We start from the raw sequence: 72,089 nt of genomic DNA, 5'->3' as shown, positions 1-72,089 counted from the left end.
GCTTTAAGTCAATACTCTAACTATTTCAAACATGTGCAAAGCAGTTAATAACCAAATTATTGTCAAAGAAACACAATCCAATTATTATTGCGTGCACATGTAAAAATGAATGACTAAAGGTGAACAATGCTGATAATTAGTTTGGGAATAATATGTTTTTTCAAATTTTTATGTTGAATTATAATTCCTAATATGTACAAAAGTAAGCAAATTTCCGCCAGACTATTCCAATTAGCATTTAGCCTTGTTTGGTCCCATTATTTTTAAAATATATATTTCTATCTCTCATTTTTAATTACTCAATTTTCAATAAAATAATATTACACTTAAATCAAAAATATTTTCTTATTTTTTAACCACACATTCTCCATTAAATATCTATTCTAAAATGCAATTTTGCCCCAAAAAAATGGGGCTCAAAGAGGCTATAAATATTTGAAAAATCAAGTTACGACAATAATGAGAGTCCAGCCTATGTTTTACTCATATTTATAAACTCTTTAAAAATATTCCAGCAACTTTTTATCCTTATATTTCGAAAACTCACAAGTTACTATATTTCATTTTAACGTCACACATATTATCAAGTCACAATTTTCATGTCACGTGAATACATCACATTAATATAAATATCACAATTTTGTGAACAATATAAATACTAAAATAATTTCATTGTGTAAAATTATTGGTCACACATTAACTTTATGTAGATGCTTAAATATCATGGTCACATATAACTTATAATATGAATCTCAGAATGATTACAAGGAACCACATATATATGCTGTCACAAAATTGTACAAATCATTAAATGATACAAACATATCTTTATGAGTTTCAAACACTTCCCTATTACGAAGTGATGAATGTGACCTATTGTTACATGTAAAATGTGGTTGTGATCGAAAATATGTGGAGGAAATTATGAATTTATGAACAAAAATGCTAAAGGTACATCACATTGTACCTAAGGGTGTCCATTATGGACACCTAGACACCCGGCGCCTCACCATTGACACCTCAACTATGGGCCCATGCGTGTGTCAAGCACCTCGTCATTATCCATTATGGACACCCTTAGGTATGAGGTGATGTACCTCTAGCAGAACTGATTTATGAATCCATGATTTATTCTTTCTTTATTAGAAGAGTTATTAATGAGGGAGACTATGCTACCAAATATATATATATATATATATATATAAGGATCTTGAATTATGATACACTTTGATATTTTAAAATATGTAATAATAAAATATGGTAATTACGATTTTTCACGATTATCTTCATTTTGGCGGGTTTGAAATGGCATATAAAAAAAAAGAAAAAAAAAAGAGAAGGTATTCTTCTTATTTTTATTTATACATTTATTTATTTGGCTTATATTTTTTCTTCTCCTTTATACATGAGATCCCAAGGAGTTTGCAAGAGTTTTTCGAGTAAAGTTCAAGACTTGTTTAGAAGAGAATCAATTTCCTAAATAAACTTGAAAAACATAAAATATCAAGATTTAGGTGAACGGATATCATGAATGTTAAAAACACATTAACTCCAAGTTCCGTAAATTATTAAATCATTCTCAGCTGTAACGATGCCACGAGTAATATGTTATATTTCTGCAGCTTCAAGGGAAGAACAAAATGTAAGTTTGAGCAAATACTTCAGATGAAGTGTTTTACCTGATGTTTAAAAAAACCAGGTCAAGTATGACTTGAAAAAGGTAAAACGACGTGGTTGAATCGAGATCCAACGGTGTTATAAAATTAAAAAAATGAGGTGAACCAGTTCAACTTGTTGGCAGTTTGACCTAACTAGCCGATTCTTGATGTTTACATGTTGGTTCTTAGTCCCTTTTAAGGATTTCTAATTAATTTTATTAATATTTAGCAAATAAATAGGTGGGCACCCAATTTTACCAGAGCATGAAAAGTTTTGGGGTTTAATTCCTGCATACCATTCACCAATTATGAAATTTCACATGTTGAGTCCATGAGGTTGTGACTGTGACCATAGAGAAACCTCTATTTTTACAAGACTATAAAGACCACCCATGAGATTTGCTGTTTCAAAATAAATTCTCTTTTATGAGTCAGAAATAAACATAGACTATTTCTCATTTGACTTACAACTTTTTGTTTGCCAATAAATAATAAATGATCACAAAATTGTGGTTTAGAACATTTTTATAAAGATGAATTGAAATTGAAAAAAATGCATTAAATTGATATAAATTAGAGAGAAAAATAAAGAGAAGTCAATAGACTTGTGTGTTTTATTAAGAACCAAAACTCCTTGTTTATAGGGAAAAATTAGGATTACAAGTGATACAATAATCATAATGACAAGAATAGTAGGGTTATAGAAGTCATTTATAAATACTTCTATACTTACAACACTCCCCTTGAACAACTATTCACGCAACGATTATCTCATTAATACATTATTTGGCAAGAACTCGATGTGAAAAAAATTCCAATAAGTGAAAAAATAGAAATAATTTGGAGTAATAAAATGTTGCCTCATTAAATATTTGTCAAGAAAATTCAGTGGAACAAAACTTGATGAAGGAAAAAGAGTATAGCTACTTTCCCTGATTTCAATTCTCATATCAAGCGATCTATGTCTTGTATAAATTGTCTTTAACATTGATATTTTGTACATAAATATTTTAAAATAATATTGTCTTCATACGAAATATTTATCAATCTTTAATGATTGTAGTAATATGATATTTCTTTAATTTTTCTTTATCTTTCAATGTAATTGTCTAAAACGTTCCTACTTTTCATTTTTTGACATTTTTACCCATATATTCACATTTCATTGCTAAAATGTCATTTTCATCCAATATTTCAATAAAAAAATGTAAAATGACAAATATATCCTCTCATTTAAACAAATCAAAGAAAAGAAAAGAAAAATTAAAGAACAAATTGTAATTATACTCCTAAACTTTTTAAAAAACTACAAATGAGTCCAAATAAATTATTAAAAAGGTAATTTGGACAAAACGTCCCTACATTTTAATATTCATGTGCAAAATTTTCTTACCTTTTATTTTTATTTTTTTGGAATTCTAGCTCTTATTTTCACATTTCATTGTGAAAATCATCATATTCATTCATTTTTCAATTAAAAATTGTAAAATGACGAATATGTTCTCCTATTTAAATTAAATAAAAATAAAAATTAAAGAAAAATAAAGAAAAAATTACAATTATACTCCTAATCTTTTCCAAAAAGTACAATAAATCTCAAATAAATAATCAAAAAATTAAAAAAAAAACCACTTTCCTTTTTTACTTATTTATTTTCGCTTTTTTGAAAAATTTCAGAGTGTGGTTACCATTTGTTCTTTATTTTTCTTATCTTTGTTTTTGTTTTATTTAAATAGAATGATATATCTATCATTTTACAGTTTTTAATTGAGAAAACATATGAAATTGATGATTTTCACAATATATTGTGAAAATGACAAAGAAATGAAAGATAGGAACGTTTGACCAATAATATTGAAGGGTATGGACGTTTGTGCTAATTATCTTTTTAATAATTTATTTGAATTCATTTGTATTTTTTAAAAAAAGTTTGGAAGTACAATTGCAATTTGTTCTTCTATCTTTCTTTTTCTTTTTGTTTTATTTAAATAGAAGGGTATTTGTCATTTTACATTTTTTAATTGAAAAATTGGATGAAAATGACTTTTTCCGCAATAAAATGTGAAATAGAGGTGAAAATGCAATGAAAGGTATGAACATTTTGAACAATATCATTGAAAGGTAATGACGTTTTGTACTTATTACCCTTCGAAAAAATAACTCTTGTTAATCTCTTCGAGAGTCTCATACATATAAGAGTATTATTTTATGGTTAAATATCTTGTATGATATGGACATTCAGTATACAAAGAATATTTCTCATTAAGAACTTCGTAAGAAAAATTCTAAAGAAAGAAAAAAGTACATTATTCTTTTAAGCACGTTACAAAAGTTGTCTCGTTAAAAATGTTGCCAAGATAACCTAATGTATCAACGCACATTTACTCTCTTTCATGATAATATTACTTGAATTATGCATAAGATATATTAAATTCTTCAAGAATAATGTAAAATTTATGCCCTACTTTGATCACCATTATTTGATAAAAATAGATTTTGGAATAGTGAATTTTTGAAAATATGTGATTGAAAAGTAGGAAAAAGTTTTAAGTTTGCGTGTAATATTATTTTATCAAGAAAATATGTAATTGAAAATGAGTTAGAAGAAGAATATATTATTGAAAACGAGGCTCAAACAAGGGCTAAAAATTCATTTTTTTAAAACTTATTTTCAACCAACCATTTTTCAATAAAATAATATCACAAGCAAACTCAAACATTTTTCTTAATTTTTTAACCACACATTCTCCATCAATCTATTATTCAAAAATGTATTCTTTACCCTAAATGGGAATAAAAAAAAGGGAATAAGATAAGTTCACCATAATCTCATTTATTACATGCATATCAAATTTCTAGCACTATCAAACTAACAAGGTAGATAATTGTGATTACATTTGACACATGATAACTTATCCTATTTATACAAATCTTCGCAAAATTCATTATGTAAATGATCGTATATTTCATATTACAATTTTACATTTTTCATTTTCATTCGCATTAGTATACATCTTTAGTTGTTTAGACTGTAGATTCAGATACTTTAGGTTTCTCCAATAAGTTCAATTTTAGTATGATTGCATCATTTTATGTGGCCAATCATTATTTCGATTTCTCTCTATTCAAAATATGATGCAGTACATAATGGGAAAAAGTGTTATTGACAACTTCTTCTTTTTGATTTTATTTGTTTCTTTGTCATTAGGCACTTGAACCTCTTCTTCGGTCTTATAATTTGTTTTGTTTAAATACTTAGCAAGAGCATACATCTCTTCAATAGGACCTTCTTTGGTAATTGCATCATTTTGGATTAGAGATTTTTTTGTATTATAATTGAATACCTTCACATTTCAAGCGTGCCATAGATATATTAAATATAATATTAATGAATTGTCTTACTATGCCATCAATTCGTATTGGAGCATTTAAAACTAGTGCGTGAGATATTATCGATATCTCTTTTCAGTAAATACATCTAAATAAATTATCTTTCGAACTTCTGGTTCAAATTATCTTATTCTAGGATAAGGATGCATTTATATCTTATTTTCAACTTCTTAATTTCTCTTCCTAATGTTGAGAGCATGTCTAATCAAATTGACAACCATTAATTTTATTGTGTTATGAAATATCATTCATTTAAGATAAATGGTTCAAACTACGCATTTATTCTCAATACTCTTTACTTTTCATCTAAGTGCATCGGGATGAATTAATTTTATATAAATTGCACTAATAATTAGATGGAAAAGTTAAGTTCTGACCATAAATCAATTATAATAGTGAGAACTATGATATTGACATGATGTGTAGTATCAATTCGCTGATAGAAATGAGAAGTATTTTGTTCTCATTTAATTTAAGGCATTTAACAAGCAATAATGTTAAATCGTTTAACAATATTTCAACTAATACTTTTTAAAGTTTGAGATTTAGGATCACTAGTATTAATAAGACATGTCATTATGATTATATAACTTGAAAATCATGCTCATAATTTAAAATTTGAATATTAATTTCGCAAATTTCAGGTTGTGAACATTATTCAATCATCTAGTAGATGTATCAAGTTTTTTAGATGCAAATAGTGTTTAGATGGTCAACATGGAGAGTGATGAGACTAATATATCACCCTAAATAATTTTTAGAAATGTGGGGAATTCAATCCCTATTTTAGCTCGTGATGATAAATGATCCATTTTCAATAACATATACGAATTCATTGGATTAAAGAATCTTATGGTTCTTCACTAAATATCCCTTTGAATTATCATTTTACATCATTATTTATCCAGTGATGATATTATGGGACATGCCGAACAATAAAATACAAGAGTTATTGATATAATCATATAAGAATCAATGTCCACATAAGTCGTATGCATTCCTTTAGGAGTAAACACATTCAAAATTATATATTTTTTGAAATATGTTCTATTTAGGGAGTACGTTATATTTATTAATGCTTATTTAAGAGCAATATATCAAACATATCTTTTAAAATATTAGAATTTTAATGTCATACTCTTCAGGAACTATAACATATTATTATTTAAAATATAAATTATATAAAGATTTACTATTCAAAAGTAAAAATATAATTTATGTTAGAATTTACTTAATTATGCTTTTCAGGAGCAATTAAGTAAAATCGATCAATATTCTACAAGAATATTGATATTGTAATATCATGCTCTTTTGGAGCAATCAATATTCTTTTAAAATATTAATAATGTTGTCTTACTTCAAGAGCACCAAAAAACTATTATTCAAAAATATTTACTCTTAAGAAGTATGCTTTCTAATAAAATATTAATATTTGCAGTGTTGTGCTTCTCCGGGAGCAATAATGTGATAAATTATCAATTTAAAAAAATGACATCGAAAGTTATTTGATCAAATTAAAAATATTAATTATCATACATATAAAATATTAATTTATATATAAAAGTTAGTTACCAAATATGCGTTAGAAAAAAAAATCTTCATATATAGAAGTTAACAAAATTAACAAAATAATTTATTGACTAGATCTTTTACCAACATGTAAAGATATCAAACATACATGCGAATTTCACATATCCAAAAATTAAAAGTAGAACTAATATGGTCAGAATCAATACGTAAATAATATGTGCTAGAATTGATTGTGTACGAATCAAAAGGCATGAATTAATGGTAAATCATGAATATACTTAATAAACCATGAATTAATGTGTACAGATTACACATACAAACGAAATTTGAATTAATATGCATATAAACGAAAGCAGAGAATAGGCAACATTGTTGTGATGCAATGTACATCAAAAAAATAAACATGTCATCAACTTAATTTTGGTGCATGTGATGATGATTATGTTTATAAACATTATTACATTCAAACTAATTTACTTCGATTTGGAGGAATCGAGCTAACAAATGTGTTATAAATTAGAAAGAAAAGAGAGAAAAATGGAGATAAGTCAATAAACTTGTGTGTTTTATTAAAAACAAAAACTTCATATTATAGGGAAAAATAAAGGTTACAATGGATACAACAATCACAATGATTAGGACTGTAGTGACATAAAAGTCATTTATAAATATTACTATATTTACAACATTAATGAATAACTCAAGTTTTATTAACTTGTAGTTTCATAAATTAGTTCATTTTGAATCTCATTGCATGATACTGTGAAATAAATTATAATTTTGTCCATTTCCTCATCTAATGGTCTTATTTTTTGTTCCTTTCCACAAGTTTTTTGCTTTTCCATTTTATAGATGGATTGAATTAAGTTACATTTTATTCTAATTTTAATTGTCTACACCACGTTAATTTTAGAATCTTAAATAATTCTAATCATAATACCAAAAACGGAATAGAGTATTCTTGTCACCATATTATTTTATGCCAAACAGACAAAATGTAAAACTTCTGTTAGTTAAAATAAAAGTTCTAATTAAAAGTAGAAAGTAGAACAAAGAAAAAAGAAAAATGAGAAAAATAATTGAAAATCTAGCATAAATATAAAGGTAACATACGAAAGTTAAGATAAAATGAGATAAATAATTAAATCGTGTTAAGCCACTGTTTATATTAAACATGTTTTAATATAAATGAATAATTTTTACATAAGGGGTTAAGTTGAAGAGGTAAAATATAAATAATAAATTTATTACCAACTAAAAATTTTAAACTTCAAGACAAGATATTCCAAACCCGATCCAGTTCATTTTACCCCCATTCACATATAGAGATATAATTAATAGGCACATGATTCATTAACTTTTGTTGAATTTTAGTTAGTTTACAAGGTCGTTAACTTAGATTTTAATAGATTTTATTAAAATTTAGACGTCCCCAATATAGTTAATTACATTGAAGGTCAATGAACATTCATCTTAGTTGCAATTGGGTAATTAAATTTCAATTTGAAGCAATCAAGTCACTAAACTTTAATTTAAAATCAACCGAACCAATCCGTTCAGATTCTATTAAAATGCATATTGAAATTCACTAACATCTATTAAAACTAATGCAATGTCAACGTGTCCATCTAGGCCAACAAATTAATGACACTAGAAGTCAATGAACTTTCACCCCAACTGTAATCGAGTAACTGAAATTTCAATGCATTTGCAATTAGGTCACCAAACTCTAACCAATGATACAACGATAATTAAATTTTGTAACAAAATAAGTAAAAAAAAAAAAAAAATACGTTGTACACCAACTTGAAAATTTTTACAAACTTCAGTAGCTATTTATATCATAATTCAAAAATTCACACTATCAGATGCAGATTGAAGTACACCTGGCAAATCATTTACAGGAAGAAATTAACAATGGGAAAGATGTAGACAACAAAGCAGTTTAGGTGGCTTCATTAAGAGTTAGTGGGACTTTACAATTTTCAATTATGCACATTATTGGCCCCTTCCCATGTTGATGTTCTCATAAAGATGACTATTTATTCTGATATCTTCGGCACATTCAGTGTCGTATGATATATGGGTTGTTGAAATATTGTTCAACATTCGAAAAAAAATGAAATGGAATGAATAAATATTAAGAAAAAGCAAAAACAGTATTAGAGGCAAAACTTTGTTCTATGCTGTCGCATGGATTAATACTATGTAGTTGCATAGTTATACAAAATTGACCACTGGAGGTTGGTTTCTTACTGTTGCAACTTCGAATTGCGGATGCTCTTCAACCTATTTTGGTACCAATTTGTGCACATTGGTCGTGGCCTATATATAGGTGTTGCATTTCAAGCCAAAAAATAAGTGAGAAACATTTGTGATCCATATTCATTCCAATATCAAAGATCAAATTCTTGATTCACATTCATACTCTTTTCTTTATTATGTTCTTTAAGTTTTTGATGGTCACACTTGTGATTTAGCACTAGATCCTTTACAAAGTTTGATATAATCCGACGAACCATTTGTCAAAATCCTTAAGCATCTCAATCAATTTCGAGAGGAGGCAAATGTAGTTTGAGGACAGGGATTACGCGTTCAAGCCTTCAATCTTGTTCTTATCAAGTTTTTGGTGATAATTATTTTTGTTGTTGCATTATTGTGATATTATTCTTGTCTCTACTCCATTTTCCTCCATATTTTCCAACAATCTCAAACTATAGTTTATCCTGCGATGGAGAACGAGACAACCATGGCCACCATCAAACTTATGAATCAAGATCTGGTTTGATTGGATCGGTTTGACGAGATAAACTGCACACGATGGCAAGACAAGTTGAAATTCCTATTAATGGCATTGAAGATCTTCTACATTCTTGATCCATAATTAGCTCCTTTGCCGGAACCAACAAATGGAAAAACCAAAGCTATCAAGGCTGAGAGACAAAAATGCCAAGAAGATGAGTTGATTTGTCGTGGTCATATTTTGAATGCTTTGTCAGATCGCTTGTATGATCTATATACCAACACTTCTTCAGCAAAAGAAATATGGAATGCATTGGAAAGTAAATAAAAAGTGGAAGAGGAAGGTACAAAAAAGTTTTTGATTTTAAATTCTTAGAAAATATTCCCCTTTTTCCCCAAGTGCATGAGTTGCAAGTGATTGTCAACAAATTAAAGGCAGTGAAGACTGAAATCTCGGAGACTTTTCAAGTGTGTGTTATAATTGCTAAACTCCCGGGGACTTGGAAAGGATGCTGGAAGAAAATAATGCATAATTCCGAAGATTATTCTTTGGAACAATTGCAAAAACATCTTCGAATTGAGGAAGAATCCCGATTACGTGACAATAATGAAAACTCTTTGGAAGGAACTTCCAAGGCAAATGCTCTTGAAAAATCCAGTTTGCCTACAAAGTTCAACAAGAGGAAGCCTTCAAGGAACTTTAACAAGTCCAAGAAGAAGATTAAAGGAGAATGTTTTGTTTGTGAAAAATCTAGTCACTGCGCTAAGGAATGTAGACACTGAAAATAAAACAACTCCGAGGATAAAGTGAATTCCATCCAAGATGACAAAATAGTGGCCATCATAAGTGAAATAAATGCTATCAAAGGAAAAGTATTCGGGTGGTGGTATGATACTTGTGCAACCATACATATATCATATGATAAATCCTTGTTCAAAATATATCATGAGATGGATGGAAGCCAAGAGATTCAAATGGGTAACGAAGTGCGGTCCAAAGTAATTGGCAAATGAAATGTTGATATCTTCATGTCTGGAAAAACTGTTACTCTAACAAATGTATTTCACGTTTCTTATATGAATCGGAACTTGGTTAGTGGAAATCTTTTAGACAAATCAGGCATTAAAAGTGTATTCAAGTCCGGAAAACTTGTATTATTCCTTAAAGAACAAATTGTTAGAAAATGTTATTCTTGTGAAGAAATGGTCAAATTATGTATTGTTGACAATGAATTGAATAAAACTGATTTTGCTTATGTTATAGATTTATTTTCATTATGACATGCTAGATTAGGTCATGTTGGAATAAGTACCATGAAATACATGAAAAATTGTGAATTGATCTCATATGATGAAAATAATGAAAGTAAATGCAAGATATGTGTAGATCTAAAATGATCAAAATGCCTTATCATAGTGTGAAAAGGACTTCTAATATTTTAGAACTTATTCATATAGATATATGTGAAATGAATGGCATGTTAACTAGAGGTGAAAATATGTATTTTATTACCTTTATTGATGATTTTTTTAGATATACGAATGTTTACTTGATAAAGCATAAAGGTAAAGCTTTTGATATGTTTAAAGTATACAAAAATGAGGTTGAAAATTATCTAGGAAGGAAAATTAAAACCTTAAAAAGTGATAAAGGTGGTGAATATTTTTTCAGCAATTTTAACTTGTTTTGTGAACAACATGGAATTATTCACTAATGTTCCACATCTAGGACACCCGAACAAAATGGTTTAGTTGAAAGTAGTTGAAATGGTTAATGCCACGCTAATTCATGCTAAGTTGTCATTTAACTTGTGAGGTGAAGCTTTATCAAATGCGTGTAGGATACGTAATAGGATTCCTTCGAAATATAATAAGGTTTCTCCTTATGAATTGTGGAAATGAAGAAAACCAAACATTGGATACTTCAAAGTGTGGGGGTGTCTTGCTTATTGCAACAACACAAATCCGAATAGAACCAAATTGGATCCAAGAGGCATTAAATGTGCCTTTGTGGGATATGCGAATAATAGCAAATCTTATAGATTGCTGAATTTGGAGTCCAATGTGATTATCGAATCCAACGACGTGGAGTTCTTTGAGGATTCGTTATCTTCGAATAATGAATTGAGGGAAAATCTTAAATATGTCCTTAGCTCATGTGGAACACGTGATGAAATGTCTTTTAAAGATGTTGATGAATCTAGTGAACTACGAAGAAGCAATAGAATTCGGGTTGAGAAGCCTTTGAGACTGGATGAAATCGATTCTCAATTTATCTCTTTTTACTTAGTCGAGAGAAATGAGTTGAATGTTGTGAGAATAATTTTTTTTGTTCTGCAAGTGGAAACCGACCCTAAGACTTATAAAGAAGCTATGGCTTCACGTGACAGCATCTTTTGGAAGGATGCAATTAAGGACGAAATGGATTCGATAATGTCCAATAATACTTGGTAATTTGTTGACTTACCACCGGGATCCAAACTTATTAGATGCAAATAGGTATTTAGGAGAAAATATAATGTTGATAGATCCCTAAATACTTTCAAGGATAGATTGGTAGCAAAATGATATCGACAAAAGGAAGGAATCGACTATTTTGATACTTATGCACTAGTTGCTAGAATAACATCGATTAGGATATTATTAGCTTTAGTTTCAATATATGACTTGTATGTTTATCAAATGGATGTCAAGACGGTATTCCTAAATGGAGATCTCGATGAGAATGTCTATTTAGAACAACCCAAAAGGTTTGCCTTACCAAGAATGAATATAAGGTATGTAAGTTGGTGAAATCTTTATATGATTTGAAGCAAGCACTTAAAAAATGCCATGAAAAGTTTGACTTAACAATTGTATCTTTTAGGTTTAAACATAATAGTATAGATAAATGTTTATATTTCTAAATATGTGAAAATTATGTGACATTTATATGCTTATATGTTGATGACATGTTGATTATGAGTAATCACATGGATGGTATAGAAGAAACAAAGATGTTTCTATCTTCCACATTCAAAATGAAGGATCTTGGACATGTAGATAATATTTTGGGTATCAAAGTCACAAAAACTTGTGGGGGTTACCATTTGAGTCAATCACATTATATCGAGAATGTAATAAATAAGTTCAAACACTTGAACTTAAAGGAATATAGTACCACAATCGATCCAAATTTGACACTTGTAAAGAATAGTGAAAGGGCGATTGCTCAATTGGAATATGCAAGCACTATAGGAAGTCTTATGTATGTAGTTCAATGCACATGACCGGACTTAGCCTATGCAATAAGTAAACTTAGCATGTTTACTAGCAATCCAAGTAACGACCATTGGAAGGCTATTGGGAGAGTTTTTGGATATTTAAAGAAAACCAAAAACTTGGGTCTACAATATAATAAATTCCCAACGGTATTGGAGGGATTTACCGATGCTAGTTGGATATCTAGCACGAGTGAAAATAAATACACCTCAAGTTGGATATTTATTCTTGGAGAAGGTGCTGTTTCTTGGAGATCAAAGAAACAAACATGTATAATACACTCAACCATGGAATCTGAATTTCTGACACTATCGAATACTGAGAAAGATGTTGAGTAGCTTAAGGATATTTTCTATGAGATACATTTGGGATCGAAGAATATATCTTCAATACCAATCATGTGTGATAGTTAAGCCACGTTAGCAAAAACATACAATGAGGTATACAATGGGAATTCTAGACATATGAGTCTAAGACACGACTACATAAGGAAATTAATCAAAGATGGAATAATTTCCCTAAATTATGTGAAGTCAATTGAAAATTTAGTGGATCCTTTAACTAAACCATTAAATAGAGATTTAGTGACATCTACTTTGAGTAAGATGGGGTTGAAACTCCTTTCGTAATAAAGGTCCACCAATGACGACAATCCTACCCGTCATTACTCAAAAGGTAATTCACGGGTTCAAAGGGTAAAAACAAGTCATTTGACATATGGGATGGTTTCAGCATTATTCAAATCCGCAATAACCTTATCCTAAGTAAAATAATGTTGGTTGTTACTGAAATGAAGGTTGAGCATTAAAACTCTTAATGAAGTTCAGTGTTAAAACACAATTACTTTTAAAAGTAACAAAGGTAATGGAAGAGCTTTCACCTAAACAAATTTCAAGGTGGTGCCACCTCAATTGAGAGTTGGAGTTTCTCTACTAAAAGTTTGTTGAGTAGGATGAGTGCAAGGCTATAACAGTACTAAGCGAGTTATGAGGAACTTGAGAACATGTAGTACTTGTGTGTGTGTTCGAGCCGATATTGTCATATGGAATAACTTGTTCAAAGCTATGACTACCTTTGATTTCGATTTTGCATTGTTTGGATTACACTATGACTAGATTCAAAATGAAAGATATCTAATTCTTATGCATGAGTGTCATATGATTTGAGTATGAGAATTTTTTCTCGAATTTTGAATAAGTGAGGGATTGTTGAAATATTGTTCAACATTCAAGAAAAAATGAAATGGAATGACTAATATATGAAGAAAAAACAAAAAGGTATTAGAGGCAAAACTTTGTTCAATGCTATCGCATAGATTAATACTATGCAGTCGCATAGTTATACAAAATTGACCGTTGGAGGTCGATTTCCTACTGTTGCAACTCCGAATTGTGGTGACTTTTCAACTTTTTTTGGCACCAATTCGTGCACATTGGTAGTGGCCTATATATAGGTGATGCATTTCTAGCCAAACAATATGTGAGAAACATTTGTAATCCATATTCATTCCATTATTAAAGATCAAATTCTTAATTCACATTCATACACTTTTCTTCATTGTGTTCTTAAAGTTTTGGAGGGTCGCACTTTTGCTTTAATGCTAGATCATTTACAAGACTTGATATAATCCTACGAACTGCTTGCGAAAATCCTTAAACATCTCAATCAATCCCATGAGATCGTTCGAGCATTTGATCTTGTTCTTATCAAGTTTATGGTGTTAATTATTTTTGTTGTTGCATTATTGTGATATTATTCTTGTCTCTACTCCATTTCTTCTCTATATTTTCCACCATGGGTATCATATTAAGTTTTTTTGTGGACGTTGTTTTTGTTTAAAAGATTTATTGTATCGTGTTATTATTCTCTTTTACTGCATCATGCTATTTTCCTGGATTTGAGTTTTTGAAAAAATCCATGTTTCTCTAATGTGGGATTTTTTTAAAAATATAAAATCAATTGTTGTTATTATCATTTAAAATCAAGTTATTTTACTATTGATTGAATTTGAAATTTTACAAATTTGAGTTTCTGAAACTTTTTTTTTTTTTTTGGTCACTAGTAGGTGTTGTAAATACATTAACAAAAGTTAGAAGAAATAGTTTATTTAGAAAATACCTAAGAAAGCCTATCATATGTGTCGCGATGCGATTACTTGATTTATGACTTAATACTCCCAACTGAAGTTTAGTGACTCGAATGCAGCTAGTGTCAAAGTTCAGTAACCCAATTGCAACTCGAGCAAAATTTTAGTGACCTTATGAATTTGTTGAATAGGATGGACACATTGGCATGCTATCACTTTTAACGGACATATCAGTGAACTTCGGCGGGCATGTTAATAGAATTCGGACGAAGCTATTCGATAGTTCTTAAATTAAAATTAACCGACTTGATTACTCTAAAATTGAAGCCCAATAATAGGGTGAAAGTTTAGGGTGCGTTTAATTTGCTGTATTCAAACTATTTTCAATTTTTATTCGAAACTAGTTTGGTCTGGCATCTTTGAAAATGCATTTTTGAAAACAAAATTAAATTTATAACATAAAATTGAAAAACAAAATTTTGAAGTCCTGAATATTTTTAGTGAAAACTTTGAAAACACTCAAAATATGAAAAATGAACATTTAAAATATAATCTTATTTATATAAATACTAAATTTTATAAAAAATTACATAAAATTTTAAAAAATTTATATATACAAAATTCAAAAAGAAAAAATATAAATTTGATACATTCTAAAATATAAAATTGAAAAAAAAAATTTCTAAAATATAAATTTTTTTTGAAAATTAAAATTCTATAAAATTTAAATTTCTAAAGATTAAAATAGTTCACGTTTTTAGTGGTCATATATATACATAAATATTAAAAAAATATATATTTAAATGAACAAAGATAAAAATTCTCATTCTACGAATTAATTTTTATTTTCTATTTTCTGTATTTTGCCAACTAAATTTATTATTTATTTTTATTTTACTTCTATTCCAAAAATAAAAAATAAAAAATGTAAGATTTACTAACTTTAAAATGTACATATTACTTGATAATATGTTAACGCAATATTATTCTATTTTACTAAATAATCAATTTTATGAAGTGAAATGTTTATGAAACAATTTTTCTCAAAATTTCAAATCAAAAGTATATATCTTCTAATTTTCTGTTATAAGAAATTGTTTTTTAGAATGATAAACCTAAAGTATTTTTAATAATCTTAAATTAGATCCTCAGAGTAGAAAGCTCAATTATCTCAAAACTCAAAATTGAAACAAAAGTTGAATGGATCCTTAGTGACGTCCAGTGTAATTAACCCATCCAAATAACATGTGGATGTGGATTTCAACTCGGCAAATATATAAATATAAGGCTCTTTAGGAATTCCAATTTGAACTTTGAAATTCAAAGGGTTTTCGAACACACAAATATAAAGTAATTTTTTAATACATGATAAACATAAAAGAAATTAAATTAAGCAAGAAATAAAAATAAGTAGTAACAAGTATATCATTTTCAATTCTCATTCAAAAATTCAAAGTGGGAGAGAAAATTAAATGAGGAATTGAATTTTCATTTCTACTGGAACTTGGAATTTGGAATCGAAATTGAATTTTTATTCTAGGCAACTAAGAATGATAAATTAATTAGTTTATTAAGCATTTAAAATTTTATTCACCTCCCAAACATGTTTTTAATCATAAAAAATTCAGTGCATATTTTGTTTGTAATATTCTACATTATAATGAAAATAATTTCATTTTCAAATTGAATCGACTTTAATTTTTTGATATTTTAAAGTAGGTTCAAGAGTTGTTATAAATCAATCAAATTATAAGTAAATAAGAATAAGTGATGGATAAGTGGGTTTTGGGACTCATGAAATGTTTTGATAAAACGTAATTTGATTGATTATAAATAGATTATAAACTCTTGCCAAATATGTGAGGCTGACAAAATGTATAAGCAAAAAGTAATTTTACATATTTTAAAAATATTATAAATTCTTGCCAGAAACGTGCTTTGCTTGATTTTATATATTATTATTATTATTATTATTATTTCTTCAATTTTCCACACTGAACTGATTTTTAAAGTTTATATTTATTTGCTTGATTTTCTAGATTGATGAAATCACTTTTTTAAAATGTCAAAGTCGTGAACTTCCTGCATCAAACTATGATGTAATCAATTTTATTTTCTAAATATAAAGTTAGGATTTTTAAATTTTTTTGATGATCTATTAAGAAATTACATGAATTTATCATAGACATAAGTGTAGGAAATAGAACTGTGCTTGGGGGAGAAAATGATTTTCTATTCAATTGTGGACTTATCTTCAACTCAAGATTACATAAGTATTTATAAGACTTCCTATCACATAAGTTCATCCCTTCAATTTAATTCTACTACATGCACCACACTTTACTAGGCACACATTAATTAACAATACATGCATACATGAACCACAATTAACTAGGTGCATATTAATTAATAATACATGTATTTCAAACTCCTAAATTCATTCAACTAAATTTAATAGGTTAAATGCATATTTATTTTTCTAACAATAAGATCCATTAAAATCTATTAAATACAAAATTTGTTAAATCTATGTGAAATTCTATTAGAACTCTTGAAATTTATGAGAATTCATAAGTTTTAAAAAATCTACTAAATTCAAAGTTGAGGACCATCATATGTTGCTTGTCGAACATATTAAGTGGTCCTTAAAGAGGCTGATGACGACATAATCAATTATGCAAGTTGTAGGAATAGGTTAGAACAATAATATCATCACGTGCATTGTTTCTTATATTCAACTAATGGGTCCCTACTTCAAGAAAGCAAATTAAATTCAAGCTAATCACGTTATAACGTGCTATGTGAACTCATCACCAAAACAATCAATTTAATGCTGTTTTGGTTATATTACTATGCTAATAATTGTTGTTTTGGTTATATTAGTCTGCATTATTAGCCTGTTAGAAAACAATATTTCTTAATATCCCAAGTGGAGTGGCAAAATGTGTCCCACTTGACAAGAAAATGTATTACGAATGCACAGTTCAACCCCGTTTGGTTTAGTTAAAAGTCATAGTTCAAGCAAAGACATTAGTATTATAGTGAAAAGACAGGACCTAATATTATGAAGGTAGATTTCAACCATGTTTGGTTTAGTTAAAACTCAAATTTATAGTAAATTTGATAAAATTAAAACGAATTGTGTGATTGAAAAAGAAAATGTGAATGCATAAAATGTGTAATTAAAAATGAGTTCGAAAAAAATAATTTTTTTAAAAATGGGGATGAACTTGTTACATGAAAAATCAAATAATAGACGTATACAAAAGTCAACAATACAGTATATGCTTAGTTCAACAGATTCATGCAATAAAAATAACTTGATTTAAGATGTACTTGACATGGAGCATCTCTCTCTCTCTCTCTCTCTTTCTCTGTGAGAGATTTAGATCCAACATGAAAGAAATTCAAAGGGAGCTGATTTGGTTGTGTATATGAATAGTTTGATTTAATAGATGACGGTAAATTTCAATACGCATTTTAATGGAATCCAAACAGATTGGTTCAGTTCTTTTAAATTAAAGTTTAGTGAATTTATTGCTTCAAATTAAAATTTAGTGACCTAATTGCAACTAAGCTGAAAGTTCATTGAACTCCAGTGTAATTAACTATATTGGGAACATAATTTTAATAAAATCTATTAAAATTTGAGTTAACAACACTGTAAACTAACTAATATTCAACAAAAGTACATGTATTGCATTTAGGTTTTTGTGACTAGACTTTTGCTCGCATGTTATCTAATTCACAAAGAGATTTTTCAGATATAAAAGGTGAGTATTTGGAGCATTGGATGTTGAAATATATTGCCTCTAATCATCATGGGACCTTCTAGTTGGGTTTAATGCAATAGGCAAATCAATAATTGAAATTCGTGCAACACTAATTGATTCCATGATTTTTGTTATTGTTTTCATCAAAAATTCCGCATGATGTATATAATTGTTAATTTCTTGTTTATTGTTCGATTAATTATTACGTCCATATTTTTGTTAATACATATTATAATTATAAATTTAGTATTTTGATGTCTCTCTATGACAAATGATTTGTTGGTACTCCTAAAATAGCACAATATTTTTAATATTCTAAAATAATATAATTGCTTTTGAAGAAGCGCAACTCGGCAAATATGCTCCCGAAAAGTTCGTGTTTTTAAATAATAATTCGTTGTTACTCTTAAAATAGTACAACATTATTTATATTACAGAAAAATATTAATTGCTTCAGAAAAGCATGATATTACGATTTCAATATTCTAAAAGAATATCGATCTATATCTATGTAAAATAACTAATTAAATTACTCGATTTTTATACGTATCTATTCATGCATATGTTTTTATATATTAATGTTTTAATTATATTTTACTTGCGTCTAAAGAATATAATTAAATAAAATTTAACATAAATTATATTTTTACTCATGAAAAGTAAAATCTTACATAATTTATTATTCTAAATAATAATATGTTTATTGCTTATATATGTGTGTGTGTGTTCTTGAAGAAACACAAATTAAACAACTTAATATTGGATTATAAATTTTAAAGGAAACTAATTTTTTATATTATTAATATTCAAGAAGAATATTAATTTATCGCTATTGAAGAACATGAATTATAATTTTCAACATTCCAGAAAAATATTGATATATTGTTCTTAAAGAAGCAATAATTCAAGAGAATGTGCTCTTGAAATGACACATGTTTCGAAAAATATACATTTTAATATAACTAATGCCATTACGACATTGATTAGTTTGTCTATTTGAATGATATATTGTTATATAACTTTTATCGTATTCTTCGAAATTAAATCATCGACGTATATATTATATTGAACCAGAAGTTCAATGCGATTGGCATGATCAGTTGGATCATCACTGGATCAACAATAATGCAAAATAAAAAATTCAAATGGGCATCAAATGAAGAACCAGGAGATTTTTCAATCCAATATATTTCTATACGTTATTTGTTCTCTTTATCGAAAATTAATCATTAACGTCACTAGTTAAAATAGGGATTGAATTCCCTATATTTCTGAAATTAATTAAGATGATACATGGGCTCCATTATCCTCCACGTTGATTACCTAAATATTATTTCTATATAATAGATTTGATACATATACTAGATGATTGTATATTGTTCGTAACATGAAATTTACGAAGTTACTGCTCAAATTTTAAATTAGAAGCATAATTTTCGAATTATATAATTAAGACTGCGTCTTCTTAATGCTAGTGATTCTAAATCTCAACATCTTAATAAGTATTAGTTGGGATGTTGATAAATTGTTTAACACTATTATTTGTTAAACTTCAATTAATTGAGAACAAAGTTCCTCCCTTTTTTTGGGACTGCTATTACGAATCATACCAATATTATAGTTCCTTTGTTATAATTGGTTTTGATCGGAATCTAATTCTTTCATCTAATTATTCTAATAGTGCAGTATATGTAAAATTGATCTATCAAAACGTACTGAGATGGAAATTAAAGAACACTGAGAAGAAATGCGTAGTCTCAAATATGTAATATTTGATAACGTAATTTACTGATTGTCAATTTTGATTAGACAATTCTCTTAGCATTGAGGGGAGAAATTAAGAAACTGAAAATAATGTAAAAATGTGTCATTATATAAAACACTCAAAATAATTTGAACAAGAAGTTTGAAAGATAAATTATTCAAATACATTTACTGATCAATGAGATCAATAATATTTCACACACCAACTTTAAATGTTCCAACACGAATTGCTATCATAGGAAGACAATTTAACAGCATATTATTTGATATATCTATAGCATGTTTGAAGCGTGATGGTGTTCGATTCTAAGATAAAAAATTCCAAACGAAAATGGAGCAATTGACAAAGATGATTTTATTAAGGAGTCATGTACTTTTGACGAGTATTTAAATATAACAAATTATAAAACCTGAAGAGGTTTATGTATCTAAAATAATAGAAATTGTGATATTTCAATAAGTTATGTCATTATAGGAAAATAAATAGAATCGAACAAGAAAAGAAAAAGTTGTCAACAACAATTTTACACATGATGTACTTCTTCATATTTCAAGGAATCAAAATAAATGTGTTGAAATATATCGATGAAATAATGATTGGCCAAATAAAATGGACGGAATCCAAAATTGAATTTACTAAAGAAACCTGAAGTTTCTAGATCTGCAGTTTGAATACCTAAAGGTTTATATTTATGCGAAATGAAAATGAAAAAGGTAAATTTGTAATAAGAAATGTACAACTCTTTACATAATAAATGTCGTAAAGACTTGTATAAATAGATAAGTTATTATGTGGTGGATATAATCACAAAACTCTATTTCATTAACGTGATAATGCATGAAATTTGATTTGCATGTAATAAATGTGATTATAAATAATTTATCTTGTATAGTTTTGATATTATTTTTGAAGGATTTAATATGTTTAAAGCATAATTCAAGTGATAATATCACGAGTGGAAGTAAATACGTGTTGTATTCTTTTTTTCCTTGACCATTATTTTGTTCAATTGAGTTTTCCTGGCAAGATTTTTAATGAGGCAACTTTTGTATTGTATTTAAAAGAATAATATATTCTCTTTTCCTTCATTAGGATTTTTTCTCACATGGTTTTTCCCAATAAGTTTTTAATGAACCATATTCTTTTTACAATGATGTCCTTAACCTACAAGGTATTTACCGAAAAGGTACTCTTATATTTATGAGATTCTTGAAAAGAATAACAAGAGCTATTTTTTGAATCATCATGATACCACAATTATTAAAGGATGATAAATATCTCGTATAAAGTCAACGTTATCTAAAAACTATACAAGACACACATGAGACATATTTCACCAAAAATTATAATATTGAAAACATTAATGTACGAGACATGAATAGCTTGATACAATAATTAAAATCAGGGGATAGTTGTACTCTTTTTCCTTCGATCAAGTTTTGTCCCATTGGATTTTTTGACACGATTTTAACTAGGCAACATTTTATTGTTTCAAATTATTTGTACTTTTGTTTTCCCCATTTGTTGGCATTTTTAACTCATGGGGTTTTTTCGCCAAACAAGGTTTTAATAAGATAGTTATTGTACAAATAATCATTAAAAGAGGAGTGTTGTAAAATAATGAAATAATTATTGATGATTATTTATTATTACCATAATATATAGATAAGTCTTATCTAGTTTAGAAGATCTATTTCATTTCAATTGTAACTCTTATTTTGGACCCTATAAATATAAGGCATTGCTTCTTAATAATATACACAAGTCTATTAACTACTCTACTTTTTTCTTTTTTTCTATCTAGTTTATAACATTATTTATATTTATCTCTTCCACTTACCCCCTTATGTAAAAACTATTCATTTATATATAAACATCTTTAATAAACGGTGGCTTAACACTATTTCAAAGGCAGACGTTGAGGTTTATATGGATTAACTAAATTTTAAACATGTAATTGACTAAATCAAATGTGAAAATAATAATAATAATAATAATAATAATAATAATAATAATAATAATAATAATAATAATAATAATAATAATAATAATTGATATTATATAGTTAATAATAGTAGAGATGAAAGATTAGAGGCTGAGAAAGTTTTTGAATCGTATAAGGGGGAATATGCTTTGTATATAGAAGAAAATTCAGGATTCTTTTAGAAAAAACATTAATTTAAAACCTTTTATGTAGTTATGGTTTGGCCCATGGAGGGTTGTTTTGACTGAGAGCATCAAAGTTTAGGGATTTTTTCCCTTCTATTTCTTTTTAAAGCATTTCCAACAATCTCTTTATTTTTTTTTTTTTTAACGTATCTTTTAAATTTAAAGAGTAAAATTGTTGACACATTCCAATATATTTTTTTTTAATTTTAGCTCTTTATTTTACTTTTTTTTTTCAAAATTTTTTTTTGCCCTTCATTTTAAATTATATATAGCTCTTTAATTAATATGAAAAATATAAATAAAGAGCTAAGTACCTCCGAAAAATTACTATTTTAAAAAGTTAAAATAGAGAGTGTATTGACGCTTGATTTCAAAGAACAACATTCTGAATTCTGAAATAAATAATGTATTGCATTATAAGAGTCTTGAAAATTCCCTTATATCGGGATTTTATTTCCTCATATAGCCAAATTTTTATAAAGGGAATTTTACCTTCTCCCACGTTTAATGAGAATTAAAGAAATGGTGGTTCAAGTAGGCTGTAAAAAGGAATGCCTAGATGTAGGAACAAGTGCACCCAACAATTGACATAGTCGAAATAAGGTAGAAAGAGAGAGATAGTAAGTCAGAAAAATTAATATTTTTATTTCTCCTTTCCTTTAATATTTTCTCAGAGGAGGATCCTATGAAATGAATTGAGAAATTGATTCTGATTTGAACAAGTAGTATCAAAATATAGGTTATGCGGTGCGTTGGAGTTTGGTGTATTGTCAGACTAAAGAATGAAAAGCAATAATAGTAGATGTAAATAAGTTCAGGAGAAATTTGACTGGAGACTAATCGTGGCTCATGACAAGTTTGAGTTATGATACAATATGAACTAATTATATCTCATGACAGTCTCGATAGCCACGAAAAAAATGCTTGAAGTTAAATGCAAATAGTATAACTAACAATGCATCTCTCTTCATGAAAAATAATAATATCGGTTAAGACAAATACGAATATAATCTTGACATTCCACAAATTACCATGATCGAGAATGCACCATTGCTGTTGTTTACATGTTTACGAGTTTGCAAAGGGGCATTAGTTTGCGATTCATATGTGGTGGAATTTATGTCGAGAGTTGATTAACTCTCGAAAAATTCAAACATAAGAGTTTCACTATAATGGAGTACCTAATATTCCCTAACCTGGTCCAAAATTATATATACTAGTGACCTCTCAAAATATCTCATTTAATGTGATTGAAATTACAAATTGATAGCGCTGGAACCATTATACTCTACAGCATCATATGTTATAAATTTTGCTGTCCGAAACTTTCAGTTGACCTATATCGGCTCGAGTAGATTAAATATTTAGAAAATTTTGAACGGTCTGCTAAATTTCAAAATCAAACCAAATATGTTCTTACAGCTTGATGGTCATGATTTTTTCTTGTGAGGATCATTATTTGTGACTACTTTCGAAAGGCTGAGAAACTTAAAGCCAAAATATAATCTGGAAATAAAAGTGCCAATCGATTCAAAGGTTGCAATATTTCCACTTTTATTATTATTATTATTATTATTATAAACATGCATTGTATGTAAAATGATGGTTTTTGAACATTTAAAGTGCATTTAAAACTCCAAATTATTCCTCCAAAAACATAAATAAAGGAAACATGAATTTGAGAAATGACTTGTTTAACTGTTAAATGTAAAGATAAAAACGAAATCATTTTTTTTTTTAGTTTAAAACTTTTTTATTATGAAGGCATAATCGTAGATAAAATATTCATAGGAATATAATCTCCCCAGTTTATAGAGAACGGAGCAAAAATAAAAAAAGATTATAGGTAACTTACTTTCCTATATGGGAATCAAAAAGATATAAACTTGCACCTACTTGCTCGCATAGATCTACAATGTTAGTTAAAATAAGAGCATTCGAGGCTAACTAGAAATCCAAAATCAGCCTTTAGAGATTGCACAACTTGTAGCATGTCATACTCGACATTTACCACCCTATAACCATTCTCCTTTGCAAAAGTAAGTCCGTGCAGAAGAGCAAGGGCGTAGTGGATTCTTTACTTGAGCAAGTAAATAAAGTGAAGTGATAATGAAATCGAAACAATAAGTTAATGGTGACAAAAGATGATTAGCCGTGCAAAGAAACGTCACTTGAAAAGAGTAATATGATTTAGTCCCCCCTCTTTGTCGTTTTCTTTGCCGACTGGTTAATAGACAGACAATCTTGGGCGGGGTTGCTGTACTGCTTTTCCCTTTTTTCCCTAAATAGGTTTTAGTTTCAAGTTTAAGTTCATTAATAGATAAGGTAATTTATAATTAAACCATAAATATGTATGTATGTATGTATATTATATATATGTAATGAGCAGTGACCTTGAACTAGAATAACAAGAGTTGATATAGATAAATAGACAAGTCTAACTAGTAACTACAAAGCAAGAATAAGTAGAATGGGATAATCGACTACTTAAGAAAACATGATAGCATGGAAAAAAATTTATCATATAAAGACGAGATTAATTAGCATGCTTCCTTATATCCTGTCAAATAACTAACTTTTAATGTTTGATTTGCACGTAATATTATCAAAATAGAGTACCAGTGTCCAAATCGCCATGACTCTCAATCTTATTGTTTTAAGATTGCAAGTTACACAAGTGAATAATTTAATCGCAGATTAAGCTTAAGATGTACTTCATATCAATTAGCAATACCGTACTTTTGTTAATCAAACTCTACTTTGGAGACAACATTTTCAGTCTTAACGTATGACAACACTGTACCATTTTCAGCTAAACTCTACTTTATAGACATTATATTTTAAGATTTGATGTACAATCTAACCTTTTTCTCTCTCTGTTTTTTAGGAATTGACGCATTATCTAACTTTTATTCTCTCAATTATTTAGCTACTACGTGAAGCCTATTAAATTTTCACCGCATAAAAAGACTTCATTTCTTGTAAAGTGCAAGTTGTAGACAAATCATTAGCCATTGTAGATCTCACCTTTCATCAAGAATTAATGATGGGAGTATCTTTGTCTTAGACAAAATAGTAAAAGTTGTATGGCACCTATACTATATGCAACTCAAAAAAGGTTTGAAAAAAAAAATAAAATAAAAAAATCCCACATTGAGTAAACATCAATAACATTGTCCATTTAGCTAGAAGCTAGAAGTTCAAAAGTGAAAAAAAAAATATATATATAGATAACAAAAATTTATCAAGTTCAATAGCTACTTCAAGTCTCAAGCAAACTTATCAATATAATATTTGTGAAAACATAAATTTATAGAATCGAATTGAACAGCTACTATTTATGATACTATCCCATAATCCCAACTTCCCAAAAATTTTCCCAGCCCTCCAAGGGTGGGTGGTCAGAAATGGGAATAATTGTCCTTTAGATGATGAAATTTATAGAATCGAATTGAACAGCTACTATTTATGATACTATCCCATAATCCCAACTTCCCAAAAATTTTCCCAGCCCTCCAAGGGAGGGTGGTCAGAAATGGGAATAATTGTCCTTTAGATGATGTCCAAGTGTCAAAAAACAACATAGCATAAGCCAAGGGCCTGAAAAACTTCATGTTCCAGGGTTAAATTGTTATAATACAAATCGGTCAAAGGCAATGATACAATAAATGATATTAGCACTTAGGCATTTAAATTTTTTATATACACATAAGATTTTAAGAATAAATTGTTTAAGCTCATTACTTTAGTCATAAGTCAAGCTTATTTAGTTCTGTAAACGAAATAATAACTTAAATATTTAAGAACAAAGCTAACTACCAAATGAGTGCCTGTTAACTCAAAATTTTTCGAGGCATCCAATAACAACATTACACATGGCTTATTTTGATAAACTTCGAGGGACAAGGTAAAATTACAGTGTTTGCATTACCATGGAGATTAATTTAGAAGTTCGACTTACTAGATAAATGATTCTTTTTGTTAATATGGTATCTTTAACAATTTCTAAATTGCCTAAAATTAATTTAAATTACAGGAAAAGGGAAGTTAATTAGCCACAATTTGTCGTTTTGTCTACCAACTTGGGAAAAGACAGATGACCCAAAATTTCATTTTTCTTTTCCTGAATGGATTTTAGTTACTTGTTCGAAAACTAATTATTCAAGTTTTCCTACTTATGTTGAATAATTAGGTTATTCAAATTCAAGTGTAATAATAAGGTTATTTTGATAGCTCAAATTAATGATGCACATATATTTGCGATGACAATGAACAAGAAGAAAGAATTTTGTTTAAAAAATTTATTCGTGAAATAATTAGATAAGTTTGATTGTTAATAAGAAGGATTTCTTGTTAATAATAGAACGATAGAGTTATCAACATAACTAGAAAATGGAGGCATTCAAGACATCTATGATCGAGATTAACTTAAAATAAAAAAATAAATTTTCTTTATAATGTGCTTAAATATATACATAATCAATGTCTTTACAAATAAAATTACAAGTCACCAACTCGACATAGTTTCCAAGTTTACAAACTTAAGTTTTCTAGTACTCGAGATAATAATCTAGCATCATATTAACCTTAAGATGCAATTTAAATCAACCGACACAACTGTCGTTTCAATCGAAATCTGCTTTAAAGATGTGATATTTAATACTTGACAAACGAACTAACTTCTATCCTCTCAATTATTTGGCTAGTGTATTGCCACTATCTTATTTCACCAAATGAAAAGGCTTAACGTCTTTTAGATTAGCTAGTGAGTAATTACTATTCAATTTTTACCACAAGAAAAGCTTAATTTTCTAGTGAAGTGCAAGTTGTCAACAAATAGTTTACTATTTGATCAGGAATGATAGGAGGACTAAATTGGACAAAAGTAGTATGACATCTGTACGATATGTAACTCAAAAATGGTCAAGAAAAACCCTATTGACTAATAATAATTGTAGTAGGTACGAAAGTTGGCACATCTTTTGCTTCATCTTAAACCCTCAATTTCACTAATTTCAAGACCAATTAACTATCAAGAACATTTTCGAGTAAATTTTTGAACTTTTATTTTGTTCATACTGTAGATCAATTTTAAAAGAATATACAAATTTTAAATTTTAAGATGATTTGTTAAAATATAGTGTTCAAATTGATAGAGATTATGACTTCAAATATTATGGTAGTCAATATTTAATAATTGTACATGTGCCACATATAAGATGACAAAATATAGCTACCAGACATTTGATGAAAAATGAATATACTTGTAAAAATTGTACACCTATCAGACATTTGATGAAAAATGAATTCGATCCACATAAGAGGTGGCGTGTTGTACTAAATCTAATTAAATAAATATCTCTTTAAAAGCTTATTTTTTTTAATTGAACCACCTAAAGTTTAAAGATTAATTTTTTTTAGACAAAGAAAAATATATATTTACCTATACATTATATTTATTGGGCCTTTCTGTGCATATCAAATTCATTTTTCATTGAACACATAATTCTCCTGAGTGAGAATGAGATTGAAATAAAATACATATTTAGTCTAATAAATGTAATTACTTGGTGCAATTACGGAGGAATTCAATTATTTATTTATTAACATCAACAATAGTAGTCTCACAACTACTGCACAAACTCTTAATCTTGAAATCCCTTATTTTCTTAAAATAACAAAAAAATTGAGATATAAAGAAAAAGTTATTTCAAAAAACAATAATTAAATTAATCAGTTGCTAATTTACTTACATTTGTCAATCCCTAATCACCAATCGTTATTCACATTTCTATTACATTTGATTGTGTTTTAAAAATTATTTCCCAAAAGCGTGGTCTTAAATTTTAACCATGACCAAACATACAAGGTAAACTCTGTGGTAGTGATTCAATAAATATTTTGTTAAAAGAAGAAAGTACTAGAGAGAATATAATGGTGTAATTATGTGAATCATTCTCATTCTGGAAATGGTATTGGTATATCCTAACCCACCCAACAAGGGGACAAACCCTAGTCATCAATTTCTTTTGTTGAGCGGGATATACTATTCGTGCTCAATCACTTGCTTTCTGAGAGAATATTTTCCCTCTTGATGGTAACTTTTGGTGTTTTCAATTGCAACAATCCCACAGATCTTCCTAACATTTCTGCATGATTCTTGATTGAAAGTGCCACCCATTAAAATTAAAACATCTTTACATTGAAATGATTGAACAAGAAATTGGGCCACCTCACTATTTGCCTTTTTGTCGGATATATCATATTCAATTTCAAATATATTTGATCAAATATTTCGATGAATCATTTTATTTATAAGCTTAAAATTTTTTAATGAGAAAAAATATTTATTTATTTTAATCTTGTCATCGGCTTACCCCGTTTAACACATATTGGATTCATTCTTTTTATTAAATTTGACATGTACACAATTTTAACAAATAGATAACACAAAATTTAAACTTGAAGATCTGTATTATTTGGTAACATGTTGGACATTGTTAATGTGTGTTGATAGCTAAGTGGAGTGGCCCATCTTTTGAGATTAGCACAAAAATAAGAGAACCGGAACAATGCTAGAAAGGAAAATAATTTGAAATAAGTTGTAACAAGTTCAGAATATTTCTTATTTGGAGCTACTATTGCAATTTTCCCTTCAAATGATTTAAGGGATGGTTTTCTTCCTATTCTAAAATCTAGTTTGAATGTGATGTAGATCGAATTTACAACCACACAATAACCATAACACAAACGGATTGAACTCAAGAAATCAACAATTTTCTTATTTCAAGAACAACCAAAGAAAACCTAGGAGGCATTTTTCAAGCCTTAAATACGAAAAAAACAAATAACCTACTGGGCCAACAGTCCCTTAATGGGCTGGGCTACAAAACGAAAATAAGAAATATTGAAAATAACAAACAAAGAAACTTTAAATGTTGTTTTGATTTAGTAAACAAATTCAAACTACCAAAATCCATCATACGTCACGGTAAAGCGGTGAGTTCATTTAGAATCGTTGCGAGCTTTCCGAAATGGGATTATGGGTCCAAAACGGATACCGTATGCGAAAGTTATGTCAATTTCTTCGAACATCGACAATCCAAGTGTTCCATGTACACAAACGCCTGTTCTTCCACACGAACCTTATTATTTTCCCAGGGGTTAATGGAATTCGCCCTCGAAACAGAACTGTAGCACTGTCATCGATGTTGTCTCCATGGTATGGCAAAAGATGCTTCACATTAAACACATCACAAGTCCGGATATGAAAAGGAAGTCGAAGGCGATAGGCGTTGGAATTAATCTTCTCTATAATTTCCACTGGACCAATGGCATGAGGTGCTAATTTTGAATGCTCATGAGATGGCACTCGATCTTTAGTTAGCACCGCCCAAACATAATCCCCAACTTCAAACTCAACAGAACGTTGATGCTGGTCAGCTGCCTCTTTATACTTACGGTTGGATTCCAGCAGATTGGCTCGTGTTTCCTCGTGAACCTGCTGCAAACTACGAACAAAGTCAACAGCAGTCCCATGCAATCGAGTCTTTGAGGGCAGAGTCAATAAGTCAATAGGACTGTGAGGTAAAATACTATACACAACCTGGAACAGACTGAAACTGGTGCTCCTATTTCGAGAATGATTATACGCAAATTTTGTTTGGCTAAGCCACTAATCCCATGAGCGAATATTATCCCCAACTAGGCATCGCAACAAATCACCCAACGAACGATTAACTACCTCAGTCTGCTCATTTGTCTGAGGGTGGTAAGCACTGCTAAAATTGAGCGACGTATTAACTAACTTCCATAAGCTCCGCCAAAAGTGACCGATGAACCGTGTGTCTTTGTCAGACACAATAGAAGTGGGCAACCCATGAAGATGAGAAATCTCTCTGAAAAATAGCTGTGAAACCTTGACAGCATCAGTGGTTTGCTTACAAGGAATGAAGTGTGCCATCTTCGAAAAACGATCCATAACCACAAAGATGGAGTCATTACCACGCTGTGTGCACGGTAAACCCAGGACAAAATCCATACTAATATCAATCCACAGGGCTGAAGGCACCGATAAAGGTTGATAAAGGCCAACGTTCGTGGCTTTTTCTTTTGCCATGTGGCACACCCTGCACCGTGAAATAAACTTTTCCACTTCACGGCACATAGTAGGCCAGAAAAATGAAGCACTAACCAGAGCCAAAGTGCAATCTTGCCCAACATGACCCTCACCGTGAAACTCCTCAATCAATTTTAGACGAAGACTGTAATCTACTATACACAACTGAACACCTTGATACACATAACCATCCTCTAACAGAAAGGGGGAATGGGATCCCTGCAGTAAACTATGGAAAATGGGGCCAAAATAAGGATCATCAGCATAAAGAGAGGCAAAGGTGTCAGACCTGGTAACCGCCACCTGTAGACATGCTAATAACCCATGCCGTCGACTGAGTGCGTCTGCCACATGATTAGAAGAACCAACCTGATGTTTAATGACAAAGTTGAACTATTGTAAGAAGGCAACCCACGATGCATGACGGGCAGACACAGACTCTTGACTGGACAAATGTTTGAGGGCTTCATGATCACTATATAAGATAATTTTTTGCTGAAATAGATAATATCACCAATGGCGAATTGCCTAAACAACGACATAAAGTTCTGCAAAGTGTTATACCTCCCAGAGCCTTTGCTAATTTTTGACTGAAATAAGCTATTGGTTTTCCTTCCTAACTAAGGACAGCTCCGATGCCTAATTTAGAGGCATCACAATATAATGTGAAAGGCTTTGTGAAATCAGGCAACGCAAGTATCGGGGCTGAAGTCAAGCGTTCCTTAATGGTCACAAACGCCTTCTCCACCTCGGGAGTCCACTGAAACTTACTCTCCTTCATGCAATCAATAATGAGTGACATGATGCTACTAAAGTGCTGAATAAATTGTCGATAAAATGACGCCAAGCCACGAAAACTTTGCACATCAAAAACTGATTGTGGTCGCGGCCACTTCCGGATCGTATCAACCTTAGCTGAATCCACTGTCACCCTACTGGCTGACATAACATACCCCCAAAATAAAATACTATTGGTATAGAATACACACTTTTTTGGGGTTGCAAAGAATTCCTCCTTGCGCAGAACAGTAAGAACTTCCCTTAGATGCTCACCATGAGACTCTTCCGACCCACTGTACACTAATATGTTATCAAAGTATACAACAACACATTGACCAATAAACGATCGGAGTGCTTGGTTCATTACCCGTATGAACGTGCTCGGTGCATTGGATAATCCGAAGGACATAACTAGCTACTTGAACAATCCCTCCCATGTCTTAAATACTGTCTTCCACTCATCATCAGGGCGGACTCTGGTAACCACTTTTCAAGTCCAGCTTCGTAAATACTGTTGCTCCAGCCAATTGATCAAGTAAGTCATCTAATCTCGGTATCGGAAAGTAGTAACGAACTGTTATTTTATTGATGGCTCTGTTGTCTATACACATCCGATAATTCCCATCTTTCTTTGGCACTAGAAGTACGGGAATTGCACACGGGCTGAGGCTTTCTCTGATGTAACCCCTCTGCACCAACTCCTCTACCTGCTTCCTCAACTCTTCATGTTCTACTGGGATTATTCGATAATGTGGGTGGTTAGATAGTGACGCTCCTGGTATTAAATCAATCTGATGTTGTATATCCCGCAAAGGTGGAAAACCTTGTGGCAGGTCATCTGGGAACACAACGTGGAATTTAGACACCAAGGCGGCAGCTCTAGGGTGAAGACCCGTCCCCTCGGTTGCCATAGGAACTGTCGACACTCTCGTCGCCCCAGTTTCCACTAACACCAATACAACACCTTCCACCAACATCTCACGCACAAATAAGGACCTAGAAAGTAGATTGCTACTGTCCCATGCCGAAGACATACAATGAGTATTTTTGGAGGGTAGTAGTACAATCTTTTTACCCGAAAAGGTGAACGTGTAGGTATTTCGACGCACTTCATGACACACGTCCCTATCAAGCTACCAGGGACGACCCAACAAAAGATGACACGCATCCATAGACACTACATCACAATAAACACTATCACGATACATACTGCCAATAGAAAAAGATACCAACACACGTCTAGTAATACAAATTTCATTACCTCGTCTCAACCATGCCAAACTATAAGGAGCAGGGTGAGGTTTGGTGTTTAACTGTAGCTTCTGCACAGCGACTTCCGAAATCACATTTTCACAACTGCCCGAATCAATGATGAACCTGCAAACCTTTCCTCCAACGGTACATGTGGACAGAAAAATGTTGTTTCGCTGCAGGTTTTCAGACGACCCCTTAGGCATAAGGCATGCCCGTTGTACCACCAAAAGAGGCCCCGTGTCACCTGTATGCACAACTTCGGTCTCTTTTTCTTCATCCACCACACGAACAACATCGGCTTGTGTTGCCCCTCCGATGAATAAGCCTGGGCGTGACTGTCCTTGGGGTGGACAGTCCTTCCTCAAATGACCAAAACCACCACACCCAAAGTACTGACTACCACGCCCTCGTCCACCAGAAGGAGCCCGACCACCTAGACTAGCGTTTGGAGGGGCCGCTGGCCGAGTGTTCCAATCATCATCTTGACCCCCCCATGTAGAGGATTGGGACAGTCCAGATGTGGGATTTGGGGCAAATGGTCGACCCCCACCTCCAAATGGACTGCCAGAAACGCCAACTATAGAATGCCGTAGTTGTTGATTTTTAGCTTGAAGTGCACGCTGATGAACCTCTGAAACAGACACCAGCAAAAACATATTAAGAACATCCTCCAAGTTCAACCGTAGTCCACCAATGTAGCGTGCTACCAACTGGTCTTCTAATTCTCCCAGATCATTTTACGCTATTAATTGGTAAAACTCTGTAGAATACGCATCTACAGAACGACCGCCTTGCCTTAAATTCCGTAAGCATTGATACAAGGTCCTGGCATAATTAAAGGGAAGAAACGTGCCTTCAACTGTTTTTTCATTTTTTCCCATTAGTGGATTTTCGACTTACCCTGACGGATCCGATTATGCTTCAGTTGCTGCCATCAAGCAGCAGCGCGACCGCATAAATGGGCCGCCACCAAAGGTACTCTCTTATTGTCGGGCACTTCTTTGTAATCTAAAATCTCCTCTACTGCTGCTAGCCAATCGAGGAATTCATCCACCTCGATCCCATCGTGAAACTCAGGTATATCAACCTTGATTCCAGATTCCCAACTCTAGAACGTGTCCTACTGTGGCATACGAGGCTCCTGAACGTGATCGCCACGTGCCTCCGATAAGGTCTCCTCATCAAACCTCTCACTTGATTCATATCCACCTTCCCCATCACTCCTTGGGACACGACGTTGAGGAGCAGGAGGTGTTCCGTTCTGTACCACTTCCGCCGTCCACATCATAAAATGATCAAATCGAACTGTCAACGATGCGATTTGGTTACGTAGATCTGTAACCTCGTCAATCTGACCACCATGGCCACCACCACCAGCTCGTCATTTTCCACAAACCATGCTCTGATACCAAATGATGCAGATCGAATCTACAACCACGCAATAACAATAACACAAACGGATTGAACCTAAGAAACCAGCACTTTTCTTATTTCAAGAACAACCAAAGAAAACCTAGGAGGCATTTTTCAAGCCTTAAATACGAAAAGAACAAATAACCTACTGGGCTAGCAGTCCCTTAATGGGCTGGGCTACAAAAAGAAATTAAGAAATATTGAATATAACAAACCAAGAAACTTTAAATGTTGTTTTGACTTAGTAAACAAATTCAAACTGCCAAAATTCATCATACACAGTGAGTTCATTTAGAATCGTCGCGAGCTTTTCGAAATGGGGTTATGGGCCCAAAACGGACACCATATGCGAAAGTTATGCTCATTTCTTCGAATGTCGACAATCCAAGCGTTCCATGTACGCAAGTTCCTGTTCTTCCACACAAACCTCATTAGAATGTAAATTGATATGAAAGTCATAAAAATATGGTAGTATACAAAGTTTTACCATAACAAATGCAATAAGGGACATAAGCGATGAAGAGAATGTCATGATATCAATATTATAGGTTAAAATTTGTTTGAATACTCAATTTATGGGTACGGCCTATTTTGGTTAGCGATTCCTTTTTACAATATTTGAAACCTTCAATACCTAGATACGTTTGAAGAACTTAGGTTTGTTGTGTTTATATGGTACTCGGAACCATTTTGTTCTAAAGCAGAAATCACATATCCCAAAACCCATTAGTCTATTACTTTTTGCTTCAGACTAGGATACCAAGAAAGATCTACTAATGGTTGTGACCATACAAAACAACATTACTCTCCTTATTCTTCACAATGAAATGAACTTTAGTACACTCATACTAATTCGAGATAGTAGAGGTAAATTGATTTCCAGTTTTGCTCAGTACTATGTCGTGGCAACAACACCTTTGTCGAATCCCTAGCTCTTAGGGACGGGTTAGCTATGTGCAAAGAATGGAGATTGGTGGAGTCAGATTGGAGTCAGATTCTACGCTAATGGTAAAATGGGCACAGGAAGGAAGATGCACTTTATGGTACTTGTGGGACTTGCGGGAAGATATTTATGCCTTGATTGAAGCCACCCGTGCCAAGATAATACTTATCTACATAGAAGGTAATATGGCAGCAGACTACTTGGCAAAAAATGGGAGTTACTGGTAACTCTTTCACCATCCAAGAAGGAGATAATGTCCCACTTGGACTTGAGAGGAATTTTGAGAACTGATCGTGGAGTCTTTCGAATATTAGACGAAAATGATTTATCCCTTTATATGTACCATGGTATTCCTCTGCCATAAGTGAGGATTTTGTTGAATAGTAAACTTGATTTTTGGACTAAATAATATGAGCTTAAAGATTTTGCTTATAGGCCTAAATCAATTAAAAGGCCCAACATATCTAGCATTTCTAGAAACATTATCTAGAAAAATCTATATAAATATCTAAATAAGATATGTGGTCTTATAAAGAATATCTAGAGAATTCTAGGAAAATATCTTGATGTGTGGTCTATGTGTCTCTAGAAAATGTGTGGACTAGAATCTTCATGTAAACACTATATAAAGGGGTAGTGTCCTCCATTTTGTAACAAGCCAAAAAGTGTGTAAAGTCTTAAAGTTTGAGAAATACAAATTTCCTTTTCTCACTTCCTTCTTCCTATTAGTGTTGTCCTCTTAAAAGCCTTAGTCAATCCAAGTTAGTAAACCCATCTTTCCTCCAACAAACTGGTATCAGAGCCCTAAGGTTCTTGTAAAAAATGGCAAGTGGAATGATTCATTTTCAAGTCCCCCAACTCAACAAGGATAACTACAACAATTAGAGCATAAGGGTGAAAGCATTGCTCGGGTTGCAAGATGCATGGGAGATCGTAGAGAAAGGATACACAGAGCCACAAGATGAGGTTGCTCTATCTTAAGCATAAAGGGATAGTTTGAAGGATGCAAGGAAGAAGGACAAGAAGGCGCTCATCCTCATCTATCAAGCCTTAGATAAAGGCATGTTCGAGAATGTAGCTTGTGCTACTACAAGTAAGGAAGCATGGAAAATCTTGTAAAACTTCTACAAAGGAGTTGAGAAGGTGAAAAATGTTCGATTTCAAACACTTTGAGGTGAGTTTGAAGCTTTACATATGAAAGAATTGGAATCAATTTTTGATTACTTCTCTAGAGTGTTGGCTATTGTGAATCAATTAAAAAGGAATGGAGAAAAGTTGAACGACACTCGAGTAATTGAGAAGAGACTTAGGTCTTTAGATTCTAAATTTGACTACATAGTTGTAGCTATTGAGGAATCTAAAGATCTAGATAGTATAAGTGTCAATCAACTCATAGAATCTTTACAAGCCTATGAGGAAAGACTAAAGAAGAAGGTGAAAGAAGAGTCATTAGAGCAAGCTCTTCAAACAAAGCTCACTTTGAACGAGGGTGAAGGAAGGTTCAACAGTACAAGAAGCTAAAGAGGAAGAGGACGAGGCCAAGATCGAGGAAGAATTGCATTCTACAAGGAGGAAAGAAGACAAAGTTCATTTTCCACCAGAGGTCATGTAAGAGGAAAAGGTGCGAGGCAAAATGAAGGACCAAGGTATGATAAATCTCAAATTAAATTTACAATTGTCAAAAACTTGGTCATTATGCTTCAGAATGTAGAAACATTACTAATCAAGTTGAGGAGAAAGCCAACTACGCTTGTCGGGAGAGTGAAGTAGATCCTGCACATCCCTTACGTCATGCATCTGTTACTCGTTGAATTTGTGTTATATATATCTACTGCATTTACTTTTGGATGCATAGATTGAATTATTTCGCCAGTGGTTGATGCCTCAAAATTTGTGCCAAAATTGGACCCCAGAAGATGTGTTGCTGGTATTTTCTAAATGTTCCAACATCATGTTTGGGTATGTTCTAGTCGATCTTGTTATTGCTAAGAATGGTATGTTTAATGCAATTCTTGTTGCATTACAAAGTTCATAATGAGCTCTTTGAGAAGGCGTATAGGATACCATTTACGACTCGCGCATGTGCCTCAAGTTATTGGTCGAAACTGTTAAGTTGTGAAACATAATTATTGCTGATTTTGAACTCTTTAGAAATTTGTATTCATGGAAAATTTTATTAAAGAATTGGAATACTTATGAAATTTGATTTTGCCCTAATTTATCTTATAAATAGGGAGCAGTCATTAAACTTTATGAATTATCATTAAATAGAGAAAAAGAGGTGTTAGAGAAGATATAATTTATACTTTCTCTTGTAAACATTTTTTTTTTAATCATAGTGAATTACTATAGTGGCGGGAGATTATGTAACTCACATTGAGATGAAATTATATAAATCTTGAGTGTTTTTGATTGGTTGTTTTCTTTTCTTTAAATTGATCACTCTTGGTGGGACAAAAGTAAGGTTTATAAACTTCCATGTTGAGCTACTCATCTAGCAAATCAGTTGTTCATTCCTATATTGTGCTAGTCCCATTATTGAAGGTTCTATCAACACAAACCCATAGCTATAAACATCCGACATAATTGATATTATTCACGTTGATTCATATTCTAGAATTAGCATTTGTGATCAAAATTAAAAATGTGAAGTGATAAATACATAAACAGTGAAGTTAGCTACTTCTACTAAAATCCTTCCAGTGAAATTATAGTATGATACAGATATTAGTTTGAGATGTGTGCATTTTTCAATGCTTGGAGGAATGTTGCCACTTATTTGATTCTATGAAACTCTTAGCTTCTCTAACTTCGGAGGATTGCTATAGACATCCATTGGAAGATTCCCAAAGGCAGGCCCGTTCCTGGGCAGAGGTCAATGAGGCTTGCGCCTCAAGCCCAAGACCATTAGGGGCCTAATTTTGGCCCATATTTTTTTTCTTAAAACAAGGTTAGCCGGCCGAAACTAATTATCCAACAAAACAACACCCACAATCCATTTACCCTTAGATCCCAACCCAACTTATACATCCAAATCCAATATCCACAATCTATTTACCAAAATTCCCAAAATCTGAAATACGATCCAGGGTTGTTCATCTTAAGTGTCTGTGTCATCTCCGTCTGTTCGTCACCATCGGGTCACTCCACAGTCCACCTCTGCTCTTCTGCTACCTGTCGTTTTATAATCACACGCCGGTCGAGCACTCGAACAATACCTTACTTACTCTCCCAGTTGAAGAGGTCAGGTTTTGTCTTCTAATCTTATTTTTGCTTAATTTTTCTCATATTTTTTTTCTTTATTTTAGATTTTCTTGTACTATTTAGTATTTTTTCTGCATGGGGGTTTCAGATTTTTCCCCTTGATGTTGCTTAGTCGAACTTCGAAGTTTGCAGCAGCATTTGCTCCGTTTGACAGAGTCACTGGGTCACAGAACAGTAACTACACTTCTTTTGGAATTTTGAAGGGTTTCAATGTTTCATAGATTTGATTTTCGATTGTCCATCGATACAACTTAAAAGACTTTGGTTCCTAACTTCCTATTCATCTATTATGGTATTACCATATCCAATTTAACATTTTCAGGTTGAGAATATTTACTTGAGGGATTTTGTATTTTTGATAAATCGTGTAATGAATTTTATGTTAATCTGATTACTGAAACAAAGAAGATATAAAGAAAAAGAAATTAGTGGTTAAACTGTTAAAGTGATTATTTTTATGGGATTTTTGCTGGATCCAAATGTATTGAATGGTTAAATCAGCAACCACCTAGGTCTGTGCTGTATGTTTCCTTTGGTAGTGGTGCCACATTATCAAAGGAACAATTTAATGAATTGTCGTTGGGTTTGGAAAGGAGTGGGCATAGATTTCTTTGGGTTGTTAGGAGTCTACAAGAAAATGCTCTTGCTGCCTATTTCAGCACTCAAAGGGCTAAAAACCCTTTTGATTATTTGCCCATGGGGTTCTTGGAGAGGACGAAAGACAAGGTTCTAGTTGTGGATTCATAGGTTCCTCAAGTACAAATCTTGAGTAATGGCTCAACAGGAAGGTTTGTAACACAGTGTGAGTAAAATGCAATTCTTGAAAATGTAGTGAATGGTGTGCCAGTGATTGCATGGCCACTATGTTTTAAGGACAAGATGAATGCAGTAATCTTGACTGATAATTCTAGCCAATTATTTTTACGAATTTTTGCTTGATCACATTTTTTAACTAAACTGAAGTGTTATAATTTATCATATACTTGTTATTTCTTTCATTTTAATCCATCATATACTTGTTATTTCCTTACATGTTTCTTTTCGCTATATTAGAGCATCGTCGACACAATCCAAAAATTTCTTAAAATTGCGATCGGTTTACTCCCAGTTCAGAAAATGGAATCATTCTCAAGGGTGTAATTCCACAATCTTTGACAAAATTCCACTTCTCAGGTAAGCAATGACTTGCCCTAACTTGTTATTAAAGAGACTGGAAATGTTTGAAGCCTGGTCATCTTATATATTTGATTGTTGTTTTAATGTTAGTTTCTTAAGTTAGTAATGAGTCGCATAATATACCATTGAATTTCACATTTATGTTGATTTCGCTGGGGGGTCTAATTTATGAATTTCGGCTTAAGCCACGACAATCGCAGAACCGACTCTGCCCAGAGGGACTATTGTTTCCAATACTAATTTCTAACAAGGAAGAGATGTTGAATATCTTTTGAGGAATATCCCAACCGAGTCTGTTATGATAGAAATTTAATTTCTCTTAAAGAAATACTAAGACTTGTTGGAATTCAAAGTTTATCACATTGTATTCCATTTCTATTTTCTGAAGCTGGTTAATCAAGGATCTTCAAAAAGAGAACACTAATTTTTTTTTCTAGCAATAATATCTCCTAGACTGATATTTGCTAGATTAAGCTTCTAGTTCTTTGATATCCTACCTGATGTAGATCGAATCTACACACACACAATACTAATGACTCAAACGGATTAAACTCAAGAAACAAATGTTTTCTTATTATGAACTTGCATTGGTCGTGCTCATTATGAACTTCAAATGTTCCCAATAATTCAAAGTTTTCTAGATGAATGCAAAGATTAATTTATTTATAAAATGTAGATAATGGTGGGCTCTTGAAATTTTGAAAAGTGGAAAATACACACCCTACTTTAAACATTCAACATTCTAAAATCAGGTTGGAAGTTTCACAATTCAAAAATCAGAATTTTTTATATTAATTATTTAAATAAACTAATAAAATTAGGAAAATATCAAAACCCTACCCACTACCCAGCAAACCCGTAAATCTCCTTCCTCTCCTTTGCCCTCTCTCCTTCCCTTCTTAGTCGTCTCTCCAGTGCCATCGAATATCCACTGTGAGTGGCAAACCATAAACATCCACCGGTGATCGCCACCAACACACCACCTCCGGCGAGATGGCATACCCGATGTTGAGGCATGGCATCGAAGACACAGTCATCGCTTTGCACTCACTTGGATGGAGCTAGAGACATGGATGCTCCAAACATCACTGTGAGGTTGTGCTTCGCATCGGTATTTGTAGATTTGCGAAGAGGTAAGGACGGTTTTGATTTTATTTGTTGGAGTGGTGGTGATGGCTCTTTTGGCCAGCTGTTGGTATGGTTGTTAGTTGCGGTGATGGTAGTATTGTGATGGTTTCTTCTTGTCTATTCTGTGAAGGAGTTTTTAGGTGTGGTGTTGGTTAAAAATGGTGGAGGTGGTGATAGTAGTCATGGTGGAGGCAACGAAGACAAGGCGATAATGTTTTGGATCTGATTTGTTGGTGGAGAGCTGGTGGTGGCGAGGGTGGGTTGTGGTGGTGGTGGCAGCGGTGGGGTGGAGATGGCGACGATGGTGATGTGGTGTGATGATGGCGGTTGTGGAATGCTAGCAGATTTGTATTCGATTTGTTGGTGGCGTTTGGGTGGTGGTGGTGGTTGTGATGTTAGCTCCGGTGATGGTTGTGGCAATGGTTGTAGCTTTCTATTGCGACTCTAATTTTGGATCTATTTTACGGTGCTGTCATAGTGGTGGTAAAGTAGTGGTAGTTTTTCGTAGTCATAGCCTGGCATTGGCAATGGCGGTCACAATCTAGGTTGTGCAAGTAGTGGTAGATGACAGGAGATCTAGGAAATTTGGGTCCAATTTATGGTCGGACGATGTTGGTTACTATAATAAATTTTTTTCTTGGTGGTGGATCTGGCGTCGACGATGTGGTGGTATGTTCCACGATGAGTAGATTTGTGTAAGGCAGTGGTTCTGTCGATGTCGATGGTGATGGTAGTGCTGGTTTCTAGTGTTAGTGGTGGTCATAAATTATTTGGTTAACTATGATCATTAAATTAGTTAATCTATGATCAATAAACAATAATTGACCAATCAAAAATATAAATTGTGATCAAGAAATATTGTGTGACCTAAAAAAATTTAATCCGTGACTAATAATTTGATAATTTGTGACTGTATAATAAATTGTGACTATTTGTGACTAATAAGTAAATAATGACTTATAAATTTTTTGAACTGCGATCGATGAACAAATTATGACCTATAAAATTTTTGAATTGTGACCGTAAAATAATTTGTGACATAAGATTTTTGATTTGTGATCAAAAAATAATAAGTGATGAATTAAATCGTTAATTTGAAATTAAATTGTATAGATCCAAAGTTTATCACATTGTATTCCATTTCTATTTTCTGAAGCTGGTTAATCAAGGATCTTCAAAAAGAGAACACTAATTTTTTTTTCTAGCAATAATATCTCCTAGACTGATATTTGCTAGATTAAGCTTCTAGTTCTTTGATATCCTACCTGATGTAGATCGAATCTACACACACACAATACTAATGACTCAAACGGATTAAACTCAAGAAACAAATGTTTTCTTATTATGAACTTGCATTGGTCGTGCTCATTATGAACTTCAAATGTTCCCAATAATTCAAAGTTTTCTAGATGAATGCAAAGATTAATTTATTTATAAAATGTAGATAATGGTGGGCTCTTGAAATTTTGAAAAGATTTGCGAAGAGGTAAGGATGGTTTTGGTTTTATTTGTTGGAGTGGTGGTAATGGCTCTTTTGGCCAGCTGCTGGTATGGTTGTTAGTTGCGGTGATGGTAGTATTGTGATGGTTTCTTCTTGTCTATTCTGTGAAGGAGTTTTTAGGTGTGGTGTTGGTTAAAAATGGTGGAGGTGGTGATAGTAGTCATGGTGGAGGCAACGAAGACAAGGCGATAATGTTTTGGATCTGATTTGTTGGTGGAGAGCTGGTGGTGGCGAGGGTGGGTTGTGGTGGTGGTGGCAGCGGTGGGGTGGAGATGGCGACGATGGTGATGTGGTGTGATGATGGCGGTTGTGGAATGCTAGCAGATTTGTATTCGATTTGTTGGTGGCGTTTGGGTGGTGGTGGTGGTTGTGATGTTAGCTCCGGTGATGGTTGTGGCAATGGTTGTAGCTTTCTATTGCGACTCTAATTTTGGATCTATTTTACGGTGCTGTCATAGTGGTGGTAAAGTAGTGGTAGTTTTTCGTAGTCATAGCCTGGCATTGGCAATGGCGGTCACAATCTAGGTTGTGCAAGTAGTGGTAGATGACAGGAGATCTAGGAAATTTGGGTCCAATTTATGGTCGGACGATGTTGGTTACTATAATAAATTTTTTTCTTGGTGGTGGATCTGGCGTCGACGATGTGGTGGTATGTTCCACGATGAGTAGATTTGTGTAAGGCAGTGGTTCTGTCGATGTCGATGGTGATGGTAGTGCTGGTTTCTAGTGTTAGTGGTGGTCATAAATTATTTGGTTAACTATGATCATTAAATTAGTTAATCTATGATCAATAAACAATAATTGACCAATCAAAAATATAAATTGTGATCAAGAAATATTGTGTGACCTAAAAAAATTTAATCCGTGACTAATAATTTGATAATTTGTGACTGTATAATAAATTGTGACTATTTGTGACTAATAAGTAAATAATGACTTATAAATTTTTTGAACTGCGATCGATGAACAAATTATGACCTATAAAATTTTTGAATTGTGACCGTAAAATAATTTGTGACATAAGATTTTTGATTTGTGATCAAAAAATAATAAGTGATGAATTAAATCGTTAATTTGAAATTAAATTGTATAGATCCGTGACCTAAATATATTTAATTAATAAAATAATTAATTAATTAAATCATAAATAAATTTTAATAAAAATCTGATTTTTGAAGTTTGAAACCCCTTTTTTCTTTTTTCTTTCTTTCTTTTTTTTTTTTTTAAATGTGTGATACTTAAACTCTTATGAAATTTTTCCTTATGAAAATTATGGTCTACTTTTGACTATTTTATACTTATTTTTTTGGAAAATAATTATGAATGTTGCCAAGTTGCTTTGATTAAAAAGTCATGTAGTGTTGCAATAATTTAAGCTTTCCATCTCCGTTCAATTCACAGTTTTCACTAATTTGTAAGATTATAGAGAGAAAATATCATGAAAACTATTTTGAATTCTGCTACATGTAGAGGGATTCTTCACGGGATTTTTTCACGAACAACACATGTAGAAATAGCATTGACAAATGACAAAAATGAAAAAAAAAATAACTGACAGGATTGTGCCACAGCAAGTTCTGTAAGGAACCTGTGAAAAAATCCTTGTACTTAAAGAAAAATTCAACTATTTTTAAGTTGCTGGAGATTTGGATAGGAGAAGGTCTACTATTTTCATGTCTTCACTTATGATGGGAATAATTTAGAACTGGAAATCAACTCTATGAGCAATAGTGGCCTTATAGACTGCCGAGGTTGATTATGTAGCAGCCATTGAAGCTATAAAGAAAGCCATGAGTTGAAAAGCCTACTACGAAAATTGCTGGAAAAGGAACAAGTTGTGGTCTTATGTTATAATCAGAGTACACTTCACCTCACATAAGATCAAAAAACTACTTATATAATATTCCAGTACCATTTTTAGTGCCACATCACAGAGAACACAGGGCAAAGCAAAGTAACAGTGGAAGACAAACAAAGATTAAACCTTCAGAATGATCGTCAAGTTTTTTGCAATAGCAATATAATAAGCTTTTAAGACATGATTTAAATTTTCATTCCAATTGTAGTCGATCTGAATAATGGAATAAAAGAACTGGTAGTGAAATAATACTACAGATATGATCCGACCATACTTAAGCATTAACTGGAACTACAAAATATGTTGTATTTCATTAATGAACTTTCGCTTCAAATAATCATCTATTTGCGTTCCCATTAGATGGAAAAATCACCAGTCAGAAGAAACAAACCTTTTTGTCTCATTCTGCCTAAATGGTGCTAGAAAGTAATTCTATTTTGATCTTTTTGAGTCTTACTAGAACAACTTTTATATTCAGCCTCTCCTCGGGCAAATCAGCTGTGCATTCTAGTACTAGTTCCATGATTGATCTGAAACAATTTTCTTTGGATTGAGTATTTTCTTCTACTCATTTCACTAGATCCATGTCCATTATCTGCATTATTGTACCAGAGAATGCTTCAAACACCCATCTCCCGAGGCTCAACTCTCCAAAAAATATATCATATGTTGGCTTCTTTTTGGTAAATGATTCCATCAGCATAATTCCATAACTATAAGCATCCGCTATAGTCGATATTAATCCGATTGATCCATATTCTAAAAAAAATTGGCATATGAGAATAAGTTAGCAAGTGAAATGTTCAATGAAATTAAATTAAGTAAATGCTAAATAGAGCACAACATAGATTTACCCAAGATTGAGATAGTCTTGTATCATGTGTTTGTCTTGATTTTATTGATCATTCATAGAACAAAAGAAATAATTGTAAAGCAAGAATGATAGCATGACAATTTATGTAAAATTACATTTAACTCTAGATGCAAGTAATTGGCAAAACCTGTTACCTGGTGCCATATATCCAATGGTGCCCGAAGTCTTGGTTTGTGAACTCCTCTGATCTTCCGTTAAGAGCTTGGAAATACCGAAGTCTCCTATATGGCAACCATATCTTCATTGAGACGTACGTTGTTTGGCTTCAAATCACAGTGGACAATTTGGGACGGACACCAATGATGTAGATATTCCAAAGCAGATGCGACATCCATCATTATTTCCAATTTTGAGCCATATATAGGCAATAGTCACAAGAGTACAACCAATAGTTAAGGTTTTCTTTAGGCATGTATTCCAAACCAAGGCTTTAAAGTCAAGGTTAGAGCAACTACTAATTACCTTGACAAGATTCCCGTGGCGAATGTTGCACAATATATGGCACTCTGAATCAAAGCTTTTGTTTGCACCTTCTATATCTAAATTGAAAACCTTAAGAGCAGAAATCATTCCATTGAAAAATGTTTCCTTGAATACTGAACCAATACTGCCTCTGCCAATTAAATTCTCTTCATCAAAGTTATTGGTAGAATAAAGTACCTCATTATAGGTAATCCTCTTCAAGGTAAAGGGGGAAATAGACTGATCTGGAAGACCTGTTTGTCTATTATGGCATTTTACCAGCCAAACCATAATAATTACTAGACTTGCTACCAATGCACTTGATGGTAAAATGTACTTCAGAACTCTAGTCTTGCTTGATGATTTTGTTGTATTACCTTTGCATGGCACGACTTTGAATTGAGATGCTCCACATAATTCTTTATTGCTTTTGAAAGAATCTGGGGTTAAGTTCTTAAAAGGCCCTCCATTTGGAATTTCACCACTAAGTTCATTGAACAACGCGTTAAAATACTCAAGATTTTTAAGTGTCTCCAATGTCTTGGGATTACACCAGATAGATTGTTTTGGGATATATCCAAGTATTCCAATGCAATCAAATTAGCAAATGAATCTGGTATATGACCGTGTAACTTATTGTTTGATAATATCAAAGTTTCCAAAGTAACCCAAAAGTAGTCGAAATTTCACCTGACAATTGATTTCCTAATAAATATAAGTCTAGCATGGTGTTTCTACTTCCAATTTCTGGAGGCACAGAACCAATGAACATATTATATGACAACTCAACAATTCTGAGGTACTTGTTAGTCCATAACTCTGATTGTATAGCTGAAGTCAGCTTGTCGTAATCTAAAAAAATTTCTCGTAATGAAGTAAGCTTTCCAAAGCAACTCGACAGCTGTTCAGAGAGCTTATTTTCTCTCAAATTTAGATGGTACAAATTTTCAATATTGAAAAAGTTGGCAGGTATTGGTCCCATTAGTTCATTTCTTCCAATTAAGAGGCTTTGTACTCTCATTAATTGCCCTAGTGCATCAGGAACTGTTCCTATTAAGTCATTGCCTATCAATTCCAACAAGATTAAGTTGTTGAAATTACCAATTTCATTTGGAATCAGGCCTTTGAGACCACAATTATTAGGAACGAAGATTTCAAGAGATGCCGACAAATTACCTAAGCCAAGGGATTTTGGAAGTATTCCAATAAAAGAGTTGTTTGAAAAAATTATCCTCTTCAAGTGTCTGCAGTTACTCAAAGGAGCAAGAAAACCCAGTTCCCGCATTGACGGATCGTTTGTCAACTGATTATCTTGAAAGTTTAGAAATTGGAGTTCTTGAAAATTCCCAAGAGCATGGGTACAGGTCCACTCAATGAGTTGTCACCAAGATCCAAAAGGGCCAATTTAGAATTATTTAAAATAGAGCTTGGAATTTCTCCACTTAATCGATTATTATTAAGAAAGAGAATTTGATGATTGGGGAGTCCAATGGTTAGTGAGGATGGAAGATTGCTAGAAAGATCATTGTACGATAGCCCAAGGAGTTCTAACTTGGAGAGGTTGAAGATGGAAAGAAGTATTTCGCCATCAAGCCTGTTAAAGGAAAATTGCAATTCTTCTAAAGTGTATAGATGTCCCACTTCTGGAGGAATGTGTCCATGAAGTTTGTATTCACCAATGCTCATTTACTCTATATTTGACATATTACCAATTGAATATGGGATCGTACCTGCAATGTGGTTTTCGTTAAGACATTCAGATGATATAAATTTAAGCATAATCAGAATTATAGAAGCCATAGGCCGAATTTTTTGAATAGGTCAAACTAATAATAATAAAATAATTGTTAGTAAGAGATAAATATATACCTGTCAAATTATTGTAACTCAAATCTATATGTCGAAGTGCTGATACGTTTCCAATTCCTTTAGGAATGCTTCCTGTCTCACCATTTTAAAATATTAAATCTAAAAATTATTCATATAATAATGTTTTGAAATGACTGAATTGTTCGATCATACTACAGACAGAAGAGAGGCAGATAAAGATTTTTAGGGAAAAAAAAAAAAGATAAAAAATTGCTGACTAAGAGGGTTGACATGTACCAGAAAAGCCATTATAACTCATATCTAACCACCGAAGTGATGATAGGATTCCAATTTCTTCTGGAATGCTACCTATGAATCCGTTGTTGGAGATATTAAGTAGTTTAAGTGCACGACAATTCAATAGACTTAGCGACACCTCTCCATGAAACATGTTTTCAGAAAGTTCTAGTCTTTCAAGATTTGAAGGTCTTTTGCATGGGTCTTCGGGAAAGTTTCCAGAAATTTTGTTTTGTCGAATCGAAATTGTTAATAAAGAAGAAATGTTGAAGATACTTGAAGGTAAATCTCCTACAAAACATGCCTTTGTAAGTACATAATTTTAAGTCAATGAAACTTGATTAAACTTGTGATAAAAAAAATAAAACAATATTACACTTCTGCATATTTGTGGTTGAAACCAAAATTTGTAGGAAGAAATTTCAAATATTTTGGCTTTCTTAGATTCATATCCGCCAATGGTTAAACAGCAATTAACATCCCCTACCTGTCTCTTCTCGTTACAAGCATATCATGAGTTTAATAAGATATATATATGGACAAACTATATTTGCCAATTGATTATTTATTAACTATTGGATTGAGGGATACATTCAAACCTTAAACATACCTATCAAATTATTGAATCTATGTTGAAGAATTTGAAGTCGTGACAAGTTCCCGAGCTCCATTGGAATGCTTCCATTGAATTTATTCCTCGTCAAAGAAAGTAGTTTAAGGTTTGCACATGTTCCCAAGCTTGGAGGAATATTGCCACTTATTTGATTCGACAAAATTCCTAGCCTCTCAAGCTTCGAAAGTTTTTCATAAATATCCACGGGAAGATTTCCAGAGGGATAGTTGTTTTCAAAACTAATTTCAACCAAAGAAGTTGTTGACACACAAAAAGTTCAGTCCAACTCGAATAGCCCAAGGAATGAAGCCCAATTGGAAGATCCCCAAAATCAAATAGCCCAAAAAACGACACAATCAGGCAATGCAAGATAAAGGCCCAAATAGGGACGCCCATGAACGCGGTAATACCATCGTCCAAGGTTGTAAGTCGCCCAAGATTTGAGCGAATGAAATGCCATGCAGTCGCCCAGAATTGTGACCCTGCTCTCGTCCAAACATTTAAGTCGCCCAGCATCTTAGCAAACATAAGATGTTATGGTTACCCAAAAAAGTGCAGTTAATAAAGCAGTTATTGGGTAGTCTTATCACGTTCCACGATTCAAGGAATTCAATTGAAGACGGTTGAACGACAAAAGTAATGGCAGCAATTAGAGAAGGCAGTTTCATGACAAGTTGGCCACTACAAGGAAAGTGGGCAGTTATAGAGCGATCAAGCAGTTTTTAAGCGGTTAATCATGAAGAGATCATCCAGGAAATATAAAATAAAGAAAAGACATAGAGCAGAAGATCCTGAACCAAACACTCTCAAATAGAGAATATGTAACTTTCAATTTCTTAGTTTAGATTTAAACACTTCTTTTACAGTAACTCGTGTGCTTGCGCCCCTTGGAGACATTCTGCTTTTATTTTTCAATTGTAAAGTCATCGCCAATAAAAACGCCCATTTTTGGGACTTTGTCTCAAGAGGCTTGTCCCTTACACAATCGTCTGATCCCTTTTTAATTGTTAGCGACTAATCGCGCGAAACAATTTGTCACGCCCAGTGGGACAGCAGTGATGCTTGGTGTTGAAGACACAAAAGGTGAAACAATATGCTTCAGAGATCTGATAAGGAAGCAGCAAGTCAGGGAGGAGTCCAGTCTGTGATCGAGCGATATGAGGAGCAGCATAGCTCTCCACGAACACATGGACAGAATCAGAGCAGTAACAGTCGTTACGAATCAATGGCAGAATTGAGTCCTCGAACTATGCGTGTACTACTTGGAGAACTCACACAAGATGTCGTTGAACAGGTAAATCTTCGAAATATTCATAATATGGAAAGATTTACCCAGAATGGGAATGCACATTATGACAACATGGCCAAACAACTGAATACTTTGAATGAAATAATGAATAAGTTAGTAGGCCAAATTTGTCAACCAGTTATGCCTCTTGCAAACCATTTTCAAACTAGGACAATTGTGGGACATAATTCCTCAGTCCTAAATACAAGTCAAGGGGTAGAATCACATTTCGGTCCCTCTACTTCAAACCAAGGGGATGGTGTAATGCCAAATCAAAATAATGGTAGTGGTACGCCTAACTTGGGGGGTAATCCAAATGTACGAGATAATGTCTTAAATAACGGACAGAATACCCCATGTGTTAATGAGGGAATAAATGTTCAGGCTAATGGTAACAATGACTCAAATCATGGTAATTTTATTCCTAATCAAGGACCAAATATCAGGCCTCAAGCAAATCAACCGGTCAATCAACCTGTAGGGATTCCATATGACCCCAACGTCATGTTGAGGAATCAGATTATGGAAATCGTACAGGACCAGATGACTTTTGGGGTACGTCTTGTCATTAGACCGACCTACACAAAGCCATATCCTGATTGGATAGACCAAGCATATCCATGGCCTAGAGGGTATAAAGTGCCAGAATTCTCACTGTTTACCGGTTTAGGGGAGGTGTCTACTCTAGAACACATAGGACGATTCACACTGCAAAGTGGTGACGTAACTGATTATCATAAAATGAGGCTTTTCCCTAGTTCATTAACAGGAGTAGCTTTCTCCTGGTTCATCAATTTGCCAGCGAATTCTATTCAAACATGGCAACAATTGGAACAATTATTCCACGCTCAGTTTTATAATACTGAGTCTGAAATTACTTTGGCCGATTTGGCGAACCTACGTCAAATGCCAAACGAATGGGCAGAAGGTTTCCTCCAAAGGTTCAAGATAGCAAAAAGTAAATGTTTTGTACCTCTGCCCGAAAAAGAGTTTGTCAAAATTGCTCAAGGTTGTTTGAGCTTTGATTTAAAAAAGAAATTCCAAGACAAGGAATTTCCGGACCTTTTCTAATTGAGTGCGAACGTGATTAGGTATGAACGATTGATAAGAGAAGAAGAGCAGATAAAAAATTTTAGCAAGGGGACTTTTTATAGAGACCCAAATTTTGATGTTCATACCATCAATAACGAGTCATACGTTCAGACCGAAATGTGTTTGGCCGAACTAGTCAAAGGAAACACGTATACTTGTCCTATAATGGCTAAGTCTAGACCATCGGGTAAGAATGAACCTATGAAAGATGAAAACGTAAAAGCTAGGACGTTCTCGTTCGATGTAACCAAAGCTGACCTTATATTTGATAAATTATATAAGGATAAACAGATAAAGTTGAGCGATAAGCATAAATTGCCAAACCCTGAACAAATTAAGGGTAAAAAATATTGCAAGTGGCATAATGCATGGTCACATTTGACTAACAATTGCTTGGTTTTTCGCCATGTGTTACAGGATGCCATTGAATCAGGACGAATTACGTTCGATGATAAGAAGAAGATGGCAGTGGATGAAAATCCTTTTCCATAGCCACTTGGAGTGAATATGGTAATGTCTGGTTTCAAAAACAAGTTGCCAAAATTCAAATTGGTTATAGATGATGGAGAAGAAGACCTTGGACCACATCCCAGTGTCTTTGAGCGTATTAAAGGGAAGGAGCCAAAGAAGGATAAAGACATCTTATGTGCAAGATGTAAAAGAGAAGTGAGGGGGAATACGGAGAAACCAGGGATATGGCAGCATCTCCATCGCCCTACTCTCCTCCTAAACGCTCAGCCTGGTAGAGGGCGAGGTACATCGTTCTACAAGGGACCGCCTTTTGAGAGGCAGTGCAGGCTAATAGATAATGGGAGAACATTCAGGCCGCAACCTCGCAGACCAAATGTATGGCATTTGTTCCAGTATAATGCAGGAAAGACAATACCCTTCGATGAGATGACTAGAATCCAAGAAAGACGTTTCCAACGAAATTATGGATGAATGATGAGGCAACAACAGGGAGTGCCACGTCCTAAAGCGCCTAAACTACTCAAGGTAGCCAATCAAAATGTTCTCAAAGATTGTGAAGAGACCGGTACAGATGAATCAATGAAAGAGTTGCCAGAAACTTCTTCTAGGAGATCGAAGTTTGAGCGAGACAGAAAGGATGGAGAAGATCCAGGTCAGTCCCTTACTTTTCAGTTCGGTACGTTACCTCCTGTTGTGGCTAATAACTATTTACTAGCCAATGAGTTCAAGAATAAAGAGAAAGAAGAAGAAGAAGAAGAAAGAGACAATAACGAAGGAGAAGCAAGCGTGCTGGAATATGAAGAAGGCCAGACTTCTAGAGAGGCCTACAATGGTGAGAAAGATGATGGTATGACAAATATTGAAGAGGAAATCGATCTGTAAGCAGAAAGGAGAAGAAGAGGAGTATCGCACAATACTCTATTGAAGCAACTACATCGTGAGGGAGTTCGTGAAGTAGACTTATTGGGAGAACCATCTGGACGTTCTTTCGATTTTTACGTGCTGTACGGGACGCTCAAAAAGAAAAAGAGAGTGCCTCGTTTTGAAAAGTATGGATCGCCTCCAAGAATAATGCCTCTTCCCACAGGTTGGGTAATTGAAGAGGAAGCATCAGAAAACAGTAAAAAGGGAATTCAGGAGATAGAGACTCAGTGCGATATGCTACATGTTGACTTATCACAAAAGGATAACTCAACAGAGGACAAGCAGGAAGTAGAAATAGAGGCTACCGAAAAGGTTATTTTTAAACGGCCAGCCATAAAATTGACTAAACACTTGAGGCCGTTGTACGTTAAAGCTCTAGTTAACGGCATACATGTGGCAAACGTGCTTGTCGATAATGGAGCAGCTATAAACACCATTCTATCTAGGATGATGAGGAAATTTGTAAAGACAGAAAAGGATATGATTCCCAACAGAAGTCATCCTTACAAGTTTCAATGGAGAAGCAACTGCAGCTAAGGGAGTTATGCCATTGGATATAACTATAGGTACAACTACTAGGACCACAGTCTTTATTGTAATAGATGGTCCTACTAGTTACAATATGTTACTAAGAAGAGATTGGATACACGAAAGTCACTGTATACCCTCATCGCTCCATCAATGCCTGGTTTTTTGGAATAACAAGGGTAAAGCAGAGGTTGTGCAGGCCGATCATAGGCCTTTTGTCGCAGAAGCAAACTCAGTGGAAAAGTTCATGTACGAAGGAAACTATGGACCTGTCAGGGTAGTACAAGATGGGAAAGAAACTCAAATTGTCGCGCAGAGCGAAAAGCCATTTTCAGTGGACGTACTCACTGAAATGTTCAGACAGATGAGGCCAAATATAGTGGCCCTAGAAGAGCCAGTAATTGGCAAAAAGATAATTAAGGAGTCTTGAATGAGTTCTAAGCAACAAGAGCAAATGGCCGATATTCAGGCCTTCAAAGCCAAATTAATGGCTTTCAATAAAGAATGCAAGGACAAGGCGAAAGAAGAGGCAACCCTGAAAGCGCTGAAAGATAAATTAGCAATATTCAAATTGGAACAAAGTATTGGCCGAGAAGTCACCAAGATGGATTGTTTAGAAGAAGAAATGCTTACAAAGGAGCTGGACGATGAAGTAATGCGAATCATCAAGCCTGGATACGCTCAAGTACAATACCCTCTGATTAAAGTAAATATTGGCAATGAAGGAGAAGATCAATAATTAAGGAGTCTTGAATGAGTTCTAAGCAACAAAAGCAAATGGCCGATATTCAGGCCTTCAAAGCCAAATTAATGGCTTTCAATAAAGAATGCAAGGACAAGGCGAAAGAAGAGGCAACAATGAAAGCGCTGAAAGATAAATTAGCAATATTCAAATTAGAACAAAGTATTGGCCGAGAAGTCAACAAGATGGATTGTTTAGAAGAAGAAATGCTTACAAGGGAGCTGGACGATAAAGTAATGCAGATCATCAAGCCTGGATACGCTCAAGCACAAGACCCTCTAATTAAAGTAAATATTGGCAATGAAGGAGAAGATCGTCCAACATTCATCAGCCAGATGCTCGATCAAGAGGTTAGTGATAAATTAGTCGCTCTGTTAAAGGAGTATAAAGATTATTTTGCTTGGGAATATGAACAAATGGCTGGTTTAGATAGAGACTTGGTGGAATATAGATTACCAACTAAGCCCAATTTTAAACCTCATAGGCAACCTCCCAGACGTTTTGTCCCTAATGTACTCCCTGAGATTAAGAAAGAGATAGAGCGATTATTAAAAGCAGGTTTTATTAGAATAGCCAGGTATGTCGAATGGTTGTCCAATATCGTGCCAGTACTAAAAAAGAATGGTAAACTAAGGGTGTGCATAGATTTTAGGAATTTAAACATAGCCACACCCAAAGATGAGTATCCAATGCCCACGGTAGATTCTTTAGTAGACTCAACTGCCGGACACGTCATTATTCTTTCATGGATGGGTATTCAGGATACAATCAAATTTATATAGCTGAGGAAGACATACACAAAACTGCCTTTAGATGCCCTAGGTCTCTAGGATGTTTCGAATGGGTAGTCATGCCTTTCGGCCTGAAAAATGCAGGAGCAACTTATCAAAGGGCAATGAATTTAATTTTTCATGATATGCTAGGCAAGTTTGTTGAAGTGTATGTAGACGATATAGTGGTCAAATCCATTAAAGAAGAGGACCATTTTGAATAGTTAAGATATTCATTTGAGCGAATGAAGCAATATAAACTAAAGTTGGAAATTTTCTTGATTTCTTGGTACACAAAAGAGGGATTGAACTTGATAAAAATAAAGCGAAGACCATTCTAGAGGCCAAACCACCTAGCAACAAAAAAAAATTGCAAAGATTTCTAGGCCAAGTAAACTTTTTAAGACGCTTTATTTCTAACTGTGCAGGGCGAACTAAAGTCTTTTCGCCACTTTTAAAGCTGAAAAAATAGGACGAATTCGTCTGGAAAGAAGAACATCAAAAGGCTTTTGAAAGCCTGAAGATATATTTATCAAGTCCACCAGTGTTGGTGTCACCAATCCAAGGACGACCAATGAAAGTGTATGTATCGACTGAAAAAGAATAAATAACTAGAATGGTCGCGCAAGAAGACCAATTCGGTGAAGAGAGGGCGATTTACTACTTCAGTAGATGGTTAACAAAATGTGAATGTAATTACTCTGCTATCGAAAAATTATGTCATGCATTGTATTTCACATGTACAAAATTAAGGGCTTATTTACGGCTCGTAACCGTTTATTTGATTTCTAGAGTAAATTTAATTAAGTATATGTTCTCTCGCCCTATTTTACACCAAAGGGTAGGCCTTTGGACATTAGCTTTATCAGAATTCGAAATACAATACATACCCCAAAAGGCAGTCAAAACTTAGGCCTTGGCTAACTTTCTAGCCGATCATCCATGCCTTGACATGCCTGAAGAAATTGAATTAGAAATCAATTCATTCGAGCTAAAACCTTGGGTGATGTATTTCGATGGGTCAAAAACCTCTAAAGGTGCAGAAGTAGGAGTAGCATTGATAAATCCTTTAGGGATTTGCTACAAGTTCGCATTCACTTTGGATAGGATGTGCACCAACAATCAAGCCGAATATGAAGCCTTAATCATGGGCCTGGAGCTAATGATAGATATGGGGGTAAAAAATGTAAACATTAGAGGCGATTCTCAATTGGCAATTCACCAACTGATTGGTGATTTCATGAGTCAATATGAAATCGCCCAAGAGTTATTAAAAGAATTCGACCAAGTAGAACTTCAATACGTTAATAGGATATACAATGACGTGACAAATGAGTTGGCCCAGATGGCCTCAGGGTACTCAAAGGTTTTAAGTTGGAACAATATTGCCCGTGATCCAAAGAAAGGCGAGAAGGATTGAACTTCATTGCATACAAGATGGAGATGCAATGGATTGGAGGGCAGAAATTAAGGCGTTCCTTAAAGAACCTAATAAAAGAGATAGTAGAAAAATGAAGTTGCGTTTGCTAAACTATGCACTGATAGATAAAGAGTTGTTCAAGAAACGCTCTGATGGTATACTGCTAAAATGTGTAAGTTTGCAAGAAGCCAAGACGATCATGGCTGAAGTGCACGAAGGGATATGTGGAGCTCATCAAGCTGGCCAAAGGATGTGATGGTTAATTATTAGGAGTATATATTTTTTGCCAAAGATGGCATAGTTATACGTTCAGTATGCAAAGAATTGTTTAGCATGCCAAAAGCATGGTCCAATACAAAGGGTGCCAACACGAGAGATGACACCTATTATTAAACCTTGGCCGTTCAAGGGTTGGGCGATAAACCTGATAGGGAAGATTTATCCCCCATCGTCCAAGCAACATACTTTTGTTATGTTGCAATCGATTATTTCACTAAATGGGTAGAGGCGGTACCTTTAAAGGAGATCACCCAGAAGAATGTCATAGAATTTATCCGTGATCCCATCATTTATAGATTTGGAATTCCACAAACTTTGATGGTAGATCACGGGACATCTTTAAATGGGGATCAAGTGAATAAATTCTTGAGCGAGTTTGGAGTTAAATTAGTAAACTCCACACCATATTACGCTCAATCCAACGGGCAAGCAGAATCTTCTAATAAGATTCTAAAAAATATCATAAGGAAAATAATCGATGAAAATGCCACAAATTGGCACGAATGTCTGAACAAAGCCTTATGGGCTTATAGGATGTCGCCTCGATCAAGTACCAAAATTACTTATTTCCAACTTACTTATGGACAGGAGGCCGTTTTGCCTATGGAAATTAACGTGCAATCAATCAGAGTGTGTTTGCAACATAAGTTAAGTGATGATAAGTATGCCGAATCACTGGTTCAAAACTTATTAGAGTTGGACGAATTAAAGTTAGACGTCCTAGATAGATTGCAAGTTCAAAAACGAAGAATGGCTAAATTTTATAATAAAAAAGTTATAGCCAAGTCGTTCAACCTGGGCGAACTGGTTTGGAAGACAGTACTCCCTTTGGATAGCAAAGATCCAAAGTATGGCAAATGGTCGCCCAATTGGGAAGGACCATATAAAGTGAATAATGTATTGCCTAATGGAGCCTATCATTTGGAAGATTTAGATGGCACCAAGCACATGAGGTTCATTAATGGCAAATATTTGAAAAAATATGTTCTTTCCTTATGGAAAAGTGAACAAATAAAAGCGTAACCAAATTGCATTGAACGATCGTAGAGTAAAAAGGGCCAGAGCGAAATACGTTCAAATAAATTCCTTTATTATCAAATGTTCATTACAAAACTGCGAAATACAAGATGCTAAATGCTCTATAAACTACGATTAAGAGCAAACTAATCTTCCGGTCGATCGCCGAGTAAGAGGGTGTACTAGCCTTGATCGCCATCCTGATCGCACTGCTGCAAAGGCAAGCAGAGAGGCTGAGAAGCACTCTCAGCAAGCAGAAAGGAAGATGAAACACCCTCACATCGCCTTCCTAAATGCATCACTGCAATGACAGGCAAGGAGGCTGAGAAGCACTCTCAGCAAGCAAGGTGGGCCAGCACCCCAAAAAATTGTCTTTCATCATTAAACTCCTTGTAGGAACGGAGACGATGGGAAGAACTTTGCTGCTGGCCAAAGAATATTTCCTATATCTCCCATACCAAAGGTGACATCAAGAAAGATGGCAAAGTTGGCGGATCAGATGATCCATTTCCATGGAAAACGAAAGCTTTTGATTGATTGTCAAAAATGCCAAGCAATGGCAGCAAATCGGTTTTTTGAAGAAGAAAATGGAAATGAAGATGGAAAGTATGAAGTATACGTGCATTTATAGGGAGGTGAAGGTGAAAAGACATAATATAAGCAGCCATATTCGTGTCTAGTAAATGGGATTAGGTGGCCCAAAGTCGGACAGAAATATCAAGAAAAAATGTGCAAAAATTTTAGCATAAAGCAGTTATATGCCTGAGCGATTGACGATTAAAAAAAATGAACGTCAATAAATACACAAGGGGCTAAAATAGTTATTCATTAACAATGATGGCTGCTGTTATAGCAGTACAAGGTTACAAAGGGAAAGTCAATACGAAATTATAAAAAGAAAAAGTTAAGGCATTTTATGTCTTAATTACAATTCGCCCTATACCAAACGAATTCTTTCCCTAAGTTTTCCCCAGTCCTCGTTCTGCCGAGAAGAAGTGATGTTCAATTCAGCCACAACATCATCATCAACTTCCAACTTCTTGTACTGCTCGACCAGAGACTTAGTTCGCTCAATTCCTTGGGAGGCATTACACTTTTTAACAGCCATTCTCGCCTTGCAGTCGTTCATCTTGGCTTGAAGTTCCTTCATTTGAGCAGCCAAACTAGTCATCAAAGAGTCTTCAATCATGACTTCAGAAGAGATTTCTTTCAACTCGTCCTCAGCTTTGTTGATCTCCAGTAGCAAAGACTCTTTTTCAGATACGGCGCAAAGATATTGAATACTTTTGGCCTTCAGTTCAACATTCTTGGCCAGCAAGGAGAGGACCTCGGAATGGATAACTTTCAACGTCGCTTTAAAATCAGCAGAAAGATTGAGCGACGGAAGTGTCAGTGCTTGCTCCAATTTCACATTCAAATGCTCAAGCTTATCCTTATGCCTGGCAGCACTAGCCTTACCGATGTCCATATCCATGGAGGACACATACTCAAATATCGATTGCTTGAGGAACTTCATATCGTCCTCTGAAGAAGCAGAAGGATAACTGGCTGAAGCAGGGCGAGATGTTTTTACTTGCCCCCAAGAAGTGAACAAGTCTTGAATGGAATGCACAATTTTATCAGCATCCTGCGAAGAAAATCGCCAATATTGAAGGTTTCCACTACACTAAACAAAGTGGAGGTAAAGGTGAAGTAAAGATTACCTCATCAGCAATCTTGGAAGATGGCATATCCCCAGCCAAATCTGCCACCTGTGGCTCTACCATTCGTGAGGACTTCCCCTTGTCTAAGCGAGAAGACCTTGCCGCAATGGGCAGACTCATGGGAATATCTGCAGAACTCAAAAGACAACAAATCAACACCAATAGCACAAGCAAAGGTAAAGCATCAAAAAACGAATTACCTTCTGCTTCGACGTTTGGGGGGTCAACGCCCTAGGAAGAAGGTAGCTCGTCCATTGGTTGTGATGAAGATTCTGGGACTGAAGATTTCTCTTTAAGCGTAGTCCCTTCATCAGCTGGTTTGGACGAAGCAGCCCCAGCAGAGGATGATGGAGCAGGAGTTGCCAACACCAAAGCCTTCAAGGGAGAGGTTGAACTTTTCTGAGAGGTCCAAATAAACTATCAGCACATGGAAAAGTCTCAAGTATGGAAAGGTATGCTTATGAGTAAATCGATTTAATTACCTTCCTCCTGACGATGAGAGGGGTATCATCATCATCATCCTCCAAAATGGAAGACGCTGAGGCTGGCCGTTTGCAGCTTGGGGCACTTTTAGCTGCAGTGGGCTTGGCAGGAAGAAAAGTCGATGGACGGGCAGATTGTTTAGCACGAGTAGAAGAAGAGGGGCTCCTAATGGACATAGGAGTGACCAAAACAGGAGAGGTGGAAGAAATGTTTGGCTGGTCTAGTGAATGGAAAGCACGATTGGCATCAGTCGCAAACAATCTGCATTTCATTGACGGCCAGAGTCGTTCAAAAAGGGGACGGATGGCACGGCTAGGATTGAAGGGGGCTAATGAAAATTTTCTCGTCAAAAGAAGATTGCGAGCATTTATAGCCTCTGCCTTTACCTTATTAATGGTGTGGAAGCGGTCTATCAAATTCCTTGAATAGCAAGGGGGAACGGGCCAAGTTTGGCCAAAACCAAGTTGGCGAGCAAAAAATTGGGAAGCATATATCTCTACCCCAGCCTTAGCATTGGTCCCAATCAAAATATCATGGAACAACTCCCTCCCAGTAAAAAACTGAATCCAAACAAACAAGGAAGTGTTCGCACTATTCAGAGTGGATGGAGGTTGCACATAATCTGGAGTCAAAAAGGGAGGAAAAGGAAGCAAGGAAGGGATTGAATCCAAAGTATAAAAGAATGAAAAAATGTCCCTTCTGGACATATTTACAGGAGTCAGGGGCTCAATAGCTAGCCCATAGCAGCTAGCAGAAGGACTGGAAAAAGATGGAGCACCGAGCGATGAAAAATAGACTCTCAATCACATTTGAGCGAACTAAAGAGGCCCACGGCCAGTGGGAGATGCACCATTCTTCAATTGGGATTGAAGAGAAGCCATGCCTCTATAAAGGGCAGCTAAAAAGAAATAACATAAATTCAGAGGCCTACCACGCGCCAATTCGTGTGCTATGGGTAAATAGTTCAGGAAGGGCTTTATGCTTGGCACACACAAAATGTATTTACAAAGCCAAATCAGAAGAAAGGCCACTCGCTCGGTATGGGAAGGCTCAGCGCTCGAGTGGTTATGAAGGGTTTGCAGGCTTGAATAAGACTCAGTGAGGCCTTTACCAAATTTTGGGGCACACTAGAAATCAAAATACCAGGGAAAATGGTATCGCCCAAAGGTGACAGATTTACTAGGGCCCCAACATCCCTTGAGGTAATGGACATGGGACCAAGAGGAAAAATAAAAGTATTATACTCAGAAGATAAAAAACTTAAAGCGATTGGAAAAGTACTGGGTCAAAAATAGGGGGTTGAAGAGAGATTTCTAACAAATCAGAAATCCTAGCATTATCAAAATTGCCTTAGTAGGACCATGGTCCACAAGGCGAGCATGCAATCTACGAAAAAGGACATTAAATTTAGGCCAATTGCGAATACCTCTTTCGCGAAGTGGCCCCAACGGCGAAGAATTTAGAAACGGAGGGCCCTGAGTACAAGGAAACAGCTGACCGACCGCCGTTTGTTCGATGGCCTCGGCATTATTGAGTAAAGGACCTAGATAGAACTCACTGAGTTCGACATTGGCCGGTGCAAGGAAGTTCGGAGTTATATATGGCCGAGTAAGGAGTTTCTGAAAGTCTTCGAAACTGAAGGAGTCACCAGACTGGGATTGTGAAGCAGTCATTAAGGACGAGATAGAGTTTTTCAGAGTTACGTAGCATAGAAGCAAGGAGATGAACAATAATATTACGAGAGAGGCGCAAAAAAATGAGGCGTGATTTAGTGGTACAATGAAATAGCGTATTTGGGGGTTATAAGGGTTTGCAAACGTCGCATCTTTTCAGTCTATGGAAGAAAACAATGATTGAAATTCTTGAGAATTTCAAATGTTGCTGGAAAACACAAATTGAATATGGCAAAAAATTAATAATTGGTATTAATTCTGCCAAATTGGGGGGTAATTGTTGACACACAAAAAGTTCAGCCCAACTCGAATAGCCCAAGGAATGAAGCCCAATTGGAAGATCCCCAAAATCAAATAATCTAAAAGAATGACCCAATCAGGCAATACAAGATAAAAGCCCAAATAGGGACGCCCATGAACGAGGTAATACCATCGCGCAAGGTTGCAAGTCGCCCAAGATTTGAGTGAATGAATTGTCATGCAGTCGGCCAGAACTGTGACCCTGCTCTCGTCCAAACATTCGAGTTTCCTAGCATCTTAGCAAACATAAGATGTTATGGTTACCCAAAAAAGTGCAGTTAATGAAGCAGTTTGTCCCTTACACAATCGTCTGATCCCTTTTTAATTGTTAGCGACTAACCCGCGTGAAACAGAAGTTATGTTGAATATTGTCTTTGGGATCTCCCTGGTGAGATTATTTCCAACTAGATTTATTTTTTCAAGATTTCGAAGAAATCCAAATTTTTTTGAAATAACTCATTGTATTGAATCTCTATTTCCTTGAGTCGGCTCAAATTACACATTTCATCGGGGATAAATCTGTGGAAGGTGTTATTTGCAATAACAAAGGATCTCAAAAAAGAGATATTGCCAACTTCTTTAGCAGTAGTTCCTCCTAGACTCATATTTGCAAGATTCAAGATTGTCACCTGTTGGTGCTTGCGACCACATGTAATATCAATCCAATTGAAAATAGATGCTCTTTGTGACCAGTTTTGGCCAAGATATTATTTGAATAAAAAATTTGAGACTTGAATGCTAGAAGAGCAAACTCGACAATTGACGTATTGAAAGATGTAACCATGTGTATATGAAAGTAAACTATTGCCAATAATACCACGATCATATTCTTTCTCATGGCAACTTTGATCTATATGCAGCCTTGGAAGGGAGCACGATCCTTCATATATAAATATATGAAATGGTTCCAAAAGGTCAATTATAATGACTTGACTTAGCGAATTTCTTAAATATCTGGTATCTACTTTACGTAGTGGTTGATGTTGTGGGGCTTGGACTTGTGGAAATTGTTGTCTAGTTTCGTCCGTCTATTTTAACTTCCAAGCTTCCCTACTTTTCTTCTTTGTTCATTTAATGAAAACTATCTACAATAATGCTTTGCTCTTATGTGCCTACGATGACCAAACCCAGTTGAACAATGAAAACTAAGCATGTCAAGAAGAAAATAGGATCCAAATCAGTGTGGTTTTATTTTGCATTTATCACTAGGAAACTTCTTTTGCGTAGAATATATCTTAACAATGCACATTCAAATGTGTGGATTTTAAAATACACAAAAATGCCTGTGAAATCTATTTTCTCACAAGCGATTCTGTGAAAAAAAATGACTAAATTAAATGTGTAAAGGTCAAAGAGTTAGGTGAAATTTTGTATAGATAAGTTAGGTACGTTAGGGTTCAAGTCCGAAATAAGGAGAGAAGAGATGTCGCAATTTCGCTAGCTGTTAGCCAAGACATTGATCGAGAAACAAAAACATAATGATCTTCACTCGCTGTCGCGCACCGACTTAGCTTAAGTGAAACATCTTCGCTTGCCTATCCCTGAGCCATCACTCGAGCGGCAGTGTATTCTGAGAAAATCGAATTCACATTTTTAAAGTGTTTTATCCAGCCTAAACTACCTAAACACCTTGAACTATAAGTACCCAAAACCTAGCACAAAAATAGGGGGTCGACTGCGTCATGTATGAATATTTCCTCACGTTCAAGTGGAGCGTCAATTATCTCAACGTCTTCGTGCTTGTGGCTCGGTTCACCCGGGACGTCAATCATGTCCATGTCAACTATTATAACGTTGATGTCCCGAGGTTTAGCCTTCCTTATAGAACTTAGGTAGCATTCTCGCGCTCCTCTCTCGTTGCCCCTCATGGTTGCCACCCCATGTTCGTTTGGAAATTTCATGCATAAGTGGTAGATAGAGATGACGGCTCCTAAGTCTTTCAAAGCGGGTCTTCCCAGCTTTCCGTGATAAGTTGACGGAGTGTCCACTATTAGAAACTCCATGAAGTTTAGAGTAGTCTGAGGTGGTTCTCCCACTTCAACTGCAAGTGTGATGCTTCCCATCGGAGTGATGTTATCTCCGATAAATCCATACAAGAAAGTGGTGGTGGGAGTTAACTCATGATCTAAAATCCATCTTATCAAAGGTGGATCCAAAAAGAATATTTACGGAACTGTCGTTATCAACGAGCATTCGCTTAAGCCCGTTTCGAGCCACCACGGCTTTTACAACAAGCACATCACAATGGGAAAAGTGAACCCCTTCCAATGGGGTGTTTAGCCTCCTGAGCATAATTTCTTTGGCTATTAGGCTTTCAGTTGGTTTAGCCCAACACTCGCATTGGACTTTGGGCTCAATCTAATTTCTTTGTTTATTTTATTTTCTTATTTTTTTAATTTTGGACTTTTCAAATGATTCAACCCAAGAGAACCCCAATAAATAATTATAAACCCAGCCCAAGAGAAGCCCACATAATATATAATTATGAACCTAGCCCAATGAAAGCCCAATTGTCCGTTTGACCGGAATCTTTAACCCCAAAAAAAGGAAAAAAAAATACGCCCTCAACCTTAATCGAAAGAAAACAACAGCTTTAGCGAAAAAAGAAAACCAGCAAAAAAGACGCATAACAGCAAAGAAGAAGAAGAAATTGGGAAAATTGAATGGTATTTGTTAATGGGCATTTGCAAATTAGGTTGTACACGATTCATTGCCTGGTTTATCGATTTCTTGTTCAAATTTATAAGTTAAGGTGAGTTCAAATTACATCATTGTTATGTAGTTAATATTTTCTTTGTTAATATTCTTCAATCCTACATACCCTTAATGTACTATGTGGTTTACATTGATTAGACATGATAACTGACAAATTTTTCAGCATGCTCCTCTTTCTTAATATTATTCAATCTTACGTACCCTTAATGTACTATGTGAACAATGAGAATGTAATGAGAAAGAACAGTTTTTGGAATCATAGTCATCTTCTTAATTCTTATCAACTGCCTTGTATAGGATTTGTATATAAATTAGTTCTAATTTGAGGAGGATATAGATAAGGAAATATAGATATAGCTACGAAATAAAAGATTTCTATGTGAAAAGAGGTGATGGATTCTATGTGTGAAGAGGTGTTTTCTTGCTTACCTTTTGCTTTTATGATTTGAATTATGTAGTTAGTAGTAAAAATGTACAGGAGTAGAACACATCTAAGACTGCTAAAAGAATGGTGTCCAGCCGACGTCGCCCTTCAGAGATTGGAAGGAGGTGGTGGCAACTGACCTTAGGGTCAATGCCCTACCATGTTCTCATACTTCCATGCAAAGACATAAAATTTCCTACCAAGAAAGTCTTTGAGTTTCTCTTTCATTTCCAAAAAGAGATCCTTTCCCACATTTAACATCTTGGCGAGGTCCTGGGGGTCCATTGAAAAACTCTTTAGTTCATCTATTGGACCTGTTAGGGGTTTATTTTCAGCCATACAGTGTTGACCTCATCATATATAAATATTTCCTCGCATTCAAGAGAGCGTCAATCATCTCAACATATTCGTGCTCGTGGCTTGGTTTACCTTGGACGTTGATCATGTCCATGTCAACTATTATAACGTTGATGTCCTGAGGTTTAGCCTTTCTTATATAACTTAGGTAATACTCCCACGTTCCTCTTTGGTCGTCCCTCACGGCTGGAAATTTCATGCATAAGTGGTGAATGGAAATTACGGCTTCTAAGTCTTTCAAAACGGGTCTTCCTAGCAGTCTGTGATAAGCCGACCAATTGTCCACTATTAGAAACTCCATGAAGTTTAGAGTAATTTGAGGTGGTTCTTCCATTTTCTACTGCAAGTGTGATGCTCCCCCTCGGAGTGATATTATCTCCTATAAATTTATACAAGAGAGTAATAGTGGGAATCAACTCATGATCAAAAAATACCTTGTCGAAGGTGGATCCAAAAACACAATTTACGGAACTATCGTTGTCAATGAGCATTCACATATGCCCATTTCAGGCGACCACGGCTTTTACAACAAATGCATCACAATGGGGAAAGTGAACCCTTTCCGCTTCTTCCTAAGTGAAGAAGATTGGTGGTTCTTGAATTCTTTCGTTGCTGCCATCAACAATGTAGCTGGTCAACTGGGGGTCTTTAGACTCCCGGGGCATAATTTCTCTGGGCATTTCATGTTTCACTACTAACATAAGGCCTCTAAATATGGTATCTATCTCATGAATGTGAGCTTCCTCTGGTTGAGCTTAATAGCCCCTATGTTGTCTCTGTCCATCTTGGGGCCTCCCATTATTTTGCTCCCTCCTCTGACGAAGGGATATATCTCGCTAGCGGAGAGCGGGCTAATCTCGTCTAGGCTGTTGATCGTTCCTAGATGGGGGCTTGTTCACTTGTGGTGAACCACTCCTGTCATTTCAGGAGCTCTCCCGCATTGAGTGCCGAGCGATATCTCTACAGTTCGTCGTTTCATGCATATATGAATGGTGGTAGGTACAATATTCGAGGGGTTTTACCCTAGGCCTAGGTTTGGAACCTCGTCCTTGGCCTCTTCCTTGACGAGGGGCCTATCGTTGCTTTCTAGCCGATTATGCACTTGTCCCTGGAGTAACATACTCATAGGCCGATGGCGGTAGTGAGTGCTTGTCCTGAATTATTGTTACTAGCCTGATTCATTTGGTAATCCATCAAGTGGAAAGTCAATCCTTTTCCGCACTGCCTTTGTAGAGGTAGGAGACCTCTGTTGGCGCTATTCCTATGGTCAATCATTTTTCGTTGATAATCTCCCTTCTCATCATCTCCTAAAGCACATTATAGGTGGTGGGGTCCTGACATTGTATGTCCCTCCAGAACAAGTGTTCATATTTTAACCTCCTCGCAGCACTGATAGGGCCTCATGATTGGTCACTTGTACGCAATATGTCAATTCGTTAGTAAAACGTGAGAAGAAACTTTTCAAGGATTTCCCAGGCTATTGTCTTATATCCTGGAGGCGTTGAATAGGGGTCATTCCCTTCTTACAACAAGCCTTTTCAAGATAATGGACTTAAATTTTGGCCAACTTCTTACGCTTCTAAGAGAGTAGCCAACTATACCAAATTTCAGCTGCTCCACTAATAGTTAAGTGGAGAGCCCTACACTTTACTGCTGGGATAGTACCTCTCAAGCTCATGTGAATTTTTGTAAGTGTTCAGGTGTTTTTTCGGGTCACCTCTCCCATCATACTTTGATATCTTTGGCATCACATAGTAGCTCGAAACCTGAGCACTTCTCAATTCTCTAGAAAATGGCAAGTTTTTGTCATCGTCATCTAAATCACAACATCTCTATGGCTTGTCTGAATCATTGTTCTCATCAGCCTCTTATCTGGGTGGAAAGATGGAAAGGACCTGTTTGGTTCCTAGCCTCCTCTTCCCTCCTTTGACGCCAATTTCTAGGCGGAACAACACGGGGGTACTTTTTGCCTTTCCTTCGATTGCTGAGTTGTAGGAGATAGGGGTTGTGGCCTCATTCGAGGCTCATATGGCCGTTGTTGTTTGTGCATCGGCTCGGCTGGACTGATTCCATCAAATGCACTGCTAGACCTCCTAGGTCTATGTTCTAGCTTGTATTCTGGTGGGAAGTTGTCCTCCATATTGTATGGGACCTCGGTGGGTTGGCCATAAACATAATCGGAGGAGATATAAACTCCAACCTCTCTTTCAATGAGGCTAGCTCCCCTGCCATGCCTATAAGATGTAGCTCGCTGGCTTTTAACCTTATCTTCCCACTAGTATTACCCTGAAGGCGCGTAGGGCGGTATATGATAACCTCTCTGGCCCTGCATTTGTATCAGAAGCTTTTGCATGGCCATATTTTGATTTGTGATGCTCCCATATTTGCTGCCATATTAGCTATCTCCTTAGTTAGCTGCACAGTAATTTGCATTTTACCTTTTTTGTAGTGGTGAGGAGGCGGATGATGACTTGTTGGGGTAGCTACTGGTAGGGTTGCACTAGCATTTTCTCTTACCCTCCTAGGGATATATCTTCATTAGAACTCATTTTTTATACTTCAACCTCAAATTCTTCCAACTTATGGGACTTCCTCTTGTCCTTTTTCAAGAGCAAATCATTTTACAAGGGGGATGGCCAACTATCCTTCCAACAAGCTTTTTCCACAGGACTGCTCATGGTTATAGTGTGGCTTCCCAACCAATCTGTTGACCTTATTTTTTGGTTGGGACTACGTGGATAATAAATGTCGAATCTATTTACCCGCACACATGTAAGCCAAGTCCAACAGACTAAGATGGCCAAACGGTCTGGAATGGTCTAAGAAGAGGCATGTGAATGACCCAAAGGGGCGAGATGGTAATGTTCGAAATTCAACGATCCATTAGTGGAACGATTGTATGATAATTACCAATCGTAATTATTGAATGTTGTGTAAACTCAGTGGTATATGTAAGCGAGTGAAAATGATGTGTAGTGTTTTTTACTTAGAGTTGCATTAGTCTTACAGGAGTTATATGGGGGATTATTTATAATGGTATATATTGAAGTGTGGTGCACTTGGCCTCATCTCATTAACTTACATATGTAATTCTAGGTGTCACTTTTGACTTGCTAGCCTGCTTTGTATTTATTAACTATGCAGAACCACCACTTTCTTTGACAAGACTTGACTTTAAGCTCTATGACAAACGTCCTATCAATCATTCGAAAAAAATAATTGTAAAAACAGATCTCTCGAAGGAAGTGGCACGATAAGGTGCTTCAAAGGCTTGAGCTTCGACGTGAGGTCCTTGGACCCAACCACTTCGGTCAATGGTCTTTGGACTTTGTGATGCTGAGCCGTGGTTGAAGCATTCATTGTAATGAATTCCTCATTGGTTTTAAGGCCTCGGCTTCAAAGCAAAGTGCTTCAGCTAGGAGTGGCCAAGGGCCATAGTGGGTTCGCCATGTGGTGCCACATATAACGAGACGTAACAATACATTCTTTAATTTTTTACTAATTTTCTTTTACTTCTATTAAATTATAAAGATTTGTAGATGACTAGTTTGTTCCTATAACCCCATTTGTTCAAAATAAATATGGGATTTTTTTTTCTAGATACACAAGTTTGACTTTCTCCATCATACTCTTCTTGTTTATCTTGTTCTCTAATTTTATAATGTGTTATCAACACAAAAGGATCTAGCTCATTGATTTAGGTTAATAGAAAGTCAAGCCACTTGAATTAGTATAGTGTATTTTATTTTTGTTTAAAAGAAACGTTAATATTCTTTTAACTTTAAATTATACTATGACATATCGAAGTATTTTATTCTATTTTTATATATGTTTGGAAGTTTATATCTATAATAATTGGAGATATACTTATATATTATTAGAATATTGAGATATTGCTCTTGAATAGAACATCTTTTCCATCCTTATCTTAAAAGAAAGAATGTGAGGTTTACTGTTCATTTTTGTCACATAAGTTTTCAAATGAAACTAGTTTGAAACTAATTTGGCAATAGTAAATTATTCCATTCAATCAGACTGTACTATTTTTTTCACACGCCATTTCATCATTTTCACACATCATTTCACTGCAATGTTACCTCCACTACAATATTTCTTCATTTTTATACACTACTTCACTTCACTTCATCAAATCCAATACTATACTATATAATAAAAAAACGAAAATATAAAGATTATTAAAAAAAAGGAATTATAGGCAAAAATAGAAAAAAATTATTATAAATTTTTTAAATTAAATTGAAATAATTAAAATTAAAAATAAATATTATTTAATTTAAATTTAACAAATGACGTTCTATCATAGAGAATGTATAAATATTGTTTAATTGAACAAAATTAAACAAATAAAATAAAAGAAAATTACAAAAATTAAACAAAGAATATATAAATATTATTTAATTAAAATTAAAAAAATTAAATTTTATTATAAAGAGAAAAGAATTAAAAAAATTTATATCGAAAAAAATATATTTATAATATGAACAAAACAAACTTAAGAAAAAATAAGGACAAAAAATTCTCTCCGTGGACAAGAAAATCTCTCCATTCACAGAGAGAACTCTCTGTGGGACTCCATCTCATGGAGAGATCTTTCCAATGTGTGAAATTTTTCGTTATTTATTTATTTATTTTGTAATTTGTTATGTTCATATTATAGATATTTTTTTTTAAAAATTTTTATGAATTCTTTTCTCTTTATTTATGATTGAACTTAATTTTTTCAATTGCTGTTTTTCTCTCTATGAAAGGTAAAGTTTTTTCTATTTAAATTTTTTTTTCAATATTAAATTTTTTTATCTAAAATTTTTTCAATTTTTTTCTGTTGGTGAAAATTACTGTTTTTCTTTGCACAAAACTGGACTGTTCATTTTTGTGAAAAGAGAAATTCTTTTCTATTTAAAATTTTTTCAATATTAACTTTTTCTATTTAAAATTTTTTCAATTTTTTCTGTTGGTAAAAATTACTGTTTTTCTTTGCACAAAGCGTAACTGTTCATTTTTGTATCATATATTTTTACATTGAACTGGTTTGAAATAGGTTTGGTCAAAGTAATTTGGTTTTTCATTCACTCACACTATAACATTTTTTTCACAGGCCATTTCACTGCAATGTTACCTCCACTGCAATATTTCTCCATTTTTACACATTACTTTACTTCATCAAATCCAATACTATATATATAATAAAAAAAAAACTAAATTAAAGATTAAAAAAAGGAATTGCAGGCAAAAATAGAAAAAAAAAATATTATAAATTTTTAAATTAAATTGAAATAATTAAAAATAAAAGTAAATATTATTTAATTCAAATTTAATAAATGACTTTCTATCATAAAGAATGTATAAATATTATTTCATTAAATAAAATAAAACAAATAAAACAAAAGAAAGTTACAAAAATTAAACAAGGAATATATAAATATTATTTAATTAAAATTGAAAAAATTAAATTTTATCATAAAGAGAAAAGAATTAAAAATAATTCTATATCAAAAAAATATATATTTACAATATGAACAAAACAAATTTTAAAAAAAATGAGGACAAATTCTCTTCGTGGATGAAGAAAATCTCTCCATTCACAAAGAGATTGTCTCTCATTTTGAAAGGAGAGAAACTCTTCGTGAGACTCATCTCACGGAAAGATCTTTCCAATGGGGTGAAATTTTTTCCCTTATTTATTTATTTTGTTCATATTATAAATAATTTTTTTCTATTTAAAATTTTTATGAATTCTTTTCTCTTTATTTATGATTGAACTTAATTTTTTCAATTACTGTTTTTCTCTCCGTGAAAGGAGAAATTTTTTTTCTATTTAAAATTTTTTCAATATTAATTTTTTCTATTTAAAATTTTTTCTATTGATGGAAATTACTGCTTTTCTTTGCACAAAGTTGGACCGCTCATTTTTGTCATATACGTTTTTACATTGAACTGGTTTGAAATGGGTTTGATCAAAGTGGTTTGATCTTTTTTATTATAAAAAATTATAAAGTAAATTATTATCTATCACTCTTTCAAATCATGAAGCTTTTGTTTGTTTTCCATTTTATCCCTTCAATAAATATCCTAGCTTTTATCTTGATAAAAAGATAAAGGGTAATATATATTTTGAAAAATGCTGGTTGTACCTGCTGGTTGACACAGTACATGACAGAAGGAGCTGGAATTTTTGAATTAAAAAATCTAACAGCCCTATTTGCTTGCCATTTCAAAACCGGATGGCTTGGGGGCCCATTAGTCTCTCATTTTACATGGTCCATTAGCCTTTGCTTGGAAGTTGTTGCCTCCATTTCCTTCATCTTACTGAGAAGCGGGAAAAGAAAAATTTCCCCCAAATTATTTCCACCACAATCGACCGTTTGACACGGTCCATTTGCTCCAACGCTGCTTTTCGAGTTAATCAAAGAGATGACTAACAAAGGTAATGGATAGTTTGTTTAACGCCAATTTTTTTTTTCGGTTTGACTTCTCTATTGATCAGTTAAAATAGAAGGAAATGTGACTTACAAATTTGTGCTAAAATGTGCTAAAATGTGCAAGTATTATTTTCTCTTAACATGTTGCCATGTTATCTCAAGATTGTGAGCTTTAGTAGGTGCCCAGTGGTTCAAATGTTGAAGTGTTTCTATATTTGCTTGCCATTTTAATGCAACATGCAAACCCTTCTGTTTTACATAGCTCCTAAAACATTGACTTTCATGGTGAATAAATTTTGGCAAAAATGTTCATGTACTATTTTATCCTAACATGCTGCTCTGTTATCTGAAGATTGTGAGCTACTATGTTAACATTGTAACTGATTTTATGTTACAAATAAAGATATTTTGGATGACGTGGATGACATTATTGTGGTAGAAGCCGAGTCCGAGAATGTTGTGGGGAATGTGAACTTATTGGGTGATGAAATCGTAGGACGAGATGGTGCGCGAATGTCGGAGGTCGGTATGAAATTTAATGACGAAAATGAATTGTTTGATTACTACAAAAAATATGCATACGCTGAAAGTTTTCCAGTTAGAAAAAGAAATTCTAAATAGGACGACGACGGTGTTGTGAGATATGTTACATTGACATATAGTCGTGAAGGAAAACGAAGCAGTACTACAAGCAGTTCTTTGAAACCGCAACCAACCATTCAAACAGGTTGTAAAGTGAGATTGACTGCATCTATGGATAGTCGTGGAATATGGAGAATCAACACATTAAACCTCGAGCATAATCATAAAACCAGTCCATCAAAGTCGAGGCTATATCGATGCAATCGAGAGTTGAGCACACATGTTAAACGACGGCTAGAAGTTAATGACAAGGCAGGAATTCCCTTACACAAAAGTTTCAACTCTACAGTAGTCGAAGCAGGTGGATACGAAAATATGACATGCGTGGAAAAAAATTGTCGAAATTATGTTGAACAAGTTCGGCGTCTAAGACTTGGAGAAGGAGACGTCGTAGCAATACAATCCTACTTTTCGAAGATGCAAGCTACTTGCTCCGGGTTTTATTTTAGTATGGATTTGGATGAAGATTCGAGACTAAAAAATGTGTTTTGGGCAGATAACAGGAGCAAACAAGCTTATAAAGAGTTTGATGATGTTGTCACATTCGATACCACGTACCTCACCAATAAGTATGACATGTCGTTCGATCCTTTTGCTGGTATTTATCATCACGGACAATCGACCTTGCTCGGATGTGGGAGTCTATCGAATGAAGATACAGATACATTTGTTTGGCTATTTAGGACATGGTTGCAGTGTATACATGGCGAAGCCCCCCAAGGTATAATTACCGATCAAGATAGGGCTATGCAGAATGCAATTGAAATCGTGTTTCCTTATACGAAGCATAGATGGTGTCTGTGGCACATATTGAAAAAATTACCAGAAAAGTTTGGATATCACGTTGATAAAGGTTCGATTTTCCATACTATACACAATTTAGTTTACGATTCACAATTTATTCAAGATTTTGAAGAAGGTTGGAGGGTAATGATCGACACATATGATTTGCATGA

At 33.9% G+C, this 72,089-nt stretch overlaps 2 protein-coding genes across 2 annotated transcripts; both read right to left on the bottom strand.

Annotated features, from left to right (window-relative positions):
- Nucleotides 1-44,954: 44,954 nt before the first annotated feature.
- LOC111391514 (MDIS1-interacting receptor like kinase 2-like) lies at nt 44,955-46,431 on the bottom strand. Its single transcript, XM_023016746.1, has 2 exons — nt 45,815-46,431; nt 44,955-45,630 (listed from the first exon to the last, which is right to left on the bottom strand). Exons 1-2 carry the CDS (start codon nt 46,429-46,431, stop codon nt 44,955-44,957), a joined length of 1,293 nt encoding a protein of 430 aa, XP_022872514.1.
- A 401-nt stretch (nt 46,432-46,832) lies between these two features.
- LOC111391512 (probable leucine-rich repeat receptor-like protein kinase At2g33170) lies at nt 46,833-61,160 on the bottom strand. The gene is made up of 6 exons (XM_023016745.1): nt 61,055-61,160; nt 58,173-58,227; nt 47,863-48,104; nt 47,253-47,543; nt 47,016-47,087; nt 46,833-46,876 (listed from the first exon to the last, which is right to left on the bottom strand). The coding sequence occupies exons 1-6, from the start codon at nt 61,158-61,160 to the stop codon at nt 46,833-46,835; spliced, it is 810 nt and encodes a 269-aa protein (XP_022872513.1).
- Between the last annotated feature and the right edge of the window lie 10,929 nt (nt 61,161-72,089).

The sequence above is a fragment of the Olea europaea genome, unplaced genomic scaffold, assembly GCF_002742605.1.
Source record: "Olea europaea var. sylvestris unplaced genomic scaffold, O_europaea_v1 scaffold798, whole genome shotgun sequence".
Lineage (NCBI taxonomy): Eukaryota > Viridiplantae > Streptophyta > Magnoliopsida > Lamiales > Oleaceae > Olea > Olea europaea.
This window is presented reverse-complemented; position numbering and strand designations above follow the sequence as displayed.

Excerpts from the sequence above, each read along its gene's own strand:
- LOC111391514 (XM_023016746.1), bottom strand. The coding sequence starts at position 46,431 with ATGCGGGAACTGGGTTTTCTTGCTCCTTTGAGTAACTGCAGACACTTG. Across the intron at positions 45,631-45,814 it reads GAAATTTCGACTACTTTTGG|TGGTGAAATTCCAAATGGAG; the intron begins GTTACTTTGGAA and ends CAATGAACTTAG.
- LOC111391512 (XM_023016745.1), bottom strand. The coding sequence starts at position 61,160 with ATGAGTCTAGGAGGAACTACTGCTAAAGAAGTTGGCAATATCTCTTTT. Across the intron at positions 47,544-47,862 it reads TAGATTCAATAATTTGATAG|GAGATTTACCTTCAAGTATC; the intron begins GTATGTTTAAGG and ends CATGTTTTGTAG. Across the intron at positions 47,088-47,252 it reads GAGTTATAATGGCTTTTCTG|GAAGCATTCCTAAAGGAATT; the intron begins GTACATGTCAAC and ends ATGGTGAGACAG.